Source organism: Lissotriton vulgaris, chromosome 11 (genome assembly GCF_964263255.1).
Source record: "Lissotriton vulgaris chromosome 11, aLisVul1.2, whole genome shotgun sequence".
In the NCBI taxonomy this organism is placed as follows: domain Eukaryota; kingdom Metazoa; phylum Chordata; class Amphibia; order Caudata; family Salamandridae; genus Lissotriton; species Lissotriton vulgaris.
This window is the reverse complement of record NC_141699.1, coordinates 993,016,312-993,088,400: the sequence shown is the minus strand read 5'-3', so window position 1 is coordinate 993,088,400 and position 72,089 is coordinate 993,016,312. Positions and strand designations below refer to the sequence as shown.

The 72,089-nt window shown below is 42.4% G+C and overlaps 1 protein-coding gene across 1 annotated transcript; it reads left to right on the top strand.

The window, feature by feature from the left end:
- Nucleotides 1-21,215: 21,215 nt before the first annotated feature.
- LOC147683836 (uncharacterized) lies at nt 21,216-52,274 on the top strand. The gene is made up of 7 exons (XM_086944235.1): nt 21,216-21,442; nt 25,582-25,692; nt 32,470-32,557; nt 35,784-35,950; nt 37,391-37,504; nt 48,025-48,120; nt 50,635-52,274. The coding sequence occupies exons 1-7, from the start codon at nt 21,227-21,229 to the stop codon at nt 51,784-51,786; spliced, it is 1,944 nt and encodes a 647-aa protein (XP_086800361.1). The 5' UTR covers nt 21,216-21,226; the 3' UTR covers nt 51,787-52,274.
- The last annotated feature ends 19,815 nt before the right edge of the window (nt 52,275-72,089 follow it).

Below are 72,089 nucleotides of genomic sequence, written 5' to 3'. Positions count from 1 at the left end.
GGTCCTGATGCAGTCGAACTTGCAGGAGTGGCATGTGAAGGGTCCATGGGTGTGTCCTGGGGCGGCTTGGTAGCAGTCTTGGAGACGGCCTGGGTTGAGTGCTGAGAGGGATGCGGCATCATATGTTATGCGGGTGGAGTGGGATTTGCGAGGACCAGGGGGTCTGGCGCTGGGCGCGGTCCAGGCGCGGACGGGCGTAGACGGGCTTACCTTTGGCGCACCTTCGGCGCGCATGGGGCGCGACCGCTGCGCGCAAAGGCATCTGTCATAAGTGGGTAGTGGAGGGGGGAGGGGCGAGGGAGGAGCAGCTGGGAGGCTGGAGCAGGGTGGAGAGCCAGGCAGGGAGGCACAACAACAAACAACAAAATGGCAGCAGGCTAAAAGTGAAACTGGATTGGGGCACAACCTTAAAAAACGCTATGCACAAATGAATTATTCAGCCAAAGGCAGCCAAGCACAATTGAATGCTTTTGAATGCGCGCTTTCAAAATATAGCGGTACGATAAAAATATTAACAGCAGACAGGCACTAATGGTAGTAGGAGCAATGCGAGCTATCAAACAATCTGGCAGTAAAGCAATCTGGCAGTGTAAAGCGCTACGATACCACAACAGTGCGGGGAGCAGCGTGAGGAGCGACCGCTTCTGAAGGCTTCAGGACGGTCACAGTGCTAATGCAGGAGGGTAAAGCCTAAAGTATCAGTGGGAGGGAGGAGCAGCTGGGAGGCGGGAGCGGGGTGGAGAGCCGGGCAGGGTGGCACAACAACAAACAACAAAATGGCAGCAGGCCAAAAGCGAAACTGGATTGGGCCACAACCTTAAAAAACGCTATGCACAAATGAATTATTCAGCCAAAGGCAGCCAAGCACAATTGAATGCTAGTGAATGCGCGCTTTCAAAATATAGCGCTACGATAAAAATATTAACAGCAGACAAGCACTAATGGTAGTAGGAGCAATGCGAGCTATCAAACAATCTGGCAGTAAAGCAATCTGGCAGTGTAAAGCGCTACGATACCACAACAGTGCGGGGAGCAGCGTGAGGAGCGACCGCTTCTGAAGGCTTCAGGACGGTCACAGCGCTAATGCAGGAGGGTAAAGCCTAAAGTATCAGTGGGAGGGAGGAGCAGCTGGGAGGCGGGAGCGGGGTGGAGAGCCGGGCAGGGAGGCACAACAACAAACAACAAAATGGCAGCAGGCCAAAAGCGAAACTGGATTGGGGCACAACCTTAAAAAACGCTATGCACAAATGAATTATTCAGCCAAAGGCAGCCAAGCACAATTGAATGCTAGTGAATGCGCGCTTTCAAAATATAGCGCTACGATAAAAATATTAACAGCAGACAGGCACTAATGGTAGTAGGAGCAATGCGAGCTATCAAACAATCTGGCAGTAAAGCAATCTGGCAGTGTAAAGCGCTACGATACCACAACAGTGCGGGGAGCAGCGTGAGGAGCGACCGCTTCTGAAGGCTTCAGGCCCATAGCACACTGGAGAACCAAGAGCCAGCCAAGTGGAGTCCGGAGAAGTGGAGGGCCACAACTCAAGGCCTACCTCCCCACCGGGCCCTCAGGAAGCGACCCAAGAGCCACCAGAGACACCACCCCCACTCAGCGAACGAACTACTGAGCCCAAGTCCAACCGTGGCCAGTCCAGGTACGCTCTGAGAGACAACCCCCAACCGAGCACTCGCCTGAAGGACTTTGCCTGCCAAGTAAGTGGGCTGTGAGACACTGGGGAGGATATGGAGATGTTTTAGGATGATTTCTTTACTTTTTTATCTTCTGGGCACCCAAAGCATATCAGTATCTTAACTTTCCATTTCAGGGGTTTTGAAGCAGTTTCAAGATATTGTAGGTCCTATTGATTGAGAGGGTGTAATTTCCAATATTTATTTCTTTCCATGCACTTCATCACTTGGTTTCACTCTCGAGAAAATGTCACACTAAGTGAGAGATTTGCTAAGATTTTGCGCCGTGTTTGCATCACAAAAGTGATGCAAACGGAGCAAAATCGTTTTTTACCTATTTACTTTCCAGCACTAAAATTGTTTAGCGCTGTAAATAACAGAGAAGTTATGCGAAGCAGCGCATAGTGCTGCTTCGCATTACTTTGCAAAATGGGGGCATACCAAGGGTGGAGCATGGGTGTTTACATGCAACCAACCAAGGTTTCTCATGCTGAACCCAATTTACTAAATAAAGTGGATTAGGTTTAGAGTGATATAACTGTGCCCTTTTCAAGTAGGCGCACAGAAGGAGAAATGCTTTAATTTCTCCTTCCTTTTCCGACTTTGCATGTGCGCTTCACTGGGCAGCACACATACAAACTGGGAAAACCTTTGCATTGTGTCTGGGCATTGTATTTTGTACAGGAAGGCTAACCTTCCTTTACACAACCTATGCTAGACTAATGCACTATGGCGCTAAGGTGTGTGCTGTAATCAGCTCCGGCGAAAGGGAAGGGGAGGAGAGAATCATACCTCTGAAGATATGGTGCTCTCCTGCTCCCTCCCTGTCATGCAGCCTCACAGGGGGTTGTGCTGCATTGTGGGACTTATTGGTAAATTTCCCTCTGTCATACATCTGGCACTTGTGTCACACCTAAGTACACAGAAACAATGGAAATGTGAAATATAAGCAATCTAAAAAATTGGCAGCTATGAGAGAATGTGTTCTTTTTGATGGTTTTTAGTTGTGGCCTCTGCTAGGGGTGAGATTTAAAAGCTCGTACAGCCCATACCTGCACAACTTGCATTTCCACCTTATGTGTCTTTGCTGTCATCTTACAGAGCCCATTTCCTTCACTCACATCCCAACTAACAGGATGCCATGCAATTTCCTGTGCTTATAGCAGCTTTAAGATCTTCTTAGAGTTTCTCATTGCTTAAATGGGTGTGGTTTCTGATATTGTTATGTTTCCCTTGTCTTCACTGCTTGATTTTACTCGCGAGAAAATGTCACTCAAAGTCGCTGAATGTCAGTCATAAGTACACATACACTCATAAATAAACCTAGGCAGCTATGGAAAAGACATAAATCAATTCACAGCATTTGGACTTGTTACATTTCTTTTCTTCATGGTGAGCATTTGGGAAAGTATTCCTGTTAATTGCAATGGCCAAATTGTGGGTGATTGTGAACATATTTATGTTAATTGCAGCACATGACGGTGCTGCAATTAAAAAATATTTTCACAAAGGCCCACAAACAGCCCACAGCTGCGCTCCATTAAGAAAGTTATGCAGCCAGTGCAGGAACCACTTGCTATGGAGCGCATGCACAGGCTTCCAGCAACCAGGAAAATACAGTTTTTCGTGCCACTCGCGTTTTTAAAGTGGCTGCGCGAATGCTCTCCAGGGATGTGCTGTGTGTGCACGCTTTACACAGGACACTGAGCACTCGGGATCACAGAGGTGCGAGCGCGGGTGTACCTTACAGGGAACACTGGTGGACACCCATGTTTTCGGTCCGGGGACTGCAGACATCTAAGGGAACCTAAAAATCCCAGACATTTATGAAAACTAGGCGCCCGTGGGAATCCAAGGAGGTGTGACTTGCGTTGATCCCTCAATATTTTCCTTCCTAGAATCCACTGCAAACCTCAAATGTAGCTAAAAAGTAACATTTACCTCTAATATCTTAATATATGTGTCAGAAAGTTGTGGGATCTCTGCACTGCACAAATTTCCTACCACTCAGCGTTCCCCTCAGTCTCCCGATAAAAATGATACCTTACTTGTGTGGATGGGCCAAGTGTCTATGACATGGAAGGGCCAAAAGTGTGTAGAGATTTAGGGGTGCCCAAGGCGGGTCCAAAAGCGCAGTTTGTTTAAAAGTTTTTAGGCTGACACTACTGTGGGCACCCACACAAGTGAAGTATAATTTTTCTATGGAGACCAAGAGGAACACTGGGTGGTAGGTAGTTCGTGCCTACGCGGTAATCTTACAACTTATCCACACAGAGATGTGAGGAAAATGTGACTTTGTAAGTAAATTGGAGTTTTGCGGGGATTCTGAGTAAGATAATGCTAGGGAATACATGCAAGCCACACCACCAGCCTAGAGTCAGTACATGCACACCGCCAACCAAGTGCCATCAACGTACACCACCAGCCATGTGCCATCCATGCACACCGCCAGCCGAGCGCCATCCACCTACGCCTCCAGCCAAGCGCCATCCTTGCAGTCAGTCAAGCACTATTCATGCACAATGCCAGCCAAGCGCCCCCCACACACTACTCCAGCCAAGGGCCATCCCCGTACTCCGCCAACCAAGAGTCATTCCAGCACACCGCAAGCCAAGCAGCATCCATGCACACAGTCAGCCAAGTGCCAGTCCATGTACACTGCCAGCCAAGTGCCACTCCACACACACCATCCGGCAAGCGGCAATCTACACACACCGTCATCAAGAACGAGTCCAAACACACCATTTGACAAGTGCAAGCCCAAACACAACGCCAGCAAAATGCCAGCCAAAGGTCAATACACGCTGACCGTCAGTCAAACTCCAGTTCAAACACACAGAGGCCCTGGTTTCTAGTGGTTTTTGAGCCCCACTTGGAGATAGATAAGACTAAAAATATCATTGAAACAGCCAAAATGTGTGCCTAAAAAAAGGGGAGCAACCCATGCCTATGGGGCTTGTCCCTGACGTGCCCATAAACATATCCCTGGTTCCTAGTGGGCTTTCTGCCTGCCCCTGGAGGGGCAGATAAGAGGCTATTACCCTGATCTGCCTTCCAGGGGCGGGCAGAAAGACTGTTTTGGGTGTGGGGGCATTAGCATGCCCATTCTGGGCCGCCCCCATTTCTACATACAAAAAAACAACATAATCCCTGATGCCTAGTGTGCTGCAGATCAGGGGATATTGTCCCCATCTGCCTCCTGGGGGTGCAGAAATACTGTGGAATTTTTTGGGGAGTTGGGGGCATTGGCATGCACATTTTGGGCAGCTCGCACCCCTACGTATAAAAAAACAAAACAATCTCTGGTGCCTAGTGGGCTTTCTGTCCCCTGGGGGCAGAACAAGGGCTATTGCCCCCTTCTGCGTCCTGGGGTGCAGAAATACTGTGGATTTTTTTTCGGTGGTTGGAGGTATTGTGATGCCCATTTTGGACAGCCCCCAGCCCTATATACATTAAAAAAACTAGGGGCTTAGTGTGCTTTCTGCCCCCAGGGAGACTTATCGGGAGTATTGCCCCCCCCCCCCCCCATCTGCCACCTGGGGGGCAAAAAGACTGTGGAATTTTTTTTGGGGGGGTGGGGGGATTTCCATGCCTATTTTGGGCAGCCCCTATATACATTATTTAAAAAAATCCCTGGAATCTACTGTGCTTTCTGACCCCTGGGGGGCAGATCAGGGCTTTTGCCCCCTAATGCATCCATGAGGGGGCAGAACGACTGTGGAATTTTAGGAGGGGTGGGGATAGGGCCATGCCCATTTTGGGCAGCTCCCACTCCTATATACATATAATTAGATTGGTGGCATTTCCGACAAAAAATAGTTGGGAAGAGTGTCTGTGTGCCCATGTGACGACATGTCAGAGCAATCAACTATGCACACGTTTTTGTTCTGTACCTTCTACTCTGCACATCGCAAACTCTGGATAATCCCACTTTTAAGAAGAATGGGCTTAAGAAGTTGTCGCCCCGCCATGTTACGTATGCAATTCATTGAATCAGAATTAGTTTGTAAATATATAGCGTCCTTTTTAAAATGTATTTTTAAACATAGAGTAAATCTTTGACCAAAACATATCGTAAACTAAATGAAAAACGAGAGGTTTTGGAAAATTCTCCGATTGGTCTAAACTCATCTTTTGAGAGAAAATAACCTATTAAGGACTAAAATTGACCTAGGGAAATGCTGCTAGTTTTAAAATGTATAGAACATTAACCTGTTGAATGTAATGTAATGATTTATATGTTGGAACTCTTTTATGGTTTTTATAAATCTAAAAATCGAATAAAGATTTACTACTACTATATACATATAAATAAAAAATCCCTGGTGCCTAGTGTGCTTTCTGCCCCTCCCGGGGAGCAGATCGGGGGCTATTGCCCCATCTTCCTGGCAGGGGGCAGAAATACTGTGGAATTTGGGTGGGATGGGAACATTAGCATGCCCTTCTCGGGCAGCCCCACCCCTAAATATGCCCTAAAAAATCTCTAAGGCCTAGTGTGTTTTCCGCCCCACAGGGGACAGATTGGGGGATATTTCCCCCATCCGCCTCCCAGGGGGCAGAAATACAGTGGAATGTGGGCTGGGTGGGGGCAGTGGCATGCCCATCTCGGGCAGCCCCACCCCTAAATATGCCCAAAAAATCCCTGGTGCCTAGTGTGCTTTCTGCCCCCCAGGGAGGGCAGAAAGACTGAAAATGGCCAAAATAATGGGGGGAGCAAAAGCTCTTACTCAAGGGGCCGCTCCCTCCTCCCAGGTGCCTAGTGGGTGGATACCTGCTTCAGGATCACCCTCCAGAGGGGAGATTCTCCCCTTTCCAGTGATACCTCTCTCGTCTGCCTCAGCGCTCAAGGGGCTGAGACAGACCCCAGAGCACCGGGGCAGTGAAGCTGAAACTGAATTTCAGTTTCTCCAAAATGACGTCAATGTCATTTTGGAGAAATTATCAGAACACCCTCTGGAGCTGGGGAAGCTTTTCCTGAGCTCCCCACTGTGCTTTGCCAGATGAGGAAATAACTAGGTGAACAATACGTCTTTTACAAGAGTGGTAATCCCCAGAATCTTTTACTTAATTCACAGACTACTTCCTACTTTCCAAAATAATTTTTTTCTCACAGCTGATGACTCCTAAACTACTAGAGATATAGATAAGAACTAAGCCGGGGCATAGTTCGCGGACATTTGCTATGTGGAACTCCGCGAAGCTACACAAAACACTCTGCGAATTTCCGCAAGTGGCGCAGTGTAGTGTGAACTGATGTTGGCGCTGGTCTTCCTGCCGCTCGGGTAGAAATTCTAACAGAGCACCAACTTGCGAACTTACTAGTTTGCGAGAGGGGAAAAAACGTAATTGCAAATCTCCGCAAACTCCGCAGACGGAGCGAAGTTCACCGCCCAGGCCTAATAAGAACTGCCTGGCTTTTCACAGGTCACCAGATAGCACAAATTCTAGCTGGGCCTTCACGATTACTCGACGCTACATTGCTGGCAGGGGCACCAGCTAGGGATGAGTGGGAGAAACTATCCTGGTCTAAAAAACACCAGATACACATTGCCCTCCATGAGGCAATGATGGCAGAATATTTGTGCGCAAACGCTGCGCCTGCTAGTCTGTTGGTAAGGATCTAGACAAAAATCTTTTTGGTTGTAGGCAGTTCTGGCTGGACTGGAGCTTTATAGCCAACAAGTGCACAAGAGATTGGATAATCCTCATTGCTAATATGTCTAAGTGCCTTAGTGAGGAGCTTCTAAAGGAGATCTTTGACGTTGAGGAAACTCTTACAAATAATTCAACCATTTCAGATGCCAAAGAACAACTGACACATATCCAGGGTGACATTTCTGTGTACAAAACCTATATTGTCAAACAGAAAATAAGGGGCCTCAAGAGGAACTTGGACATGAGTAGGCATTCCCGTATGTTGAGAATAATTACAATGAGGTAGACACAGTCTCCAAACAAAATCATAATAAGCAAAAAACTGGAAGATTCTACAGGAAATGCACGCCTCAGAACTGGACTGTTGATAACACCAGCAGTAAAGAAGGGGATTCTGGCAACCAGCAGTCCACCTTGAACAACATCAGGGTACATTTTGGTCCAGAGACTTGACAACCAGAGGATTTAGGTACCCTTTTGAGGACTTTTTTAGGACCGGATCAGAAAGGTGAAATCTAAGAAGAGGCTGTAGGAGAGGCAGTGGTCGAGGCAGGCAGGATTTAACATGAAAAAACAACTCTCCCTAAATGGTTCACTGACATAATCTCGACAACAATATCATGATACAAAAATATTATATCAAAAATACCAAACCCATAAATATAGTTTTCCTATGCTTATAATGTAAATAATAAAAATAGTGGAAAAAAATATTGTCACTAATATCGTTTTTAAAACTATTGTTATACATAAAATATATATAAATATTAAACATCAAATATATTAAAAAGTAACAGTAATATAATAGAAATGAAATATTTTAATGAATTTTGAAATATATATAACTATTATATTTATTTACAAAAAACACATAAATGTGGACGCTTATTTACATATATATATATAATTTAAAAATATTATTAAAATAATCTAAATTTATATTATAATTTACCAATTGTTTTTAAAGTTTAATATAATAAACAAATAAATAAATATATATATATATTGGCATGTGAACAAGGGCAACTACGCCTGAAACGTGTCATCGTTGTTTTAACTACCATTCGTATGCTGCAGTAAAAGAAATTGTCACCTGAATTGTGGTCTGTCTCTGTCTTCGCTTCGCCGGTCCGAGGAGATTGGAGGTAGCGACTGGGAGCTTTACTTATATATATACTAGCAGCCCGTCCCTACGTTGTCCGGGTATGAATTGCTGCCGGCCAGTAGTATATTGTTTTGTAGGATTTCATTTTGATAGCATTTCTTATCTGTGACAGGCCTGTGAAACGCTCCGATTCACAGTGCACTGCTGATGCACTTAAGAGTGCGCATTGAGTAGTGTGTGAACTCGAGTTTCCCTACTTTATTTTTCCTTGAAATATTATAGAGCGCGAACTCGACAACATGGCATGAGCACAATTTACATTACAGAAGAACACATTCATTTGTGGTAGGCACGGGGAGACAAAGCTATTTGCCTGGAATCACAGGATGTTGAGCTGATGCCGAGATTCAAACATAGCTCCCTAGCTCTAAAGTTCGCAATTCTAGAACTTGTGGCGTGAGGTGTGTCTAAAAGTGTATGTCGGTGCTGGCCATCAATGAGAGAGACCTGTGCATTTTTCAAATGGGTGGTAAAAAAATATGAGTATGTTGCTGGAGATGTGGGCCGCCGTGCCACCAATGTACTTACCGGGGGAAGGTAAACACCCATTATTCCGCAACTTTCTTTCAGCATACCATCACTCCGCATTCATTCATTACGAAAGTACCATGACTCCGCAATGCCATTATAACGCATGGCATTACATTTTATATGCTTTTACCACGCATACATTTACAACGAAATTCGGTGTAAATGCATGAATGGTAAAAGCATGTTTTTTTAAAATGTTTGGATAAGTTAAATATGGGTATAGGGGTAAATGTTTTGGGGTACTGAGGTATATGTTTTGGGGTACTGAGGTATATGTTTTGGGGTGTTTGGGTATTTTAAGGGTTCAGATATAGTTTTGGGTTATGGGGTACAGGGGTAGTTTTAGGGTTTAGGGATAGGTATGGGTTTTGGGGTACAGGGGTATTTTTAGGGTTCAGGGCTAGGTTTGGGTTTTGGGGTATTTTTAGGGTCCAGGGGTAGGTTTGGATTTTGGGGTACAGGGGTATTTTAAGGGTTCAGGGCTAGGTTTGGGTTTTGTGGTACAGGGGTATTTTTAGGGTTCAGGGCTAGGTTTGGGTTTTGGGGTACAGGGGTATTTTAGGGTTCAGGGGTAGGCTTGGGTTTTGGGGTACAGGGTTATTTTTAGGGTTCAGGGCTAGGTTTGGGTTTTGGGGTACAGGGGTATTTTTAGGGTTCAGGGGTAGGTTTGGGGTTTGGGGTACAGGGGTATTTAAAGGGTTCAGGGCTAGGTTTGGGTTTTGGGGTACAGGGGTATTTTAGGGTTCAGGGGTAGGTTTGGGTTTTGGGGTACAGAGGTATTTTTAGGGTTCAGGGCTAGGTTTGGGTTTTGGGGTACAGTGGTATTTTTAGGGTTCAGGGGTAGGTTTGGGTTTTGAGGTACAGGGGTATTTATAGGGTTCAGGGGTAGGTTTGGGTTTTGGGGTACAGGGGTATTTTTAGGGTTATGGGATAGGTTTGGGTTTTGGGGTACAGGGTATATTTATATGGTTAAGATGGGTTAGTGTTTAAGGGTGTTGGGGTATTTTAAGGAGTAAGGGTGGGTTATGATTATGGGGTGCAGGGGTATTTAAAGGGAGCAGGGTGGGATTAGCACACATATGAGACATGGCTTGAAGGGCAGAACGTACCACACGCCCCCAGCGTTTGTCACACCTCCAGCACACGCCCACAGCACAATGCAGAGTCGCCCACAAGGGACTACTTTGCTGGCACGGTTCTTTTACCTTTCAAATGTATATAGTGGGCGTCTGCACAGCCTATGTCCTTCTGCTGCAACTGCCCTTTCCAACGCTGTATTGGGTGTTGTGATTGGTGCTCTGGTTCCTGAGATTACCCGCCTCAAAGGTTTGAGCTCTCTCTTTATTATATTAGTATGGATATATATATTCTTCCGGAATCCGATAATAGAAGTGGCTGTCACATAGGGCGGTCCTCGCTCAGGGTATCGGAAACCCTGCAACCTACTACACCAATTCCTGACACATATCAGAAAAACAAGGACACCTTGGGATTGCAGTATACAGATATTACTGACTGCACCAGCAACGTGTTTCAGCTTTCGCCTTGGTCACGCTGAAGGCTAAGCAGTAACACCATCTTTTATTGTGTTTTTCAAGTACACTAAACATAATAAAAGGACTATTTTCCAAACAGATGTGAGGATGTAATAGAAACTTGCCGGCCATCTTATAGTTATCATACAAACACACTTTGAGAAGCTCAAGTGGTTCCAGATTAAAAAAAACATCAGTTTGAACCTTTGGGACAATACATCATTTGTTTAAGGCCTGCTTGTATACATATTCCATAGTATTTGCTAAATAGTTATAATGGTACAAGTTAGCCAAACAATCACCTGCTCACACCAAATATATGTAAGCAATTCTGCCCCCATGGGCGACGTAGTTCAATGTATATCTTGAGCAAAATCAACAAGTTTGACCCAGTGGGCAACAGGTTTTAATTCTCGTATGTGTGATGTATGATATGCGCAAGCAACTATTCTGCCCCAGTGGGCAATGACTTCCAATTTCATGATGCGTATACATGGCCTTAGTCAAAGAAGTGCTCCCCACATAAAGAAATATGTGAAAGATGACATAAAATCATTAATCTATATTTAGAAAAGTCATTAAAAAGCAGACAAATTGTATAAACTTTGCATCTTATATAATAACTCCACATGTATGTTCCATTTTATGTAACCAATTCTTGGATTTTACTATCGTAGATGAACGGCTAACTCCTCACTTGAGTGTATTCCTAAGGGGGTCATGGTCTCTAGGTCAATGATGTATTTAGACTCAAGTTGGCGTAATGCCAATTGTCTATTCCCACCCCTTACATTCACTGAAACAGCATCAATCACCACCATTCGTAAAAGTTTCTCATCTTGAAGATGGTAGTCAAAAAAATGTCGGGCGACAGGATACTTCCTGTTGTTATGGCGTATTGCCCTGATATGCTCAAGTACTCGCTTTTTAGCGCAGTGAATCGTACTGCCAATGTAGGCTTTATTGCAAGGGCAGATTAATGCATAGATGCAGTACATAGTATTGCAGGTTAGGGCTTTCTTGATTACAAATTCCCTCTTTCTGCTTGCTATCACCAGTGTCGTGCAGTCCCTACTATCGCTGCACGCTTTACACTTTTTACAGCATTGAAAACCTGGGCGACTAGTACCCGTTACACGGCCTTCCTAGTCACATAGTTTGGGCTCAATTCATCTCAAAGAGATTTGCTTCTCTGAAAAGTAATTTGTGGATAACTAGTAAGATGTTTACGAAGATATACATCTGTTAACAAGATGTGCCAATGTTTTATAAGTATCTGTCGCACATCTTCAGCTTGTCCAGAATAGGTCGTTATGAATCTCAACTTATCGTTCTTATTTTGACAAGTTGTAGGGTGTAGCAATTTGTACGATTGACAGACTCAACTCTCTTACAAGACTCTGATATAGTTCTACCACTGTATCCTCTCTCTTTAAAGCGTTGTACCATTCGTTCTTTTTCTGCACAATAACTGCTTTGTGAACTACAGTTGCGCTTAGCCCGTAGTAGTACCCCATAAGGGATACTGTATATCAGTTCCCGTGGATGGGCACTCGTGGCATTCAGAATGCTGTTCCCTGCAGTTGTCTTCCGGAACAATTGCGTTTGTATGGTATTCTCCACAATTTCTACCACAACGTCCCAAAATTCTATTCTGGTTTTGCTTATTTGTTCTGTCAGAACAAGATTGTATGGATTGTCATTAAGTTTAGTGACAAACGTCTTGACTGAATCAATATCTCCATTCCATATAATGAAGATGTCATCAATAAACCGCAGCCACAGGGCACAGCGGCCATAATCTGGAATTAGTGAGAGCACTGCTCCTCCCACCAGCCCAACACCAGATTGGCGTAGCTGGGTGCGAAGCAGGTTCCCATCGCTGTGCCCCGCGACTGATGGTAGATGACATCATCAAACATGAAAAAATTATTAGTCAAACAAAACTGAATCATTGCTAGAACCATTTCAGAGTGTGACCATAGAGAGATTGAATGGGTATTCAAGTAATGTCTTATGGTGCGCAGGCCAAAATCATGTTGGATGCATGGTTATAAACTACACACATCCAGGGTAACCAAGGTGTAATTTGGTTCCCAATGGATCCCATCAATTACAGTTAGAAGTGGGTGGCATCCCTCAAGCAAGCTGGTAAACTGACCACAAATGGTCGTAAGAAGTGATCAATGAAATGGGACGTATTCTCCAATAGTGCTCCCATGGAGGAGACAATCGGCCTCCCAGGAGGGTTGACCGGATCCTTATGGAGTTTAGGCAACAAATATAGTACGGGGACTCGTGGGTGGGGGCATTTAAGATAATTAAACTCCTTCCATTCCAACAGTCCCCGCTCTCTCCAATCCACTACAAACTCACCATATTCCGCATTTGGTTTTAATATGGCCTCTCTATCTGAAACACTATAGCAAGTTACATCAGTTACCTGTCTGTATCCTTCCATCAGATACGCCTGTTTATCCTGTACCACCACGTTCCCGCCCATATCAGACTGACGTATTACTATGGTGGTATCTGACTTGAGGTACTCTAATGCCCTGATCTGTTCTAAATTCAGGTTTTTCTTCAGAGTGGGAGTTTTTTTATGCTGTATTTCTTTTAAATTGGCCAACACACCTCTTTCTAACACTTCAATGGTGTCACATTCAATTTGAGGTAAAAATACAGATTTAGGCCTGCACCCACTACCCATATTCCTGTTTACCTCAATATCAAATTCCTGTGCATTACTCATCATGTCATTAGTAAATCCTGTCTGATCCTGCTGTGATGCCAATATATTCAGAGTTTCAATAGCATCCACATTAGATTACTTAGAGGAGTGATCTCAACTCTAGAATCCCCTGTTTTACATTTAGTGTCATACCATTTCTACAATTTTAACTTAAGAGAAAAATAAAACAAATCAATTCTTGTTTGAACATAATTCAAATTCAAAATTCATAGTAGGGCAAAAGGACAAACCTAATACTAGGAGTTGGATCTCCTCTGCCGTCATTGGCCTTGATGAAAGATTAACCAGAGTCATTTTAGTGCCTGTTTGCCCCTTGTCATCCTTCCCACAGGGGTTGTTTTCTCTCGTTTTCCTTCGTTGTTTGGCTTTTTTATTCCTCTGTTTCTTCCTCTGCTGCCTCGCCCTCTCCCTCTCTGTGCAACCTGCTCGTGCTGCTGCTCTGATCTTCCCTGGTTCATCATTTGGAACTGGAGTAAAAAATTAGATTTCTTTTATTGAACCCGATTGATTGCCCATGTAGATGCATCTGAAGATTGCCATCTGAGACATCACTTTCAGAAATTTCGTTATTTGCTGGTACCAAGACAGGATTACTATGCGCATTCCCTCCTTTTTTGAACAGTTCCAGTTCGCCAGTTCCAAAAGTACTGCATAAATATCTGCCAGTAGTTTGCTGCGGTCCTTGAGAGCATATTTTACCAAGATCCATAGCATAGTGATGGAGCAGGCGTTGGAGTTGTTGGACCACTCCTCCAGCATCTATGAATCCAGATCCTCATAAGTTGGTATGGTGAAAATGCGTAAGCCTCTGGGTACACGTGCCACCTCTATGTACCTCTGTAGAGACTCCGCCTCCCACCATTGGGCAAGTTCTTTCCTATGAAGCTTGTCAAGTTGAATGAATAATGCTTGTGTTTTAATTTCCTCTGTTATTATGGTTGGTGACCTTAATGTTTTGCCGCTTCCATCTACCATTGCAAAGAACAGTTTGTCTGCTGTAGTTTTACGTTTAGCCTCCAAAGCTGCAGCCATCTTGATATTTCTCTAATTGTAACCCCCCTCCTCTCTCTCAACGAAATTGTAAAAGCAAGTTATTTGTTCGGGGCTTTTCTCACCTCCGTTCAAAGACGCTTCTTTCTTGCCAGTACTTCTATCAGAGAACGGCCAGCAGAAAACCGGACCTGGAGTTTCCACTCCTGTTTCACCATACGCCACTGCACTCCTGTGGCGATTTTTAAACTAGGTTCAGTATTGTAGATCTCTTTCCTCCGCACCAACTTCTATATGTCAGAAGTTAATGTCCCGCCACACCAATCTACAATGCGGCGATTCACGTTAACGTGGAGCTACACAACTGGGACTTGTTACATGCTTCCTTGCCAGCACTTCGATCAAGTTTTTTTCTAAATTTTCTAAATATAGATTAATGATTTTATGTCATCTTTCACATATTTTTTTAAGTGGGGAGCACACTTCTTTAACTAAGGCCATGTATACGCATCATGAAATTGGAAGTCCTCGCCCACTGGGGCAGAATTGTTGATTGCGCATATCATACATCACACATACGAGAATTAAAACCTGTGGCCCACTGGGGCAAAATTGTTGATTGTGCAGGCCTTAAACAAATGATGTATTGTCCCAAAGGTTCAAACTGATGTTTTTTTAATCTGGAACCACTTGAGCTTCTCAAAGTGTGTTTGTATGATAACTATAAGATGGCCTCCAAGTTTCTATTACATCTTCACATTTTTTGGGGGAATAGTCCTTTTATTATGTTTAGTGCACTTGAAAAACAAAATAAAAGATGGTGTTACTGCCTAGCCTTCAGCGTGACCAAGGCGAAAGCTGAAACGCGTTGCTGGTGCAGTCAGTAATATCTGTATACTGCAATCCCACGGTGTCATTGTTTTTTCAATATGTGTCAGGAATTGGTGTGTTTATATATATATATATATATATATATATATATATATATATATATATATATATATATATATATATATATATATATATATATACACCTCACAAACATAAAAAAAATAAACAACATACCAATTTAATGAAACAAAGTAACAAATACAAAAAATTACATTTTACTAAAAATATATTACATAATAAAAACATTACTATTAAAAAAAATCATAATTCTAAAATTCTAAAAATAATACATATACTATTCCCACTCCAATCTATACAACAGTAAGGAAAGTGTTGGAGAAGTACAAATTACTAATCCCACTACATTCGGTACAACAGTAAGTTGGATTGAGGAGGAGTAAAAATTACTATTCCCACTCCAGTCTGTGCATGAGTGGGGAAAGCGTTGGACCAAGATGGGGGAAATTACTATTCCCATCCCAGTCGGTACAACAGTAGGGAAAGTGTTGCAATGCAGAGGGGTAAAATGTACTATTCCCTCTCTAATAAGTGCAACAGTAGGGAAAGGTTTCAACTCAGGAGGTGTAAAAATGTTCTAGTTCCACTGCAGTCTGTGCAACATTAGAGGCAGATTAGATCACTTCAAAAAAATTAAATATTTTGAAAACGATATTAACCCCTTGCGTGCGCCAATGTCCGTCGCAAGCACTACCTCGGTAGTGCTGCGCACGTCCGTTGGCCGACGGGGCCCAGCCCACTCTTCAGAACTCCCGCACTGCGGCAGAGTTTGAGCTGCGGTAAAGGAGTTAAACAACAAGATATAAATATTGACATATAAACATTATATATATATATATATATATATATATATATATATATATATATATATATATATATACACATTTAAAAAAATTAACAAATCACATATTAATTACAATGTTTAATACATATAAATTAATACAAATATTAATAATAGAATTAAAATATATTACATTCTCAAAATAATAACACATACAATGTTATACACAATTAATAAGCATATCACAATTAACACATAACATAATAAATAACACAATTTTAAAATAATAATTACCTTATTTTAAACTTGCTATTACTTAAATAGCTTCCTACCCTATACCTCTACAAACTACAGAACACACACCTAAAATATATTTGAAAAATTATATTTACACATTTTATATAATTATCCAACAATTCATATTAATTAATTAATAGTAATTACATTTGACTTACCACCCTTTATCCCTGTAAACCCAACAACCTGAACCTGATATATATAATTTACACAATTATCAATTATACAATTAATAATTAACGAATACTATTATTGTACTTAATTAACCTCCCTCCCTTTATCTCTACAAACCCAACAACGCACACCTAATAGATAACCTAAAAAAAATCTTCATTGCACAATTTACATAATTATCAATTAAATAATTGTTATAAATGAACATTTATTATTAATAATTACTTTCCTGCACACACTTTCCCATACAAAAACCACAGCCCAAACTAAGAATTATATATTTTTACACAATTTACATAGTTATCAATTCAATAATTATTAATAATAAAAAATAATTAATAATTAGTTATAAGTGATTTAATTCCCACCCTCTACCCCTACTAACACCACAACCTACACGTAGAACTTAACTTAATAAAAACATGAATTATACATTTAGCATAGATAATTATCAATTAAAACATTATATTAATTAACAATTCATTATTAATTAATTATAATTAATGTACTTCCCACCCTGTACCCCTACAAACCTCACAACCTGCTATGGTACTAAAAATGACAAAGAACTATCAAATTCAATTTGAAAACACGAACCATATTCAAAAACATTAACAATAATTATACCAACAATTTATAAGATACAATAAAAATATGGTAAAATACATAAAAATAATTCAAACACAATATTAACAACAATATTTTTGTACGCGATATTAACAATTTCGATATTTGAAAATCAATATTACTTACCTTAAAATTTATATCCTTAGCAATTATATTTTTGCACACAGTATTGGTGCATCACAGTATTTCCAACTCAATATTTTTGCATCTTGACATTTTATTGTTGATATTTTGTTTGAATACCTTCCGGAATAACACGGAGCAGGGGGAAAGGCCCACAACGAATCTCTTGATTGTAGTGAATCTATCTGAGTATAACTTGTCTGAGACAGAGCTCCAGGTGCTGAAAAGGGGCTTGGGATTTTCTCCCACACCCCAAGATGACCCTTTCAAAAGTAGTGTGAAATTATTTGAAACAATGCGGAAAATCAGCCTTCATAAGTTATTTAAGGATAAACCCAACGACCCCCCCTGCAGTGTTTTCCACTGATCTTCACCGATCTTCACCATATTTCATTTTTTGTCTTCCTGCCTCCGCCACAAACCCTGAGGTCTTGGAATTTGAGCAACGAGTACTTGAGATCACAGCACTTGAACAGTCCACCCATAACCAACACTTTCAAAAACCAACACTTTTAAAATATGTCTAAATCTGACTGGGCTGCTGTAAGCTCTCTACATTAAAATGACAGCATAATAATAAAGTTGGCAGCTAAGGGTGGGGCAATAGTGGTTCTGAATGCCCTTGACTATGAGGCAGAGGTCCAAAGTGTGTTGGGGTGTTTGTATCAACTATATACCACTCATGAGGGACCGTACTGTGGAATAACAGGGAATCATTAAAGCCATGGTGGAAGATGCAAAAGTCAAAAAGTGGATCACTCCTAAAGAGGCAGATTTTTGAGTGAATTCTTCACCCAGAAGACCAGGATTTTACGTCTTGCCGAAAATACATAAACCCCAACGTCTGCCTCCTGGTTGCCCTATAGTCTCGGGCATTCAATCATTACTCGAACCATTATCCCAATTTACGATTTCTTTTTAAGAGAAGCAGCCATCAATCAACGTGCTGCGGTATGGAATACATCAGATTTGCTAAATGTCCTACGGGACATCAAATATGATCCCTCCACACAATTTATTATTACTTTTGACGTATACTGGCGTTTTACAATGTCGGGCAGATGACACAGTTGCGGGAAAGAAACCACGCAACCATAGGTTGACGGGTCCAACATCCCAATTTGGATGCGACCGCCCATAGGGTGGTTAAAAACATCCATTCTACAATAGAAGCTTGTGCAGAATAGGCCCGCAGCACAAGCTTCCATTGTAGAATGGGGGCTTGCAAACATCCCTGCACTGTGTGGTATGCAAATAATAAACTCACAAAGGGAGAGTGATCATCAAAATTTAAATGCATACAGACTCATTTCTTATAATAATGACATTATGCATGATGGAGTGGATAGATTAAGAGGCAAAAGTTTCAGCAAAAATATATGCGAAACATAACACACCTAACGGAGGGGATAGATGAAGAGACAATAGTTTCATCTACACAATACATATCAATATATCTTTGATGGAGTGGATAGGTGGAGAGACAAAAGTTCCAGAGACAAAATAAATCTATAAGCAGAAATATTGAGAATGAGTTAGACTAAATACAAACCTAACGGTCTGTAGAAAACCAACCCCTCTGACTAGGAGATAGTGGGGATTCCACGAAATAGAATCAGAGAACAAAGATAAAGACAGGAAACAGGACAAGTCAGGAACAGCTAGGTCACTCTGCAAACCAACGGACAGCGACACATCTCCCTCTTCTCTCCTGCCAGCCTAAGCGTACACCACACCTCTAAAGGCACCCCAATTATACCCTAAAACTAACATGTCTGTCCCACAATTGTTGCAAACTTTCATAAAACTCGCAAAGGGATTGGTGGATTTAGGAGGCGGCATTTTCACACCAATTTGACTTCACCAATAATTCAGCTAATTTATTCTTTCACATTCTTTCCCAGGGTTTAGCTCTTAGCTCGTTTTCACGTTTTCTAAACATGTTACAATTAGACAGTCTTTCATTCATGGTTTTTAACATCATCCGCAGAACGTGTCTCCGGTCCCACGACTTGGACATCATTTTGCAGTCGTTCATCACTCTGGCCTTCAACGTATTCATGTCATCTGCGGTGCACAGCGCGTCTGTCTTGCCTCTGACTGAGCGGATTCACTCCTCAAATCACCCCCTCCCACTTTAGCCAACTTTAGGAAGATGGCTGTTTCATCCAGCACACTAAAGTAAATGAAAATGTTTATTTATTTATTATGTGATAATGAAACATTCACTGTTTACCACCCACCTTGCACTATTCCCCATTAATGTGACTTAGCATAAGCTTTGTGCAAAAGCGGCATTATTTGTTATTCCAAAGCAAGATGCAACATGCAAATTACTGATGCACGTGCAGCCTAGTCATGTAACAGTTCTCGTTTCTTTTCAACAACAAATATTATTACAATATTATTTTATTTACGTGTTAGTTCAGGCATGCGCAAAGCAAATTTCCCTTGTGTTCATGTTGGGTGTATGTTATTTTTCTACAACTACTTACTGTTAGTACGTATTATGGGGAAATCAATTCGAGCAGGTTTTTTTTTTTACGAAACCCTGCTCCATCAAGGAATTCCATCTGTGTTGCTGTAGGTGTTCCTATGCAACATTTATTAAATCTGACGCATTCCCAGATTTACAAGGTTTCATACACCTGGGAATGCGTCAGATCCCTATGCCTCCCCAGGGGAGGCATAAGGGAGAGGCAACAAGGAGAAATACCCTTATTTCTATTTGCATTTCCTTTTTCTATGGGTGCTGCATTCTTAAAAAATGCTGCACGGTTTAAAAAAGTCTGAGTTTTTTAAACCGTGCACACAAACATATTCAAATGTAATGTGTAACGGTTGTTGTTGATTATCACACTTGTTTAACCCTTACCATTTAGAAACAAGCTCCTTGTTTTACCTGATTTTTTTATCCTTTTTGTTAATTGTTCTCACCGTTATGTGTTGGATACAGGACTGTGTCCCACTTCATTCATGTGCCGTTCAAAATCTTTTAATTGTTTCCTGATTAAATCTTACTATCCGGCTGGATAGTGGGTATATAGAACTGTTTTCATTCTATATTTATTGTCGCCATTAACCCGTGAAGTGCTGCCGTCGGCCGTTGTTCGTCGCGAGCACTACATTCGTAGTGCTGCGCAAGTCCAACGGCCGACGCTGCCCTGCCCATTTTACGGAAGTGCCGCAATGCCCCAAATCGCGGCCGCGGCTAAGGAGTTATTACTGAGCCTCATCATGGACCACTGTTTTGTAAATTATCACTAATATTGTTCTGAGGCATTTCCACGAGCGTGATTTCACATAGAATACACTTGTGCATGGGGGAAAACCTTCCCTGGTTTGCAACTGCACTTCTTTTTCTGCTCTTATTCCTTCCCTGGGGGAATCTTTGTTTCCCCTTGTAGGAATCACTTTTACAGCACCAACATTAAGTATGGTATTTTTACCTTTATATTTTTCCCAGCCATTTACATGTGTAAATCTGTTACCATTTTCAGGGTGGGATTGGTTAAAAAATAGTTTGTCAACACCCACAATAGTTTGTGGTTGTTCACAAACTTTCAGAGCATTCCTGCACTTGAATATCCACTCCCTGCTCTTTGTAGTAAATTTACTCTATTCTATGCGATGCAATACCAATTCTGTCGACAATTTTATGATACAGAATCCTGCTTCGTTTTTAAGTGTTTACATGATAAGGATTCTGCTCTTTGCTTTTAGGATGCAAGCAGGTTGCAAGCAAATTACATCACAACGCCCCAAAAAAAGAGTTTACATCTGTTTATTCTTTAACTCGTGTTGTTGAGCTGCCAAAGGAAAAATCACTTCTAATCATTGACTTTCTATTTGCTGCAACGTATAGGGGTCAAAGGTGATGGGCACCACTACTTGCATAGTGACGTTCCACTGCGGGGTCAACGTATATATAATCTGTGCGCCGCCTGGAGCCTTTGTGCTTCCATTCGCTCACCAAAGTACCCTTCCTGTTCGGAAGGATGAAGGGCCTCGCGTTACTTGCTCTGGCGTCTCAGCTGCTGTGCTGCTTGTGCGTGTCGCCAGCACCCCTCCCGACGCCGCTGCACTCCCTCCCGTGCAATGATTCGATGGCGCGGATTGCGGCGGATACGGCATTACGTCAGATCAATTCCGACCGCAAGGAGGGCTACGTCTTCAGCCTGTACCGCATCTCCGACGTGCAGGAGCACTTTCAGGCAAGTTCGTGCTTCCCTATTGGCTGGTGCAGACAGGAAGCTTTCAGTGGCCGTGATTACGTTTGGACATAGGCCTTGTGCACCTTAAAATGCCACATTTAAATTTAGGAGTTTGCTCACACTGTAACTTTTTACTTGAATTATTTCCAGTAAATGGTATTGCTTTTTGTCACTGTCAGTGATGAAAGATTGAGTTGGCCATGGTGTTATTCTATTCTTGGGTACCTATTTGTTCCTCAGAAGTGCTGGTACTGTCCCATAAAATGAATTGCACTGGAGCTGAAAATTGCAGATACTTACCCTAACAACAAATCAAAGAAGTGCAGGTACTCCGTTCCGGACAGAACCTGTCCAATTAAAGCACTGGCACGTACTTACACGCACTGTAAAGCAGGTTTATTGTCCAACCGGGCTACTTTTTATTTTTAATCTAAATAGAGTTAACAGATGCCGTTTGGTAACGTCATAAGCAGTGCTGCAGATTTTTCGTAGCAGGGCCTTCAAGTATCAAGGCAAAAACACAGATGGTGCCGTTCACAGAAACGCATCAGACACGAGTGTAAATCTTTTTGCATGCTACGAAGTACATTACATGCTCAACTAATCAGAGAACTGAATTTTTCAGTGCATTTTGCATACAATTCCAACATGTTTCATGCAGAGAGACTGCGGATGTATTTTCTAACCGAAACCTCAACAAACTCGCCTACGCCGCCAATTAAGTGTGCGCATTATGGGTGCGGCATTTATGAATATACCTTTGCCATCTTGCAAAACGAAGGTGCTTTTGGGCACTTTAACTATGTCATTATGTACCCCGTGGTTCAAAGTCTGGATGACTGACAACACCTCAACTAGAACATTTCGCACTTTTGATAAAAAAGGCACCCATTATTAAATATGGTAATAGGCCTGCCAGCCTAAAGAAAACCAGCATGGCAATTTCAATGGCTAGTGAGGCTGCGGGTAGTTGGCATTCTGACACAACTGCTAGCCAGCACACATCTTTATAAACTACACCCTGGGCCCGATTCACAGAACTAACACGACAAAATCCTAAACTTACTACTCATGGTATTCACAGAATACACTTATGACTGTCCTAAGTTTACATCCGCACTCAGGCCGGAATTTCCGCACCCGGAGTGTAAGCTCCGAACCCGGAGTGGAAGCTCCACTCCTGGAGCGGAATTTCCACTATCGGGCCGGAATCTCTGCTTCCGTGCTGGAATACCCACAACCTGGTGGTAATTCACGATATCTGATGCATTGTGGGTATTGCGGCCTGAAAGCGGAGATTCCGGCCCGATGGTGGAAATTCCCCTACGGGTGTGGAGCTTACACTCCAGGGGTGGAAATTGCGGCCCGAGTGCGGACGTAAATTTAGGACAGTCGTAAGTGCATTCTTTGACTACCGTAATAAGTAAGTTTAGGATTTTGTCATAAGTTAGTTCTGTGAATCGGGCCCCTTGTTTTTCAGGTAGCACTACATATTGCAATTTATAACGTGCAATTTATCGACCTCGAAAGGATCGAAGGCTGACTATGTCTTAGGGAGGATTTGAACTCGCTATCTGCAATAGTGAGATGTGATCAGTGAAAATCAGTGTGAGCTACTGAAGGCCGAGCCACTTGCGCGTTGTTACCAGACACCCCTACGCCCAGCTTCACTAACTTAAAGCCTACATATATTTGAGTGCATATCCTCAACTTTGAAGGGGGAAAGTCTATTTGCCAACTATATGCTCTTGGGGGCACTCACATTAACCAAGTCCGGCAATAAATTATTTACACAGAAGAGTGGCCCTGAGCTCGGTCACTCACCAGACGGCCATTGAAGGATCAACGTACACACTGATAACACGCCTACATATTTGCACTGTTTGCAACTTTGACCCAGGACTAATATTTGATCAGACATGCATAACTTCGCTGTTAAAGTGCTGCATCGCCTTCCAGAATTTCTGCATAAGAATTTGAAACGACCATTTGAGGATGGTTGTGGGTCATTGATGAAAAACCAATCAACCCTTCCACTGCCTATTGACTAGTGCAGAGGGTGAATGAAACAATGAGCAGTAGTATTTATTACAGATGCAAAATGGAAGTAAATATGCTGCTGCATTTCTCAGGGACTAAACTATTGGCAGTATGAAGAAAAGAACAAGTGTTGGTTGCAAAATTGAACAAAGTGTACAATGGGAAACAAAATTCTGTGTACATCTACATCCATACCTTCAAAATCTGGAAATAGGGCCATTTCGTTTTATAACAAGGACTTCATCGAACTTGGATGGTCAAGCTTTCATGTACTAAACTTGTGTTACATAGTAATCATTTCGACAGGCTTCTGTGACAGAGTCAAAACACTGTGACAGCACTAGCGAGTGTAGGAAAAAGGAACCCCTTTTTTTCAGGGCGGTTGGCCAGGGTGAGTTTGACAAGGCCTCCACCCACAGTAGAAATCAAAACTCAGTCAGAAGTTACAATACAGGTGGCACAATGAAATGTAGATGTAATTTTTCATAGGAGGTGTCTAAGTGTTTCTGCAGTTTGAGATTCACCCAGTTGTCAAATATTGTATATAAAACTGACAGAATGTCATTAGGACTGTATTTCTTGCTACATTGGTATTCAGGGTAGGTTTTGGTTGTTTAATAGAGGGTTCAGAAAACTTTATTTAGGCCTAATGGAAATTTGTACTTTTTTTGTAATAGTTATCCAAGATTACCTCAGATAGAAATGTCTTTAACAAAGGGACAGATTTCTGCCGGACAAACTTGGATTGGGCCAATTTTGAATTCACTGGTTTTCGTTTTGCTGATAAAGGTTAAACGTGCGTCTTTACAATTTATGTTCAAAATAAAAGCAATATTTAGGGGACTTGTTAACTGAATGCCTAATTCTACATCAGATCTAAGTCTGGTTCGCCAACGGTTACACATTTCGGATGGAGCTTTGTTTGGAAGTCACAGGATCCGTCCCTCATTACTCTGATCTTGAGATCTGCCAAATATGAGTCCTGCCATTGAGGTGGGGAGGCGAAAAGAGACAGTGGACAAAGGGACATCCATCCTCTGCCTGCTTGAAACAGTGACAGGCCTGCCTGGAAGAGTTGCTGCTTTCATGATGCCAAAAGTATACTCTTGCAGTATAACATTGCGTGGTGTTACTTATGTAGCTGTCCTTAATACAATATTTTGGTCTCCGTGTAGAGATGTTTCTTCTTATTTTCATCGTCTTAGGTGCTCTAGTCACTGATGCATTGGGTTAACCTATTAGAAATAATTAAAGCATGTCTTTGTTAATCCTTTCTTTTTTAAGGTAAAACTATTTTTCAAGAACAAATATCTCATTTCCACCATGCTATCTGCACAAACAAGGAATTGTTGCACCTTTCTGTGGTTGTAGGCTTAAGATGTGCAATGAAGGTGGGGAAGGCATGGCAAGGTCCTGATTCACAAGCATTTTGTTTTATGAGTAGATGGGCTTACTCTTTTAGTACCCCTGAGTGAATCCTTCATACCAAGGGTAAGCTGGGAAAAATTCCAAGTTTACTCTTGGCGTACAACTAGAATTCAGAATCACCCATGTGTACCCCAAGTGGCAAAGCAAAATCTTTGTGAACCATCAGGCCCTACACACAAAACCACCTATCCTTCAGAAAACAACTACAAACTTGGATATTCGATAAGTAAAATTCTCCCCCTTCCTCAAGCGCCTTGAGACCCTCTGGGTATGTAGTGCGCTATATAAGTGTTGACTTGACTTGACTTGACTTGACAAAGATACAGCGTATTCACCACAGTTGCCGGTACCACTCACCAAACAATTCAGTGGGAACACACACAGGTCATCACACACGACTGCAGAATTTCGAAGCAAGTGTAACTCCATTTCAGCTCATACAGTCCTGTATTTTGTGAGTTAGGATCAGGAATTTATAAATGGTGTACATTTGATGTGTTTGATTTGAGCTTGAACGCAAAGAAATACTCAGCCCAGGAATAATTTTGTATTTTGTTGTTATTCTTTGACTCACATGTTTAAGGACCTGGATTGGGAATTGTCCTCTGTCTGGCAATACTCCTCTCTGATGCTATGCCATGTGAAACTTAGAATCTCCTCTGTTCCTTCAGGAGTCAGCCGGCACTGTATACTACCTGACCTTGGATGTCCTTGAGACTGACTGCCATGTGCTCAGCAGGCGTTCCTGGGAGAGCTGTGAAGTGAAACCTCTACACCAGGCGGTGAGTACAGAAGACACACAGCCCTCCCAAGACACGAGGGACTCCAAGTCCACTGTAGGGCTTTAGCAGGGCTGAATTGGAGCCAGTGGGTGTTGAAGGGACCCACCCCCATTCGTTTTTGTGAACAGGGACTTATTTGTAATCATTAGACTTTGATCCAGAACAAGAGCGAGACAACAACAAAAGGGGAAAAGAATCAGAATGAGAAAGACGAACAGACAAAGGGAAGAGGATAACAGGATGAAAATAAGCCAACAAAAATGTGATATATGGACAGGGAGAATATATTGGTGTATGAAAGAAGTCTGAGGTGAAATAAAGATTAAACTGCCTTGGTATTCTGTAACACCAATATTCAGCAGTGGCGGCGTGCTCCTTAGGAAAAGATGGGTCCTGGCTTCTTCTTTTACAAATTAAGCGCTCTTTAGCAATGGTGAAAAAGGTTCTGTGTGTCTCTAGGGACAACAAACAGATGACTGTTATGGGGAATTACACGGGGCCTTAGTAACTCTTCAGAATATACCACTGCAGAATGACTGTTTATCCGTTTTAGGAAGATAGTTTTTTTGCAGAATGTCGCTGAAAAGTGTTATAGATATCTGTAGCAGATAGAATGGAGATGCCTGTTGGGAAGACTTTTGATGTTTTCAGACTGAGTTGACAAATATCAGCTCTACTTTCTTTATTTTTTCTTTCTTTCTTTCTTTCTTTCTTTCTTTCTCTCTCTCTCTCATTCTTTCTTTTCTTCTCTTTCTTTCTTTCTTTCTTTCTTTCTTTCTTTCTTTCTTTCTTTCTTTCTTTCTTTCTCTCTCTCTCTCTCATTCTTTCTTTCTTTCTTTCTTTCTTTCTTTCTTTCTTTCCTTCTTTCTTTCTTTCTTTCTTTCTCTCTCTCTCTCTCTCATTCTTTCTTTTCTTCTTTTTCTTTCTTTCTTTCTTTCTTTCTTTCTTTCTTTCTTTCTTTCTTTCTTTCTTTCTTTCTTTCTTTCTTTCTCTCTCTCTCTCTCTCATTCTTTCTTTCTTTCTTTCTTTCTTTCTTTCTTTCTTTCTTTCTTTCTTTCTTTCTTTCTTTCTTTCTTCTCTCTCTCTCTCTCATTCTTTCTTTCTTTCTTTCTTTCTTTCTTTCTTTCTTTCTTTCTTTCTTTCTTTCTTTCTCTCTCTCTCATTCTTTCTTTCTTTCTTTCTTTCTTTCTTTCTTTCTTTCTTTCTCTCTCTCTCTCTCATTCTTTCTTTCTTTCTTTCTTTCTTTCTTTCTCTCTCTCTCATTCTTTCTTTCTTTCTTTCTTTCTTTCTTTCTTTCTTTCTTTCTTTCTTTCCTTCTTTCTTTCTTTCTTTCTTTCTTTCTCTCTCTCTCTCTCTCATTCTTTCTTTTCTTCTTTTTCTTTCTTTCTTTCTTTCTTTCTTTCTTTCTTTCTTTCTTTCTTTCTTTCTTTCTTTCTTTCTTTCTTTCTTTCTCTCTCTCTTTCTTTCTTTCTTTCTTTCTTTCTTTCTTTCTTTCTTTCTTTCTTTCTTTCTTTCTTTCTTTCTTTCTTTCTTTCATTCTTTCTTTCTTTCTCTCTCTTTCTTTCTTTCTTTCTTTCTTTCTTTCTTTCTTTCTTTCTTTCTTTCTTTCTTTCTTTCTTTCTCTCTCTCTCTCTCATTCTTTCTTTCTTTCTTTCTTTCTTTCTTTCTCTCTCTCTCTTTCTTTCTTTCTTTCTTTCTTTCTTTCTTTCTTTCTTTCTTTCTTTCTTTCTTTCTTTCTTTCTTTCTTTCTTTCCTTCTTTCTTTCCTTCTCTTTCTTTCTCCTGCCACTGGAGGTTCACTTTTTCAGTAACTGTGAGGAAGCAATGAAACAACTATTGATGTCAAACCCCAATTCACTCTTAGGACACCCCAGATTTACTTATTGTCTGCACAGCCTGTTTACCCCTGACACCTCTCTCTGAGTACACGAACTGGAGAGGATGTGGGAGGGGTGTACGTTGTTTCTGTTGTTAATATCAGCACGGTCCCCCCCCTAATGGATGGGGCTCACTACCCTTCATTTTTCCTCTACCTTAAAAATGCATTACTTTGTGTTGAAATATTTATGTATTGAAGCAGTTGGAAATGTAAAATGTATCATCCTGGAACCTGATTTGCATTAATCTGTGAACATTCCTCCACTATAGGGTAAGGCAGTATGGTGTGGAGAATTCCACCGAATGGGTGTACTCTAGATTTTACCATTTCTTTCAGGGATCAGAGAATTTCTCCACAGCTCTTCTATCTTTGAATGGGCTATTAGGTTTGTGGTTCAAACTTGGCCTTTTGTCTCATCCAGAGAATGAGGCCATCAATATCAAATGTTACTCAGAGAGCCCGAAGACCTTCAATAATGTGGGTGCGGGGTTGGTTGCAGGACCAGCCAAGATTTACAACATCCTAGGGGCTTTGAGCTGATGCCCAGCTGAAAGGAAACAAGCATCTCAAAACATAAGGCAGTGATTTGTATGCCCATTAAATATTTTTTTCTCCTCATCCACTCGCTGTAGAAATTGAGAATTTCCAACGAGTCAATAAACCATGTGTGCGACATGGGTCTAAATGGGACACGTCACGCAGTGCTTAATTTGTAATACAAAATAAGAGCGAGGGACCACCATATTTCATCATTCCCTCAGCTGACCCTGCTGAATGCCAGAATTCCGGAATTGCAAGTCTGCTTAGTTTTGATTTCCATTCCACCACATCCCTTATTCTTATGCCCTCTACACTCCATGTCTCTCTACCACAGGTTCATGTCTCTCTATCTCATGTCTCTCTATCTATCGCAGGTTCTTCTTCATCCCTTTGTTACTGTTTCTGACATTTTGCCTTGACCTTATCTCCCCCCTTATACACCTTACTTTTTCTTGCTCTGCATCAATGTCTGATGATGAAAAACAATTTCCAAATGTGGGACAGTGCCCACCACTTTAGTGGCCAGCACAAATTAAGTCTAGTTTATATGACAGATATACACATACATTCATTTTTCTATAATTAATGTGCATGGAATATGTTTCTGGCAGTCAAGTATTGTAGTAAATATTCAGGAAATACAGAAAAGATGCAATTAGGTGCAATTAATTGATATGCTTAGTGGTTGTTGTCAAAGTCATGCAATTAGCCTTGCTAGTTAACAGGCTACATTATATATATATATATATATATACTAGCAGCCCGCCCCGGCTTTGCCCGGGGCAGAAGGGGGCTGGGGGCAGCATTTTAAGCCTCTGTGCACCCCCCCCCGACATTGCCCAGTCCGCATCCCTCCCGCCTCCCGCCCCGACATTGGCCATACCGCCTCCCGCCTCCCGCCTTGAGCCTTGTGCCTTGAGCCTCCAGCCCGCCGCCCCGCCCCGACATTGGGCATAGCGCCTCGCGCCTTGCGCCTTGAACCTTGAGCCTCCCGCCCGCCTCCTGCCTCCCGCCCCGGCTTTGTAACCCCCCCCCCCGGTCCCGACTTACCTCATCCGCTGCTACTCCCTACGCTGGAGTGTTTACCTCTCCACTGCTTGACCGCTTGTCAGCTACCTCATCCGCTGCTCCTCCCCGCGCTGCCACTGCTCCTCTGCTTCTCCCCGCTCCGCAGCTACTCCCGGCGCTCATGTTCTCCCCTCTTCCTGTTGCTGGTGAACTCCGCTCCTCCCCTCACGCAGACGCTCCTCCCGGCGCTCATGTCCTCGCTCTTCCTGTTGCTCGTGAACGACGCTACTCCCCTCACGCATACGTCGCCGCCGGCGCTACTTGCAAGGGACTACTTTATTTTTATTTCTAAATATTTTAAACAACGTTTATTTTTTATTTTTATGTAGCCTATGTCCTTCTACTTGCCCTGAGGTTTTCTAAGATGTCTTGAGTGTTCAGATTGGTGGTGTAGTTTTCGAGTTTACCTGGCTCAAAGGTGCAAGATCTCTCTTTATAATAGTAGTATAGATATATATATATATATATATATATATATATATATATATATATATATATATATATATATATATATATATATCCATACTAGTATAATAAAGAGAGAGCCCAAACCTTTGAGGCGGGTAATCTCAGGAACCACAGCACCAATCACAACACCCAATACAGCATTGGAAAGGGCAGTTGCAGCAGAAGGACATAGGCTATGCAGACACCCACCATATACATTCAAAAGGTAAAAGAACCGTGCCAGCAAAGTAGTCCCTTGTGGGCGTGTCTGTGTTGTGCTGTGGGCCTGTGCTGGGGGCGGGACAAATGCTGGGGGCGTGTGGTACGTTCCGCCCTTCATGCCATATCTCATATTGTGTACTAATCCCACCCTGCTCCCTTTAAATACCCCTGCACCCCATAATCATAACCCACCCTTACTCCTTAAAATACCCCAACACCCTTAAACACTAACCCATCTTAACCCTATAAATATACCCTGTACCCCAAAACCCAAACCTATCCCTAAAGCCTAAAAATAACCCTGTAACCCAAAACCCAAACCTAGCGCTGAACCCTATAAATACCTCTGTACCTCAAAACCCAAACCTACCCCTGAACCCTAAAAAAACCCTGTACCCCAAAACCCAAACCTAGCCCTGAACCCTAAAAATACCACTGTATCCCAAAACCCAAACCTACCCCCTGAACTCTAAAATACCCCTGCACCCCAAAACCCAAACCTAGCCCTGAACCCCTTAAAATACCCATGTACCCCAAAACCCAAACCTACCCCTGAACTCTAAAAATACCCCTGTACCCCAAAACCCAAACCTAGCCCTGAACCCTAATAATAACCCTGTACCCCAAAACCCAAACCTACCCCTGAACCCTAAAATACCCCTGTACCCCAAAACCCAAACCTAGCCCTGAACCCTAAAAATACCCATGTACCCCAAAACACAAACCTAGCCCTGAACCCTTAAAATACTCTGGTACCCCAAAACCCAAACCTAGCCCTGAACCCTAAAAATACCCCTGTACCCCAAAACCCATACCTATCCCTAAACCCTAAAACTACCCCTGTACCCCATAACCCAAAACTATATCTGAACCCTTACAATACCCAAACACCCCAAAACATATACCTCAGTACCCCAAAACATATACCCCTATACCCATACTTACCTTATCCAAACATTAAAAAAAAACATGCTTTTACCATTCATGCATTTACAACGAATTTTGTTGTAAATGTATGCGTGGTAAAAGCATATAAAATGTAATGCCATGCGTTACAATGGCATTGCAGAGGCATGGTACTTAAATAATGAAAGTAGGCGGAGTGATGGTATGCGGAAAGAAAGTTGCGGAATAATGGGTGTTTACCCTCCCCCGGTAAGTACATTGGTGGCACGGCAGCCCACATCTCCAGCAACATACTCATATTTTTTCACCACCCATTTGAAAAATGCACAGGTCTCTCTCATTGACGGCCAGCACCGACATACACTTTAGACACACCTCCCGCCACAGGTTCTAGAATTGCAAACTTTAGAGCTGGGGAGCTACGTTCGAACCTCGGCAAGAGCTCAACATCCTGTGATTCCAGGCAAATCGCTTTGTCTCCCCGTGCTTACCACAAATGAATGTGTTCTTCTGTAATGTAAATTGTGCTCAAGCCATGTTGTCGAGTTCGTGCTATATAATATTGCAAGGAAAAATAAAGTAGGGAAACTCGAGTTCACACACTACTGAACGCGCACTCTTAAGTGCATCAGCAGTGCACTGTGAATCGGAGCGTTTCACAGGCCTGTCACACATAAGAAATGCTTTCAAAACGAAATCCTACAAAACAATATACTACTGGCCGGCAGCAATTCATACCCGGACAACGTCGGGACGGGCTGCTAGTATGTATATATATATATATATATATATATATATATATATATTCAAAACAATATGGCGTTCCTCACGGGCACTCAGGTTAAGGACAACAGATACAATCCACTCGGTAATCCAAACGTTAGATTTATTACTTCATCAATCTAGGTGACGCGTTTCGCACTCCACGGAGTGCTTGATCACACAAATTGCGCCAGGATCCACACATCATTTATGTTTACAATCAATGCTGTAGACATGAGCGACGGACTTGCGATACCAACAGGTTGTGGAGAGTTTTTTACCAAGTTGCCATGTTGTGAAGGTGAAAGTCTTATTACTCAGCCACATAATCTGTATTAAAATATTTCTGATCTTATATTACAACACAAATATATATGCGCATTTTGATAACCCCAAATGACAATAATATTCAAATTATATATACAGGTCATCGTATTCCAAATATATGCATGGAAAGGTGTACTTAAGTAGCGGTTTAAATTCAGTAACCTCCTATTGTTGCATGACATGTACGTAGCCCTTATGTAATATATGGAGGAGATCAAGGTTATTCAAGCACCTAGCCCCCTCTAGTTTCTCACTAACAAGAGATGTAGCTGTGTTATTACATTTATTGTATGGTTTCAGCAGCCTTATGCCAGTTCCAAATGGAGAGGATAACCCCTCCCCTTGGAGTCCGGGGCAGAGCAACAACATTCTCGCGTCACCATGACTACACATTCGTAGCATGACGCTAATTCAGGGAGGAGCCCAGATAGACGACAAATACAGATCGTCCTTTCCCTGTAAGACCCGACTACAAAGAGAATGTCGCAGAATAACCTCCTTTTAAGTTGTAATTTACATAGGTAAACCATATTTATTAAATTCATGAGCTTTTCTCTAATTATCATTCTATGTGATAATGGTTTATATATGTAATAATTGGAATAATTCCTGTGTTTTATTTTGCAGGTTTATGGGAAATGCAAAGCAACAATGCACATTAACAGGCCCAGAAGGATTGTGCACCTGTATAACTATGACTGCACCCTGCATCCAGGTACATCACTAAAGATGGGGCTGATAGTGGAGCAAGATATGAGAGCACTGCATGGTATCCTGTCAGGAAAACACACTGTGGAATATTACACCTGTGTAAAGGGAGTCCAGTGTCAGATTGACAACTTTAGACTGAGAGCCAGATGTTTAGTTTGTGGGAATCAGAATGTTGTGGCCTAAATATCTTGTGTAAAAATGTAGGGCCTGATTTTGGGTTTGGTGGAGAGGGTACTCTGTTGCAAACATAACAGAATACCCTATCTGCAAACTGGCAGGTCATGTGGCATATTTAGAGTTGGGCGGGACTGTAAGTGTTTCCGTTGATGAAACTCCAGTTGGCTACATCTCTGGAATACTTCCTGTGATGGCCAGCTGTAGTAGATATATATATCCTTTGCTCATCTGACTGAAAGTAATCCACTTCAGTGCAATTGCTGGTCTGGTAGACCCATTTTTATTTCATTCTGCTTTTATGTCACCGAGATACTTTTCTTTGGTAACTTCCCTCCTCTGTTGTGGCACTCCTTTTGGCTGGATGAGTCCCCCTTGCTTACAGCTCTGGGTCAACCCACTAACAACTTAGGGATCTGATTTGATGAAAAGCTGTGCTTTGGCCCCCAGATAATAAGCTGACAGGAATGTGCTTCGGCATCTTGAAAGCACTACTCCCGCTTACAGCAAGGGAAACGGTTACCCTTGCCCTGATCACATTGCACATTGACTATGCCAATGCGCTGTACGTTGGTCTTCCCGGCTATTTAATAAATAAACTTCAGTTTGTTCGGAACGCCGCGGTCAGAACTCTTCTCAACCTCCCTTAGAGAGGCAATGTTAGGCAACACCTGCGTAGCCTGCACTGGTGAAAGAGAGGGTGAAATTTAAGTCCTTGGTCATGGCTCATGCAGCCCTCCATGGGCTTGCCCCGGTGTACGTGAGAAAGGGATTCAGTTTCTATGCCCCTTCTAGGCTTTTGCGCTCTTCTACAAAGCATATGGCATGTACTCCTAGGATCAGTCGACAAAGGTTAAGTGGCAGCTCTCTTTCTAATATGGCCGCTGTAGCTTGGAACCAACTCCCACTGGAGTTACGTGCTCTTCAGAATCCGAAGACCTTTAGGAAGAGACCAAAGACCGTCCTCCTCAACTAGCTTGATACCCTGTCTCTGTCCACAACCTTACTGGGCATGAGCCGGGACACTCTTTGAGTAGCTGTGCGCTACACAAATTTTGGTAACATAACATAACATGCTGGTTCTGTACATATTTTTGTTATTGGTCTTTTTACTCTATTTTCCTGCAGACATAAGTGTACCACCTTTAGACGTCAGATTTACATATCTGTTTCTTAGAAATATATTTTTAGGGTTTTTTACAAATGCAACTGAAAATACTAACAAGAAAGTTATACATTGTGCTTATGGTATAATAAAACAACTGTGTACAGTATAAGGAACAGAACATCAATATCATAATGTATACTGCCGGTGGAGGGGGGGTGTTGATACATTGCTTCTTCAGGGAAAAGTTTTGGGTAGAGTGCTTTTGTGGAGTAATCAAAATTGTGTGGTATGGGGTTGGGCAAGGTCACCCTATTTCATAGTATCAGGGCACCACATGGGTGTGGGAGGTTAATAGTTCCAAACTTAAAGTGGGCCCTAACGAAAGGAGGTGTGGAGGCAGGAGAGAGGCACCCGGGGTGTCTGCCAAGTCCACGCACGGGGTAAGCACTCCCTCACGGTGGAAGGTCATTATTGGTGATCAAGGCTTTGTGGGCAAGAACCAGGATGACCCAGAGGTTTGCAATAGGTACTCAATGAAGACCCAGTTTCTTCTGACTGCAGGAAACGTCTTTCGGCTTGCACCTACTGTTGACTGTTCCGATGCTAGTAGGACAAGAAAGGAGGAATTGCGGCATTCCATCACTGGGAGATGGAAGGTGCGCGCGACCTCTAGGTGTAGAGTGCATTTCAGGAGCCCTTTAGTATACTACAAAAGTGCATTGTGTGGTGTCCCAGAATGTATCTGGTTTATTGTGAGGCATGTTTGTGCAGGATGATGTCCTGCTAGACCGTGCGTGCCATTGCAGCTGGGCCTCATAGTAATATGCTAGATGGTCTGGCGCAGAGTCTGCCTTGATCATTTGGGAGGGAGAGCTTGGTCAGTGCAATCCGCCGCCTCCCAGTACCCCATATCATTACCCGCAGCATCATGTGGTGGCCCCTGAAAACTATCTGGGGGATAATCACCTGGAGATTAGCAAAAAAATTGAACAAACATGGTAGGACCACCAAAGGGCAATCTTTCCCATAACGGTTGATGGAAGAATGTTCCAGAGCTGACTTGAGTGTGGACAGCCAGTCCTGCAGTGCCCGGGAGGATTTTTTTATATTTTATTACTTTTTTGCTTCTATTGCCTATTGAGTGTTTATTTTCCAAAAAAACACTGCAGGTTTGCCAAGGCCAGACCTATTGGCTTTGCCATTGGTTGTTTTTCTCTTTTGATTTTGATGGTGAAAACCTTTTTATTCATGCAGAAACCCCTTTGCATACCCCACAGAAGTTTGATGCATTTCCATAATGGAAGGAGATTTATTCCAGGCCTTTGCTGGACCCGATGTCCAACAATTTGCACGGTGGGAAAGAGTTGTAGTTCTGGGATGCCTACACACTTGCATGGGATTATTACTGCGGAATTGTATGCAGTCTTGGAATTAAACAGTAATAAATGCCTTTACATTCACTAGGTGTCTTTTTTTGTGGCTACCCGATGAGAGTAAATCTAGCTATTGTCATTCTTAACACCTTAGCTGCTTCGCAAATATCCCTCCCCAGTGCTGCGCTGTCCATTGGAACTAGTGCTGAATGGACGTCCAATGGTAGTGCGCAGCACTGGGGAGGTAGCGCTCGTGACGACCGTTGGCCGTCAGCAGCGCTTAAGAGGTTAACAGTAGGTTTCCAGCTGAAAATTGCTGCCTGATTTGTGCCCTTGGTGTAGAGCAGTAGAAGGTATATGGTTTCGCCTTGTTCTCCTTGTGTAAATCAGGTTTAACTAACATATTGTGCAGCACTTGTACAATTGCCACATTCATAGGCAACTATCAGTGATTAATGCCTTCTGTTAATATCTAAACAGTCAATCCAGTGCACAGCCCCATTGTACCCCTAACTCAAATGTTTTCCTGGTAGTAAAAAATACATAAGTGGCTTTTGTTGCTTCCTTTCAAATAGTGCCACGAAGTCGGATTCAAATGCTCTGCCCCGACTGCCCGATTCCGAGCCCGCAGGATAACCCCAAGTTTCGAGAGGCTGCTCAACTAAGCCTTGACAAGTTCAACCAGGAGAGCAACCTCACAAAGTTATTTTCCCTTGACAGCATCACGCGAACTTCTATGCAGGTAAGGCAGCGTGGGTCAGGCTAGGACAACTCAACTATTGAAACTTAAAGGCATACAGAGACGTTCTAAGGCATGGGCAAAGTGGGCTTCAGCCCAAGGCCCCAGCCTTCCAGGCGGCACCCTGACAGAGCCAGCTCTGTTCTGAAGAGTCACAGAGTCTTGCCCTGATGAAAGATAGTTTTAAATACCCTTTTCCTTGAATTTATTCTTAATGTGGGTGATGTGTGAGAGTCTCTTTAAAGACAACAGAGAAATGTTGTCTTTATGTTTCATGAAACTTCCCTAAAAGTTTCTTTTAGATGAAAAGAGGACCTCACATATGCGAAATGGGTGTCACAGAGATTATTATCAGTAATAATAAATATCTGCTGCTTTGGTACAATACTGAAAACACTGTACACTATTCCTGAATATTAGATGTGAACACAGGCCGGATGAAGTGTAATAAATTGGCCGGAATGGTATTTTTACAAAAAGGAAAATTTGGAACGTGTGATAAATGGTAGAGGAGGTCATGACATTCAGTTTGGGAAGGGAAATGGGTGTGGCCGGACACTACATCATATCCCAGAAAAGTTTGCTGTTTTCCATCATGGTACATGCAGTCCACAATTTGCACTCCCCTCAGTGTTAACTGTAGGGTCAACAGTACATTTAACATTAAGGGGAGCACAACGTTGATTACGTTTCATCCGGCCCGAGTCGGAGAGTACGCCTGAGCCAGAGAGTACGGCCCAGGTGCGGCAAGTATGGCCCAAGCCGTAAATTCTGGCCCAACTGCTGACGTACAGATGCGACTTGTAAATGACCTCTGTGAATTCCAAAAGTCGTAAAGTTAGACTTTTGTCTCAGATTGCCTTTGTGAATCGGGCCCTGAGTGTCTTTGATTACCTAGTGAATCAAAAGTCACACCTCCCAGCAAGTTTTTGCAAATATATCCTTGCATTGTGGCTTGTAGTTACTTCTCTCAGTAAGCTTCTCCCAAATTGTCTTCTTGCTTTGGCCTTTGTATCCCATTCTCTCAATACATTTCTCCTGAGTTCTATCCTTGCATTGTGCTTCATAGTCACCTCCTATTAAGCTTATATTGAGCTATATATTTGCACTGTGCTTTGTAGACAATTCTCCCTATTCAACTCCCAACCTATGTACTTGTAATGTGCTTTAAAGTCATTTCTTTCAGTAAGCTTCTCCCAAGCTACAATCTTGCAATTGTGCTTTGTAGTTACATCTCTCAATAAGCTAATTGTGAGCTACATCCTTGCATCATGCTTTGGAATCACATCTCCTTATTTTGCCTTGTGCTTTGTATTCTATCACCCAGTCCCTAATAAATATCCTATAGTACTAGATTGAATGAGAACGTGACTATCGCATATATACATTTTGATGGTAGTTAGTACTTATTCTGAATTGATTACTTTTATTTACCCATTGCAGTGGGTTGTCGGAGCCTCTTACTTTGTGGAATTTACTGTCAAGGAGACAGACTGCACCAAAGATACACCTGTTGCTGATATCTCTAAGTGTAAACCCCTCAGCTGTGAATTTGGGGTAAGTGCATATTTTATGAATAGTTTAATTGCTGTCACTACTTTAAAAAAACATCTTTTTATTGATCAGGTAGAGAAAAGTCCTTTAAAAAAGCATTACCACAAATACAGATTTCATACTACAATCCAAATAAGTACACAATAAATTAAATACAGCAATTCGTTAAGATGTATTCTTCCATCTTCGTTTAACTAAATATATAACCTCCCCTCGGCTTTTCTAAGTGGAAAAAGCCAAGCAGACTCCCTATGCATATTCATACCTTGTTAAAATTACATGAATTTATCACAATGATTATAATGCAAGACGCAAAATGCAGGGATAATAAAAACACGACTGGGACCCCCCATTAAAGCCAAAATCTGACCTTAAGAGAACGTCTCGTATATGCTACCAATTTGCCCAGGACGTTTTAGGCTTGAAATATATGTGAAGCCAATCCCCTTTCTTATGACCATATCTAAAATACACCACTGAGCTTGAGGGAAGCATTTTTCGGATACGAAAAGACGTGTAATAAAGCACTCACTTAGAATAAATGGCTATTCTTTTGTAAATTGCGCCCCTGATGGCTTTATGGGCCATTAGATTATACATGCCCAGGTTTGCTGTTCAATCTTACAACCTGTGGAGGTCTCAATGTTGATCAAAGCAGCAGTTGCTGATGAAGCATACTGTACCAGTTGCCAACTCCTGACAACCCGCTAATGAAATAAACTTGACTGATACTTGCTGCTAGCAAATTGGTTGCCAGCTGAATATTCCTTGTAGAGTGATTGATTTGGAAGAATGCGAAAGTTAATTCGGGCGGTATTACGGGGTTGCCTGCTATCAGATGCTCCCAGGAATTCCTTGTCCCAGCAAACATGAACTCGCTAAATCTAATGAAGCCCATTTTTTCTGAGCCCCATATAACACTACCTCCAGCCGTAGACCTAACACGGCACATTCTCTTATACGCATACAAGTATGGAATTGGGGAAAGTGGAACTCCTCTTTAAGTTTATTGTACCTGATGTCCGGCATATGTGGAAACTCACACCTAGTACGCTTCTAGAGCTTGGGAATTTTTAACACTATCACTGCTGCAGCAATTCCCCCTCTGTGCTGCAGATCCATGGAATACATTGTTTCATGACGAGCTCAGCTCGTCATAAGCACACGACCAGTGTACTGCATGACGAGCTGAGCTCGTTATGAGCATCGAAGGGGTTAAAAAGATGGGGAGCCGAGTATCAGCTTATCGGAGCATTTGTAGGAGGTAGAAGCCATTTGGCAGTTTACTTGGTGTTACAGCCTGACTAATCCAATCACGGAAAGCCGCTTGGTAATATTTCTTGATATGCGGGAGCGCCAGCCCCCATCTTCGATACTAAGTTGCATAGACATCAAACTAGTGCAAGCCTTCTTCCCATGGCACAAGAAGTGGCGTAGTTCTTGATCTAGCTTACTAAAATGGGATTAATGAACTTTAATCATAACATTAGAAAAAATAAAAAGAAACAACAGAAGAATCAACATTTTAATTAATGGAGTTCGGCCAATGTTTGTCAGTAGCAGGGATTGCCATTGTAGTAGCAGACCACGTACCTTGTTAAGGGGGAGGGCAATATAGTTTAATTACTTTGAGTCTGCAAAGTTATAAAAGATATAGATGCCCAGATACCTAATGGGGTGAGTGTCAGAGTAATGTGGCCTCATTACAATTGAACTTGAGGTGGGGCAATTAAACAGAATGGCCTGAGATTCAGCATGTTTTATTTTATAGCCCCCGATGGCCATAGAAGTCTGGATTTTGACAAATGCTTTAAAAATGTTGTGCTCTTCTTCAGCTAAATAAAGTTTAATGTCGTCTGTGAAGAGCTTAATCTTAGATGCTCCTTGCAGAGGAGCCCAACCAGAGCATCTTTCTGCAATGCAGCTGCCAAAAGTTCAATGAAAGGGCAAATAGACCGGGGACAAAGGGCATCCCTGCCGTATGCCTCTTCTAGTGACCACAGAGCCTACCATTTGCTAGTTGACTACAACATTTGCCTCAGCCTTACTATATAGACTTTCCAGTAATCCAACCAATTTCAAGGCAAAGCCAAAATGAAGTATGACAGCAAACAGTACCTCCCATTGCACTAGATCAAAGGCCTTTTCGGTGTCGAGCATGATGATGGCTGCCTTGATCTTGTTGCTTGAAATGTATTCTCCTGTCTGCAGCAGGAAATTGGTGTTTGATGAGATGGATTTTGCAGGTAGGAATCCTCTTTGATCACTATGGGCCATCCTTTGTGTTAAGGGAACTATCCTGGAAGGTATGATTTTCACGAAGAGCTTGTAGTCACACTTCAGTAAACTGATTGGACAATACGAGCCAGGCTTATCCGGTGGTTTATCCTTCTTTAGGAAGCTGATAATTACTGCCTCCATATAAGAGCTAGGCATTTCACATCCATCCAGAGTTTCATTGAATAGAGTTTCTAAAAATTCAGCTTTCTGGGCTATAAACAGCTTATAAATTTCAGCAGGTAGACCATCACTACTGCTTGCTTTGCATTTTGGTAATGTTTTGATGGCCCCTTTCACTTCAGCAATTGTAATGGGCGCTATAGCAACATCCCAAAGCTACCCATTGAGCAAAGGCAACTCAATTAATCACAAATACTCCACTGTTTGTACTGCTGTGGTTTTACAGGTTAGTGTAATGCTCTAAAAATACACTGTCAATGTGATCAGGTTGATCCCCCATTTGGCTCTTAGCCCCATCATAAAATGTTTTAACAGTGCCATTATTCCTTTTTTTCTTAACCAACAAGGCCAAGAACCACCCGGTATGCTCACTCTCTTCGTAGTACTTCTGGAAACAAATTTTTTGGTGGACGAGTTGCAGAAACATGAAATGGTCTCTGAATTATTGGCTTGCTTGTGCGACTCTAGCCCCTGAAGCTTGAGATTGGAGTGTAGAGTGAGCAAGCATGGCTTGACCAAGTTTAGGCTACAAAGCTAGTGTCTTTTCACTTCTTAGCTTACTGATTTGGGCCTTGTAGGAAATCGCCTCACCCCTAATATAGGCTTTACTGACCTCCCCCCCATACTGCAAAGGTGGAAGCTGAACCTATATTTTGCAAAAAGAAATCACCTAGGGCTGATCACATAACTATGAGCCAGCCATCCTTTGTGAGCAGCGATTTATCACGCGACCATCATGGCCGATCGGTCCGGTTGTCATTCACTACTATGTCTATCAAAGGGACGGAGTGGTCTGAAAAGTGTTTTGATAGTATTCAGGTTTTATTCTTGGCACATCGGTGGGATACTAAGAAGAAATCAATTATTGAGGCTGAATTAAAACAGGTATATTCTTGCATCTGTGGGTGACCTATTTGCCAAGGGTCAATTAAAGCGAAATCACAAATTATTTTAGCGACAAAACGTGAAACTCTTTATTTATTCTGCTGTTTGTTACTGCGTGAAGAGTCTTGACTGACATCCTGAGTATTGTTGAAGTCACCCCAATTACTAGTAACCAATTCAATGGGCCATAGAAGCTAACCAGACAAATAAGTTGGTTCTGAACCCTCAAACTTACCAATATCTGCCTGGCCTTTGAATTTATAACCACTGCTGCACTTTGCCTGAGAAATCTTGTGAAATCAAAATTGCCAACCCCCCTGGCTGCTGTGCTGGCTGACGTGTAGAATGTGTGTGAAATAAATCTTGGATCCTTGGGTAATTTACAGAGTGCTTTGAGATAAGTCTCTAGGAAGAGCCTAATATGGAAGCCTTAAACCAATCCAGGCTCTTCCGGGGGTTTGTTGGAAGCAGTAGGCAGACTCAAGACTTGGCTGGCCAATGCGTGGAGCATTTCTCTGCCCCACTAGGTCATACAAGAGCGAGACAATCCCCGTCCCAACCCTGGTTTTCAAAGGAGCTAAAAGAACAAAAAACATCATATAAAAAGTTAGAGCGCTGCTGGAGACAGGCATTCTGTCCTCTAGCCAAAACAGATCTCAGGAAGGCTCAGAATAACTATTATTCCATGGTGAAGGTGGTCAAAGGCCACTTTTTCGCAGAGCGCATTGCCCAATCGAAAAATAATTCAAAAGAAATATTTTCAATCATTCAAAGCTTCTTTAATCCATGTGCTGAAAAGATGACTTCACCCGTCTCTAATGATTGGTGTGAGCAGCATTAGGTGTTTTTTATTGACAAAATTAAAGCCATATATGACAGCTTTGGGACCGTCAATCAGTCCCAGGAGATCCATTTCTATCAGAAAACCGTAGTCTCTGCTCCAGTTCGCCCCTCTTTGACTACATTTTCTTCCATCCCGCTGTCTGATACCCTGGCAGTACTTAAATCACTCAAATCAGGCTCTCCCACTGACCGCTGCCGAGCAAGGTTATTGGCGGCAGTAGCGGATGCAGTTAACCCGGAAGTCAACAAAATTGTTAATATGTCCCTTCTGACCGTTACGGTCCCACCTGAGTGGAAACATGCAAAACTCGTCTCCTTGCTGAAAAAACCTTCATTAAACCCAGCAACCCCGGCTAGCTACCACCCAATCTTACTCCTCCCGGCTGTGGCGAAGGTGTGTGAGAAGGCCGCTCATAAGCAGCTCTCTGAGTTCGTTGAGACTTCTGGCGCACTCCACCCCGACCAGTCGGGTTTCAGGGCCTCTCTAGCACCGAGACGTCCCTGGTTGAGGTGGCGGAGGCTATTAGAGCGTGCCTGGATGCCTGTGGCAGAGCAGCTCTGGTGCTTTTAGACCTCTCTGCCGCGTTTGACACCGTGTCACACCGCCAACTACTGGCAAGTTTGTCTCACATCGGCATCTCGGGTCAGGTATAGGAGTGGATAGAATCCTTTCTAGCCATCAGATCATAGCAAGTATGGCTGCCCCCTTTCTCCTCTCCTCTGAGAAGTCTGACTACGTGGGTCCCTCAGGGCTCTACATTGAGCCCTCTTCAGTTTAATGTCTATATGACACCCCTTAGTTATTGGCAGAGGAGCTGGGTGCTAAGATCATAGCCTATGCTGAATGTACCCAGCTGCTCTTCACGTTGAAGAAAACGGACTCCCCTCCGACTACTGCCAAAAACTGTCTCGCTGAGGTTTTTAAATGGCTAGCAAAGGCCCAACTGAAATGTAACGAGGAGAAATCAGAGGTACTCCTCTATGGTTCCTTCCTCCCGCATTTCAGAGAGGACATTTGGCCAGTGGGCTACCCCCTGCCTAACTCTTTGGGGAGCCATGCAAAAAATCTGGGGGTTTGGTTTGGTGAGGATTTAAAACTTCTGCCCCAGATTAATAAGCTGGTCGGTGTGTGCTTTGGCACACTGAAACGCTTAAAGAAGTTCCTGACCCTCCTGCCCAAACTGGCTTAAGAAATGGTGACCCGTGCTCTCATCCTGTCAAGGCTGGACTACGCCAACGCCTTGTACATTGGCCTCCCGGCATATCAGCTAAAAAAGCTGCAGATTGTCCAGAACACGATGGCCAGAGCTTTATTGGGTACACCAGGCAGATCTAGCATTAGGCAGACCCTACAGGATCTGCATTGACTCCCGGTTGAGCAACGGATACTATTCAAGGCTCTTACACTGGCTCACGGTGCCCTCTATAAAGCAGGGCCTTAGTATCTTAGGAGACGCTTTTCGTTCTATGTGTCACCCCGTCATCTACGCTCTCGAGGCCAATGCCTTGCTGTTGCACCTAGGTACCCCCTGACTAGATTGGGTGGCAGTTCCCTTTCTGTTTGAGCGGCCATGGCTTGGAATGCTCTGCCCTTCGAACTACGAAATATAGAGGACCTTATGTTGTTCAAAAAACAGTTAAAAACCCTGCTATTTAAGTAATCTCGTAGCCGGGTCAGCCCTCTTCCGTCTTCACCATTTGGCTTCCGCGTCGGGACACTTCTGAGTAGCCGTGCGCATTATAATTGGAGGCTAACATAACATAACAATATAGACCTAAACTTAACTTGATTGTTGATACCATTGGTGTTACAAGATACTACTCTGATAGACCAAACATTTATGGAAGGGAACTTTCTTCTGGCTTAACCTGTCTCTTCTTAGCCTTCCCAATGCCCTGCCCTAAAGATATCCCACGGGATTCCTCCATCTTAGGAGGAAGATCATAAATGGCTTCCATCCTGGCCACTTGCAACCCCTGATGGGCAACAGCAAATTGTAACCATGTACTCAATCAAAAAGACGATGAACACCTGGACTTCTCTACCTAAATTTTCCTGACCAAGGGTGACCCAATCCCCCCCAAGCATGCTGACCCTGAAGCCCAACCCATCCTAGGCTCCTTCAAAAGCAGTGGCCTACCCACCATTGTGCGCCAACTCACCCCCCCATGCCCTCTCCCCCTGAAAGAGTGCCCTGATATGGCACTTGTCAGACTGCAAACAAGGGTAGTTGCAGACTGACTAATCTATAATGAAATCACATGGGCTTTAGCTGGAACGGAGTGGCTTGCAGCCATTCAGTACCAAAGAAAAATATGACATCAATTAGTGCTGCCTCTTGTACCACCACACCTCCCATCCCCATCCCAGACCTCCGGATTGACTGTAAACAATCTTTAGTCTGGTCAACTGAATGAAAAATACGTGCCGCCACGTAGCCAATATAGACATCTGAAAGAATAATTATCTTCAGTGAAGTACGCTTTGTTCTTGATAGCTTGAGACAGGATCAATTTTTTGGTACAAAAATAGCCAAAGTTCACCAGAATGGTACATGGGAATTCAGCATTGGAGGGTTGAACTCCTGGGATATGGTTTGCCTGGGTGATGATAACGTCCATGTCTGTCGTTGCCATTTCTTTACACACCTGATTGCTGATAAGTGCTGAGATTAACTTAATGACTGCCTGACCATTTTCTTGCCCCTCTGGAATTCCTACAAATCTCAAATTTGAACAGCAAGATCTGTTTTCGCCATTGTCTTGCTTCAGTTGAAGTTCCGCCAGCTATAATTGGATCTTAAAAGTTGTAGTGTCTTGTTTGTGCCTAAAATCCTCCAAGTCCATGACTCTGTGTTTCACCTCAGACACACTGAAGTAAGCAACTGGATATTGGTGTTGATCTGACCCAATTGCTTGTTTGTCTTTTTTGTGGGCTTCCTCCTTTGAGACTTTTATCTACCTGAGTTCACCTAGGATTTGATGCAGTATCACCTCGATCTGTGGTTTCCGGGACGAAAGTGTTAATGGACCTGGAGATGATACTGCCACCTGGGAGACCATAGGATTGAAAGGTCACCAGCCGGGTTTTTGCTTGTCTCGGGAGGACTACCAAACATCATCTGAAGAGCTATAGTGTTTGGGGTACCGATTGCGCTACTGAAACATGGTGCTGGCATTCCAAGTCCTTGTTAATATTGTTCAACCTACTATGCTCATATGCTGAATCTAAGGCCTCCCTTTACTTTTGCAATCCCCTAGGCCCACCATACGAGAATATGGGGTACGATGGTAGCCCTTTGTAGATAGTGGATTATCAAGTCGGGTTGTATCAAGGTCATTTTCCAGGTTAGGGTATACTGTTGGATTATCATCTAGAGCTAATGCCTGTCCCCCACTTCCAAGATCAAGTAGATTGGGAGACATCTCCAGAGTGGAGGGGCAAGATGGCTCTGCTCCATTAGATCCTTTGCCAGTGGCTGCCTGGTTTCTCGATGCTGTAAATTCCTGAAACTTCATCTCCTTATGTGTATGGTCTGGGGAGATGATCTGCTGCACCTCTTCCAAAGTGCCAATCTCCTGCATTGACATAGATGCTGCATGGGTATGGCCTTTATTGCCCCTTACAGTTTTGCCAGGTATTCGCGTTCTCGCTGAAGTGTTTCGTGAGAGTCGCTTCATTAGATGTCAGATGGAGAGCAGTACCTGTTCAACTTTGGACTTCAAGCTATTGACGATTCCCTGAGAAGGAAGCTACCCAGGGCTGTGTCTCCACTATCCTGCTTACCACTCTGCAGACCACTCACGTGGCAGATCAGGCCAGTGAGATGCGCTGTCACACAGTGAGTGTGGTGAGCGCCTCGCTCTTCATCCACTTGCTTGTTCCCTGCTTGTCTCTGGCTTGTCTCCTGCCTCACACCACGTGTGGCCCCTGGTTACTTTGCCTGTCATCTGGCCTGCACCTGCAGCACACCTGATTTCCAGTTCAGTTCATCAAAGGCAGGCATCCTAGTTGGGAGTTGTTCCTGGATGGGATGGTCCCCATGCCTGCTACTCTACTGTGAAAACCAACTGGGGTAAGACCCTTCAAAAACTTTAAATACTGTGGAGTGCAAGTCTTTTTCTGCAGAAGGGTGCTCTTGCCAAGGAGTGTGTGTCAAGTGGTCCATCCAAATGTTATTTAAGAAGAGACAAGAGCGGGCCTTCTGATCATCGTTACTTGCATGTATGGGAGGGCAGAAGGAGTCTTTTAAGTGGGGAGTGAGGAGCACACAAGTATACGAAGACATAAAATTAGCGAGCTAAATCTATACAAGGAAGTACAGCCAAGCATGGTTATTCAAATACCTTAGGACAGAATCATCAGCTACATTCGAGCCAAACTAATAAAGTTGGTGGCGGTCAGGGTTGGAACAGCCTGGGAGAGTTCATTCAGCCCCCTGGTGGAAGCAGCTTGTGGCGCTTTGGTGAGGCGTTCCTTGTGACTGATGCAGCTTCCGACTCCCTCGTGAACCTTTGGCATTCCCCGTACCGCACTTGAAGTCTGAAGTTTCTTAACAATCGGTGCTGTCACTACTTTGTATGTCACGTAGATTGGAAATCTGTGTCCTATTGCTTCTAATTTCAGTGAACTATTTAGAAGTGAGGTAAAAAAGTCCCTTGAATAAAAGTTTCTTTGAGTGAATATTTAGGAGCACATTCACAGCATAAGGAATGCATGTAAAGAAGGAAATTGAATTGATAAAATGGTCTTAAAGAATCACAGGAGCATTATCCACCATACCACAAAAAAATATGGGTATTTAGAAAACCAGCACATGGAAGGAACCTTTTTACTTAAGTTATTTTCAATGTAAACCATGATTACAATGCCAGTTCCTTAACCATTACTAGAAGAGAAAAGATAGCTATGTTGCTTTTTCTCCAAAATCATCCTTAATACGGTTGGTGGAAGTATTGATATTGTAATAGAGAGTGACTCCTCTGTTGGCAATACAAGCATCAGTGGCAAGAGCATTAGCCTCTGAACAAGTATCACATAGACTGGGATTTGGGGAGAGTTTTATGCATATATGCATTTGCTTGATTTGATTGAAATCAGTTCAATAGTTTTTGAGTAACTATCTTCACAAAAGTGATTCTATAGAACTCAAATTGAGCCAAGCTGTCCAACATGTAAGAGATACATGGACCTTTTATCTGTGGATGGTACTTAAACCTAAGTTTGTGGACCATGCACAGATCTAAATTTGAAGAAAAAAAATCAAATCCGATTTCACAATATAGTTTTTTGTCTCTTTGTCCATTTCGGGACTGTGAAATCAAAGCCAGCGCCGCAGACCTAAATGTGATTGACTGGGTGCATTTGGGAAGCAAATGTTGTGGTTGTATTACACAACACGGGGAATCAGTCATAATTGGGGCAGGGTGTGCATCACAAAACAAACAAAGGTTATAGTGAAGTTATGGTTAACTTTGATTATAACACTTCAACATAGTTTTAAATTTTTTTAGAAATTCACATAAAATCATGTGAGAATGCAGTTATAGTTATGAATTAAAACTGAAAAAGCACTGAAATTTGCAAGTTATCGTTACCACCACATTCCATAACTTCCACAACAGCCATGCAAACCATATCTTTCACACTCAATGCAAAGCTTATGAACCCAAAATATTAATACAAATATTAAAAAAATTAAAGAATCTAATTTCTCCTTTTGTACAATCCAAATGTGCAGATCTTTGGAAGTATGTGACAACTAACGTAATTACCTCCAACCCTGGTTTGGGATATGCAAACGACCTCATATACATAAATGCATTATCCTTTACATTAAACAGAGCCAGATTCGGCTGCATGTGTCACGCTATTTCTTGTGATGGGCCATTTGTACTTTATGTAAGAGGAAGCACAAGGTATATTAATTTTGTGTGCCCTGAGTAATCGCACCTCTTTAACAGCCCAAACTCTTAGAAATAACTGGCTCATGGCATTTTGCAGATGATTCCTGTTTTACTAAATTATAGTGTTTGTTTTTTGGTTACTAAGAATGTAAGGATTGTGGGAAAATACAGATTTGCCACAGGGAACTGGTGATATAGTCTCACATGAGCATTTGCACAACTTTAAACATGAAAGAACACCAAGTATATTAGTCAACAGTACACAAGTTAAACCCCTGTCCTCGCCACTCCTTTCCTCCTTTCTGTGACATGATAGTGCAATTTTTTCATCTAAATCAATTCTTAAGATATGGCATGTTTATTAATTCTACAAGTCATGCTGCAAGTATTATGTGCTTATCTCCAATAGTGTAACTCTTTCTTTGCAGCACACTGGATTCTGCCGAGGCTCTGTGATGAATGCTGAAAGGGAAGGTCCTGGGATACAGCATGTGTCAGTCTCATGTGACATCTTTGAACCTACGGTACGGTGTTCGCCAGCAGGCACTCTTTTTTTATCAGATTAAGCTAGATAGTTAACACAACACAGATCAAGCCTGTACTGTAGCTCAGAGGGATAATGAATAATATATGTGTTGCCTTAAGAATGTAATAATAATTTACAAAAAGGGTTGAATGAGGAGAGAAAGAAAATAAAAGCACATTTATTTATTAACACTGGAAAAACACCATCCCAGTGATTATGTACAGACCAAAAAAGAATAAACAATGACAACCACTGGTTATTCAGTTTTTTAAAACATTGGAAAAAAATGAAAGAAACTCAGTAAAATTCACAACAAATAAGAACTGAAAACAGAAACGCTTAATCATAGTACTGGAGCATATCTACTTAATGCAGGCAAATTGCAGATTTATGCCCAGATGTTGACAAGTCTGCTGTGGGTGTTCCCTTTAGAAAGACTAATGGTATGACATGTTTTTATATTCTGTCTTAAAGTTGAGGAGACAATTTTTGATTTCTAACATGTCTCATATGGATACAGAGAAGTTGTTTCAGACTGTGGGTGCATATTAAATGGAGGACTAAGAAGTGTAAAAAAAGAGGAAAACAAGGCAACATGCCTTGTTTTCTTTTCTTTTTAATACTTCTTAGTTTCCAGTCTGGTGGTGGCCTGGCTCTTTCAGAGAGCCACTAGTGTATGTAAGCTTGCCCACAAAATAAGCAAGGTTGCTGGCCTTAATGGCTATTATAAGAACTTGCTCAGCAGCTCAAAGCATCTTTACGGAAAGAAACAGTTTACATTTTTTTTTTTTGCAAAGCTGATCCAGCACACAAACTATTATTTTGTAAACATGTACAATAGTAATCAAAGTTAATGAATCACAATAGAAAAACATTCAGTAGCAGAATCTTGGATGTTTTTAGAAGTTCAATCTTTATTTGGTTCTTCACAATTGTAGCCAACGCGTTTCGCCCTCCACGGACTTCTTCAGGGCAAATAGAATGAATTCTTCTTAGGATTAAATGTGAATGTATTCTTCCATACAGACAAAGACCGTTATTTAAAATTTTCTTCTCTTTTTGAGTGAAAGATACTTAAGTTTCACAACCAGGATCAATCGGGTCAGATAGCCCAATGTGGCAGAAATTTGGAAAGGTAGTTTAGGCCGGCTCCATCGCGTGGCGTCTCCCGTTGTAGCGTATCAGTTTACATTTATTTAGAAGAGAGACCTGGTAGAAGGCAATCGTTGTTTTTTTGGCATGCCAATCTGTAAAACTTGGTGTTCAAAGCTGTCAAGGTTCATGTCATTAAGCCCGGTTTGTATTATATCTTGCTTATTGTTTTTGACAAGTAGCAGATATTCTGTCTTGGCTGAGCTGAACTTCAGGTGGGTGTAGGCAGTGATGTTGGCAGTATTTGAGGCACTGTATGTCTGAAGCAGAGGAGACTTGCTGGGAGCATTGTGTATCATTATATTTATGAATCTTGGTGCTATTATCTATTAGTAGAACTCCAAGGGGCTCCACGTAGACTCTGAAGATGACAGTAAATAGTACGGAGCCCTGTGGAACTCCACAGATGATAGGAATGTTTTGAAACATAGAAGTGCCCATGTGAATAAACTACTTTTGTTTGGAAAGATAGGATGAGAACCACTAAGGGACATTGTCAGTTAATCCCATTAGATACCTCTAGGTGCGGATGAGGTTTGAATGGTTGATGGTGTTGAAGGCAAAGAAGTCCGGCAATATCAGAAGACAGAGGTATTCTTCATCTGTGGAGACACTGAAATCAATAAAAACTTAAAATTAAAACATCTTTTGTAGAGTTGATTGAATTAAGTTTGATTGTGTACTAGATGTAATTCCAAGTCTTCTTTCCCTTTCCCATCTCATCAATGATACATATTTCTCTCGAAACATTCTCATTCACTATATTCAAGATATTAAATTATAGGTAATCTATTTTTTACGATCAGAAGATTAAATGGGAGGGTGATTAGTGTCGGGGAAATGGAATCCCAAGTCAATGGTTAGCAGCATCTTTGTGCATTTGGATTTTGCAAAGCGGCTAAGCTAACAAAATCAGGCAATGAAGATGTATTACATTCAGCACACATTTTTTAAGTAATCAAGAGACAGAGGGTGAGAAGATGCATTTTTGTCTTAACATATAGAGCCAATGCTGACCAGTTTCATGTGGACTGACTCTTTTCAATGCAGTTATGTTGGTGTTCAAGAGGAAAAAATATATGAAAGAAACAGGTTAGACATGACTCTCACCCCTATTGGAAAGGTCTCACCAGCAAGAGCACCATTTCTGCCTACTCTTTCTAAAATCATCTGAGCACAATTTTAATTGTATTGAATTTTTTAAATGTCCACCATACCCAGCAACCAAAATATGCTTGTGCAATTTATATAGATGTTATAGTGCCCTACTAAACAAAGCTGGAATACTCAGTTGTTTACTTGTTAAGAAGTTCATTGTTGTAGTATTTATTTGTTTGAAATGCAAATGTTCTCTTTTCAGGCTGCTGTAACTGAAGAGCAAAAACACAAAGAGAGTGAAGAAGAGCATAATCATCATGATCACAAGGATTCTCATGGACATCATCATCATCATGACCATGGCCACAAGCATGATCACAGACATGACCACGCACATGATCATGACAACACACATCACCATGACCACAGCCATGAACAACATGACCACGGTCATGATCATAACCACACTCATCACCATGACCACAGTCATGACCACGGTCATGATCACAACCACACGCATCACCATGACCATGCACATCACCATGAGCACGCACATCACCATGAACATACACATCACCATGACCACAGTCATGAACAACATGACCATGGGCATGACCACAACCACACGCATGACCATGAACATGGTCATGCTCACAACCACACGCATCACCATGACAGTTCACATCACCATGACCATCCACATCACCATGAGCACGCACATCACCATGAGCACGCACATCACCATGAACATACACATCACCATGACCACAGTCATGAACAACATGACCATGGGCATGACCACAACCACACACATCACCATGAACATGGTCATGCTCACAACCACACGCATCACCATGACAGTTCACATCACCATGACCATCCACATCACCATGCACATCACCATGAGCATGCTCATCACCATGAACACACACATCACCATGACCACAATCATCATCACAACCACACACACGATCATGAACATGACCATCACCACCAACATCTGCATGAGCATGAGCATCACCACCACTCATCCCCTGATGCTCAAAATGTCCCAGGACCACCTAAAACTATTGGAGTTGTTAAGATTCTCCCCTCTATAGATGACGCTTCCAGTTCTGCCCAGTCATCTGGAAAGGATGATTCCTCTGCTGCAGGAAAGCCTGTTGTATTGCCAGTCTTCCCAGATCAACCAGGACACACAGATGAGGTCAGGCCTGTGGCTCGTCCGTGGTTCCCCAAGAAAGCAGGTCCAACTAAAATACAACCAAAACCAATGCCGTCTGTACCAAAGAATCCATTTGGCGAGCCGACTATTCTTCCTTTTCCTGAAAAATCTTCAGCATCGAATCTCTGCCCTGGAGAAGCCAAGAATTATGTGTCTCTCATTGATTCATTGTTATCAAACGATAATTAAGTGCCTCTTCCAGCTCCTGCAGCTCCAGGTCTTAAGTAAATTAAATGGTCATATTGAGAAGAAAATGTTGTGCCCCAAATACAGCTCATCCATGTTTGTATAGTCTCATTATTTGAGACACTACAAAATGAAATTTGAAAAATAAGAGTCTTCTCAGTTGTGCTCAAATCTAATTGAGCTGAAGTTTTCAAAAATAAAATTCATCAAAATATTTAATTTTACCTTTGCTTTTGGGATCACATATTCTTAGGCTCACAATGAGGATATATATGTTTCTGAAGGCCGATGAACAACACCATCTTTGAGTTGTTTTTGTCAGTTATGCAACGTGTTCAACCCAGCAAGAAACAGGAAAATAATATAACTAGTGTATACAATGGAAATTTGTGTTGATACGATGCTAACATTATATTTACAATGCGTTCCACAAACTCTTAGGCTCACCACTTGTAGCAAAATATTAAATACCCCTATTTTTGAACTATGAATGAGCGTTTTGTTTCAATGGACTTCTAAAACATTGATGGATATTACTAGAAATGTGTGTAATAGTGGTTTTTGGGAGCAGATGTTGAATCAACTCAAAATGACTTTTTACATTGCACAATGCCATTTTATGCCTCAGAAAAGATTTCCTAACTTGTAAAACGCCACTTGTGACCATTTCAAAATTACCAATAGGAAGGAGTGTGAAAAAGGTATCCCCTTCTATTTGTTGGAAAGGCTTTTATCAGTGGTTCTTGGTCGCAAAACATTGTTCAGTTACTGACTCCTAAATTGTGAAGCAGATACCTCCTGTTCCAAATTTTCAACATGAACCTGAGACATGAAAGGCACAATTCATTTTAACACATTGAATAATGCATGTTTTGCATTTCATCTGGGCCTTTTATCCAGATAAATTTAGACAGGTTTACTTATTGCAGACTTGGGCCCAGATGTAGGTAAATCTGATTTACCGACTCTAGAATACCGAATTTTACCGATTCGGTATTCTAGATTCGGTAAATCAGATGTAGGTAAAAATTCGGTAATTTATACCGAATCTGTATGATTCTGTAATTACCGAATCGGTATTTACCGATTCGGTAATTGCCATTGATTCCTATGGGCCTGCAGGCCCACAGGAATCAATGTCAATTACCGAATCGGTAAATACCGATTCGGTAAAATTACCGATTATGCAAGGGTGACAGGGTGTCACTTTGACACCCTGTTGCACCCCTGATTTTGGCGTGTGTGCCATGTGACACACATACATGCCCAAAGGGCATGTATGTGTGCCACATGGCACAGGTGTACATGCACAGCTGTGCATGTACACAGGTATTCGTTATTTACCATGCAATAGAATTACATGGTAAATAACGAATCGGTAATTGCCTGTGGCACTGTTTTCAGTGCCACCTACATCTGGATTTACCGATTCGGTATATTTACCGATTCGGTATTTTACAGAATCGGTAAATTGACCGAATCGGTAAATTTACAGATTCTTTATATTTGAAGGCCCCTACATCTCCATTTGCAAACACCGGTCTGTAACTGCCAAAATCGGCCGTTACCGACCGGTATTTGCCGACCTGCATCTGGCCCTAAGGGGTGAGAACTTCCAGACTGTGATAATTATCACACAACTCATAATATCCTTCCCTGTGCAGACTCTTGTTTACAGTGGTAGAGGAATTTAGGCTTGAATTTGTAATATGTGCCTTTTATGTCCTTTTATAGCATTTACACCATACATGTACAAGGAAAAATATTGATAATTAGCTAAGGAAATCCATAAAAATTAAATTGTAAAAGATGTTCAATTTCAGTTTATTAAACTTTGTTCGGTTCACAAACAACCATAAAAGTATACATGCAATAAAATAAAAAATACAACAATAAAAAATAAACTAATTTGCCGTTCTACTGAAAAACACAACAGAGTACGTAAAATATATTAAAACTGGAAAGTGCTGAAGTGCAAGATCAAATAACCCACTTACAGTGTTTAATTTGTAGAAATATAAGTGCCAGAGGTCTAGTCAGCAGGCCTCTCCTGCTTGCACTGCCAATTGCTGCTGTTAATTACAGTAACAGCATAACTAATAAGTCACTCTCTTACAAGTGTTACAATTATGACAATTTCAGGACACCACTGTTAAAAGAATGACTTTGGGAGAAAGTATTAGTCATTCCTAATGTATACTGAATTAATCAACAACAGTTGTTGTGCTTGTCTCTGGATTAAAAAAAACAGCACCACAGTGTGGCAGACTGTTAGAGGTACCAGTGCTGACAATTAAGTGCCGGTGCCCAGCACAGGAGACCACCGGCTCAAATTAAGCACTGCCCACCAATTACAAAGACCAGAAAGCCCATCGAGGAATACACCATGGATAAAGCATGAATAAAACTGATTTGTTTTAGAAAGGCATGGTGCCACGTGAACGGACAGCTGCACGGAGAAATGGGCTTACAGAAAAACATGTCATGGTCATACACACCATAAAATTCTCCTAAAAATCATTTCATTAGGACTGAAAGAGTCTATGTGAATATTAAAAAATGGTACCCGTAATGCCATTAAAGTTTATTTAAACTGGATGGAAACTGAGGAAATATGATTCATTGCAATATCCATAAATTCTACTATGCAAGAAGCCATTTGAAGATCCACACTGATCAAAGCAAATTTGAGGAGCTTCCAAAGAATAAAGAAAGCCTTCATCCTTGAAGAGTAGTGCCAACGACTTGCAATGTTCCATCGAAAGCTTTAAAAGCTTTAGGCAGAGACAGAAAATGTACTTCACCAACTGTGAGTCATTTTTGCATAAATGACAATAGTTATAGGAGGATTTAAATCCAAACTGTGATAATCTAAATTCAAACAATGCAACATTACGCCATCCACAAGTATCTTGCAGTAACACTGAATATAACAATGGATTGTGTATTTTTAATATTTCTTAGTTGTAAATTTGTCTATGTCACTTAAATGAAAAGTAGGTTTCAACTGAGATTTTGCAGCTTACTTGCATGCGGCCAAAATTTACTTGACTGATAGTGGTCTGCAGCAATCATTCATATAGCTTTCATACATTGTGAGCTGAAGCTCCAACCTCAGTAAATTCTTTAAGGTATTTTCACTTACCAGGAGCAGATACAGTGCATAAGAAATAGTAACACAAATGTATAAGACTGTGTAGTGAATGTATGTCTCTGTGATTCATGGGTTGAGTATGCATGCTGTAGAATGTTGATTGTGCATCTGTGAGAATGTGACCTAAGTGCAAAACATGAAACAAAGCAATTACCACATATCAAAGTGGCTGCAAACTCCTGTGTGAAAACCCTGCCCTTCAACTAAAAACTACTGCCTCAACCATTTAAATTCCAGTATGACATTACAGCAATAGTCTAAAGATTGATCAGATGGCTGTCCATCCAGATACGTAATCTTTAGGGAAAGGCTAAAGAGCAAAACTCCATTCAAGCATTTCCACATTAATTCCTAGGCAAGGGCACAGACCAGAACCATATGTAAGTGTTGTCAGCTTAAATATAAAAAATAATTGCAAATTGGTTCAGCGAAGAGGCAGAAATAAGAGTTAGACAAAATAGGTGAAAAGACAAAGGGCCTTGGTGAGAGTTTGTTGGACAGGGTACTCCACCACAAAATTTGAGGCAGTACCCAGTCCACCAAACTCTTGGTTCACCCACTCTATGGTGAACTGTCAGGTTTCTGGCTGCGGAGCCTCTGCTGGGTCTTCCAGCTAAACCATTAGACAGATGGCCCTACAAACATTGGCCTGTTAGTTTAAGTGCCTTAGACCATTTGTCTTATTTATTTAGGGTGGATGGTCAGACATACTTTTTTCCTTTTTGGGACCACAAGGAAAAATCTGGTGGTCCCCCCAAAAAATTACCCATACACACCAAGAGGAAGTTTGGGAGGGGTCACTGGACCCCTTAAAAGACCAGCCTGAGCATTAAATGGACAGGTGTAAGAAACTGGGTAAGGTCAGTGGTCTGGAAACATCCCCAAATTCTGGCCTGTTTTCTCCCCCAACCGTGGCTACAGAGGAGGGAGCCTCATATGCTATGGTACTGAGAAGGGCAGCCGTAGTCCTGGACCTTCAGGTCCCCTCGGTGGAAGTGAAAATGAACATCTTGACAGAGGTCCTGCAGACGGTGTCTCCTCCTCAGAACCCCTACTGCCTTTCAACAAAGCTTTGACTGCTGCCCCTCTGGGTACCAGGTTCAATCCCAGTATGGGGACCCCCTTTGAATAGGATAGTTGCCAATCACCCTGCCCTGGGTGACCTGAAATTCCTTTTCAACCACCCTCACCCGAAAGTATGGTGGTCCAGCCCTCTACCGCACAGGGTGCGTTTCCTTTTGCACCCCGGACAGGGAACTAAGAGATGGGATAGTTGGGGTAAGAAGATTTTTCCTTCCACTAGCCTTGCATTACGGCCGATTAACACATCATGCCTATTCAGCCTTTACACCCAGTCCTTGTGGGAAACGGTTGCACAGGTGCGGCCACAGGCCCTGGAAGAGAGCCGGGCCATTCTCCCCCAAGCGGTATCCGATGGGAGAGATGTGGCAAAGTTCACTATTTGTTGTGGGTTTGACATCACCGACTTACTGGGCAGAAAAATGTCATCGACAGTGGCCATTCTATGCCATGCCCCGCTCAGAACTTCTGGTTTTTCTGGCTAAGTCCAGGCTTCCCTTATGGGCATGCCCTTTGATGGCATGCCCTTTGATGGCGTCTCTTCGGTGACCAGGCAGACATGGCTGTGGAGCGCTTTAAGGATTTGCAGGCTTCAGCCAGGTCCTTGGGCCTCCTGTACCCCATCTGATTTTTGCCCCTTTTATAGCCACAGACACAAGACTGCACAAGTTCAGAAACCTCTGCGCAGCCGTGGGCAAAGCTCCTCTCAGGCATGAGTCAAGTTTCAAGAGGGCCACTCAGTCTACTCCTCCCCTTGCAGCCTCTAAACCTTCCTAGTCTGGCCCTTCAAGATCATGGGCGGCCGGTTGGTGGCAAGATCAGCCATCACCTCCACCACTGTCAAAACATCACATTGGACAAGTGGGTTCTTCAGATAATCCGATTGGGCTACTCCCTCTCCTTCAAGACTACCCCTCTCTCCATGCCTCCGACTTATGACCAGTGATGGAGGACCACTGAACTTACTTCAGGAGGAAGCCAGGAATCTCCTGGCCATGGAAGCCATAGAGGATTCCGGCACCAGAAGTAGGATGTGGTTGCTCTTCCCTCTACTTTCCGGTCCCAAAGAAGGACAAGGGCCTTTGTCCTATTCTAGATCTCTAAGCCCTCAACTACTTCCTTAAAAGGAAAAGTTCAAAATGCGCACTGCTGCTCAGGTCTTGTTTGCCCTAGATCCCAGAGACTGGATGGTAGCGTTGGACCTGTAAGACGCCTACTTTCACATTCCTGTTATGCCTGCCCGTCGACGCTACCTGTGGTTCATGGTAGGCAACAAGCATTTTCAGTTCATCATGCTCCCCTTTGGCCTTACTAGTGCCCCTCGGATGTTCACCAAGGTGATGGCGGTGGTCGCAGCTCTTCTGTGCAGATCAGGGGTGCCAGTCTTCCCATATCTCAATGACTGGCTGTGAAGTTGAGTTCGCCCTAGACTGTCCTCTCCCACCTCCAGACTACAGCAAATCTCCTGCTTTCGGTGAGGTTCACCATCACCATACTGAAGTCACACCTGTCTCCTTCTCAGATGCTCCCTTTCATTGGAGCTGTTCTGAACACAGTGCAGTTTTGGGCTATCCTCCCGAGCGGAGAGTGCAGAATATTCAGGCTATGATACCAATGTTTCAGCCTCTATCCTGGATTTTGGTGAGACTGACTGCTGCTGTGCCTAATGGCCTCCTGCATCCTGCTAGTGACACATGCCAGATGGCATATGTGGGCTCTGCAATGGGACCTGAAGTTCCAGTATGCGCAGCATCAGGGGAATCTCTCTGACATAGTCCAGATCTCAAGGGGACTACACAGGATCTGCAGTGGTAGCTAACCAACCATGATTGGGTCAGAGGCAGGCCCCTCTCTCTTCCCCAACCATATAACACAGTAGTGACAGATGCGTCACTCCTGGGATGGGGTCACCATCGGGAGAAGTGGAGATCAGAGGACTCTGGTCTCTGGCGGAATCCGGACGCCATATCAACTTGGTGAAAGCTTTTCTCCCTTCTATCAAGGGAAAGCTGGTTCAGGTGTTCACAGACTACACCACTGCCATGTGGTACTGCAACAAACAGGGCGGGTGGGGTGGGGTCCTGGGCCTTTTGTCAATAGGTCCTGCATCTCTGGACACTGCTAGAACAGCAGGGCATATCCCTGGTGGTTCAACACCTGGCAGGTTCCCTAAACGCCAAGGCAAACGAACTTAGCCATCGATGCCTAGCGGATCATGAATGGTGTCTCTATCCAATGTGGCGCAAGGTCTCTTTCAGAAGTGGAGAGAGCCTTGGTTAGATCTGTTCGCCGCCGCTGACAACGCACAGTGTCGGCAGTTTTGCGTGCTGGAATTTCCAAGGTGGCACTCGCTCTGTAATGCTTTTCATCTTGAGTGGAGCTCAGGCCTCCTGTATGCCTTTCCGCCAATTCCACTCCTGCTCAGCATGCTCAAGAAGATCAGGAGCAAACGGTCCCACGTCATTCTTGTAGCTCCGAACTGGGCACAGAGAGTCCGGTATTCCCGACTTCTAAAATGGAGCATAGATTCTCTGATCCGGCTGCCCCTTCAGGAGAATCTTCCGTCGCAGCAGCAGGGGGGGTCCTCCACCCGAACCTGTCAACTCCACACCTTCCTGTGTGGAGATTGAGTGGTGGCAGTTGACAGCATTCGACCTCCCTACTGAAGTCTTTTTCAAGACTGTGTATGCCTGCCAATGGCAGAAATGTGTAAAATATTGTACAGAAAGGTCTATTGACCTTATTTCTGCTTCTCTCTCTCTCAAGTCCTTCTTTTAATTTTTTTCTATCCTTGCCCAGCTGGGCTCTGCTCTGGGCTCTCCTAAAGGGTACCTTTTAGCCTCACCTGCCTTCTTGAGGCTGCCAGACTAACCCTCTATATTTAAATTCTCTATTGTAAACAGATTTCTTAAGAGGCTTGTATATATGTCCCCACCTGCCCCAGTATCATGCCTCAGTGGGACCTTAATTTGGTTCTCACATTCCTGATCTGAGCTCCATTCAAACCTCTGCACAACTGCCCCCTCTGGCTGCTTTCCATCAAAACAGCCTTTTTGGTGGCAATAACTTCTGCCAGGAGGGTGAGCGAATTGTCATCCAAGCCTCCTTACCTGACCATCTTCCCTGATAAACTGGTGCTTTGCGTGCGCTAGGGCCTCTTTCTTACCAAAAGTGGTAACACCATTCCACATGTGTCTATCAGTCACCTTCCCCACTTTCTATACTCCTCTGCAGCCATCAAAAGAGGAGGAGCAACTCCACCGCCTGGACCCAAAAAGGGCATTGCATTTCTACTTTGACCGCACTAAAGAGTTCTGGGTGGACGATAAAGAAAGGTTGTGGGGTGTATAAAAGGACTATCTCGCGATGGGTCATCCTTTGCATCAAAATGTGCTATGCTCTGGCCAAGAACTAGCCTTCTGAAATTAAATTAAATTAGAATTTCTAAAGCACACTACCTGTAGCTGTTTAGGCTCTGACTTCCAGTGGGTAGGAAAGGTTGTTGGATAGAATAAATGTCACATGTAGAGCAGAGAAAACAAAATAGGTGCTGTGTTAATTATTAAACAGCCAGGTTTTAAGAAGCTTACGAAAGATAGACAGATTTTTAGAGGTTTTCAGTTTCAGAGCCATCGAGTTCCAAATTTTGACAGTAGCCACTGCAAAGCTCTTACCTCCCCAAGTGGCTCTTTTGAATTTAGGTATGACCAAATTGGCCTGAGAGGAAGATCTTAGGACCCGATTCACAGAACTAACTTAAGACAAAATCATAAACTTACTATTTTTGGTATTCACAGAAGGCATTTAGTAGTAGTAAAGTTAGGATTTTGTCTTAAGTCTGTCTTAAGACTGTCCTAAGTTTGTCTTAAGTCTGTCTTAAGTCTGTCTAAGTCTGTAGAGTTTAAGCTACACGCTAACTGGTGAAGTGGAGTAGATTTTTCTTGTGGTACTTATATTTTTTTCCCAAATGGATACTTTCTATTGCCTAATCTGTGTCTCCTATGTTGTTAGGTGTAAGAATGTGCATGTGTGAAACTGGTTGTCAGAAAAAGGAACAGAATGTCCAAGTCGTGGATGGTGGTGAAAGGGAATACTAGTTGGAAGGCAGCTACAGGAAATCCTGTAATAAGAATAGTCTCTTGGCCTATACAATTGAGATAATGTGCAGATTGTCTGTGTGGTGCGTATTTGCTATCAACTCTATAAATCTATGTAAGATGAGAATACTCATACAACAATGATGAAAATGTTAACTTAAAAATACTATTTATTTATGGATTTACATAAGGTTTTCTACTTCAATTAAACATTCCAAATCATTTTACAAGACTGAAAAAAATGATCAACCCAATCTTGCTTTAAGCTTTTGCATAATTTGTAAAACGTCTTAAGAAATCTGACTTAAAAGAAACCCAACTAAATCATAATGTCCCACCTCTATTCTAATAACAAATATGCAAGAACTTTTAACTTAGAGAATGGAGTGATTTTAGTAATCCTGATTTTTGTTTAACTCTGTACAACTTTTGAAAAAGTCCATCAAACTTTTGTGAACTTTTACCTCACCTTATTAGCGCCTACAAAACATAAAAATTATAACTACTTTCTGTAAATTTACATAATCCTCACAAATATGTAGAATATTTTACATACCATTTTCCATACTGTTTTTAAAGGCCTTAACATACTGAAGTAGTTCTTTAAAAAATAAAACGTTTTAGACATTTTAAAGCAAGAATTTCAGTTAACATATTTTAACGAAATCCCCTTTAAAACAAAAGGCTGTCAAATATTTCGCAACACCTTATCTAATACTTTCAACTTTCAATAGTATTTCATTTTCTTTGTTTTGTTTTTAAATGTGATCTTGCTTGCAACGTCAAATCATTGTTTTTCATGGCCATAGTGTTTAGTTGGGTGTTAAGCTTTAATTGGGTTTACATCTGATTAGAAAAACATGAAATACTCTCCAGGTAAAACTACTAAAATATTTGGCTTATCTTTATTGCACCTCATAATAAAACATAAAGCAATAGGTACAGGGGAGAATAATAGACACCAGATTTAAAACAAACACAGCATCAGGTGCAGCACTATAATACAATCGTACTGAGAGTTAGACCTGTCAGCCTCCGGTGTCATCCTTGCCCAAACATTTTGCTCTCTCCCCTGCTTTTTGATGACATTTGTTTTGGTTGGCATTAGGACTTTCTGCACGTTACCACTGCTAACCAGAGCTACAGTGCTTGTGCTCTCTGACTGGGGTGGTCCTTCTTTGGGGTGTAAGGCGTTTCTCCCACCCCTGCTGCAAGCTGTCACACACATTACCATTCATTACAAAAGTCACCATTTACTTACCATAGAATGGAGTTGTGATGCTCTTGTGTCTGCGCAGGGTGGGGCGTGGGTAATCCTGCTGATTGGCAGATAGCTGGTATTATGTGAAGTTCGCATGTTGGGTTAGACATGTCTCTTAGGTACATATTTACAATGAAGTGGTGCAGCGAGGTGTTAACCTCCTTGGCTTAACGCCATGCTCAGCTACTTCAGAAACGCAGGGGCTGCACCATATTTACAACAATATCAGCAGCCTAGTGCCAATGCAGCCACCCTTTCGGCGTTGACGGGAAGATTGTTTTTGTACAGGAAAATCTCCCTTCCTGCACATAAACAATCTTTAAATGGTATTTTGTAACCTTTATGTGTGCTGCTTAATGCAGGAGGAGACAAATTCCTTCTATCTAAACTAGTCCCCTCACACACCCAGTAAGCTAGGTGTCATGCTTCATCATATGGGCCTGCTCCTCGTCGGGTCGGCGCTGTAATACCTGACGATAACCCATTAAGGAGCTCTTTTTCGGAGATCTTTTGTTCCTCGCCGTTAGGTGCCGTGGGTGTGAGGGCCCTAGTGTGTGTAGATGTCATAGTGAATGTGATAGTTAAAACAGGTCAGGAGTCCTATAAAACAAACATTATTCTTGAAGTGCCCCCGCCTGATTAAAAGGAAAAAGGAGATGGGACTATCTGACTATAATGGGATATGGCACTCTACTCCTGGTGGGTCGAGTTTTTTCTCGCCTATTTGTCTGGAGGATCAGTGGCGATTCTTCAGGACCTTAAGCTGAAACTATCTACACCCAGTGGTAAGGTAAGAACCTACCTACCACTCTGTGGATAAGCGGGATAGGTGCCCGTGGGTTCAGTGGGAAAACTGCAGGGGAGATGAAAGATACTCAAGAACATGGTATGCCTTAAATACAACCGTGATCACACACAGGTACTCTGAAATAAACCTTGATTGTGATAGAAATCAATGGTGACTGCTATAGTGAGTAAAGTGCCTACTAAAATTAAACATAACATGTGCTTACCAAGTGGTGTGTTTTGTAACAAGCACATGACTCAAGCTAAAAACATCAGTGACGAACTGGCTTTGATTATAGCGTTAGAGGCAAACGTGAATCGAATGTCATAGAACTCACCTAATCCCTAATTAGATTGCGCCTCATCAGTTTACAGCGGGCTCTGGACACATTGAAGATTTGTGTCTTATGAATGTATGAATTTTTTTTTATATAGGTAAGACTCGCAGTATTTTACAGGTTTGTTTAAAAACTGCTTTCAAAGACATCAGAAAATGCCCCGTAATAAAGGGGCCAGACAGTGGTATTGTGCAGGGGAGGGTGGTGCGTCTAACGGAGCACCCGTCCTGCCATAGTAGAGATTTATTGCCTCTCATGAACCCAGCTCTCGATAAAAAATGGCAACAATCCCCGCAAACTGACAAGGGAATCCAAACAGATATGGGTTTACACCCTGGAGTTACGGATGTGCGGCCATAATCACGGAACCGCGATCTAGTAGGCAGGCATTATGCTCACACGAGGTAGGTACATAGCAACTCTTTACCAGAACAAAACTATCTGAACCATAGCCGCCTACCTCCGCTGTCCCTGCAGATCGGGGGAGTTTCTGGAAGCATTCCATATACTTACCTGGTTCAAGTAGAAGCAGAGTGGTAGACCTACCCCACACCGCTGGATCCGGGTTGGTGGCTGGCTATGAGGTAGGGTCACTCTTATACCTGCTGGGTCTCCAGCAGGAGCGGAGGAAGCCAATCGGTTTCAGCTACAGGTTCAGTATGTCACATGACGTTCTGGGGAGGCCGAATGTGGTGCAGTAATGGGTAGGCTATCTTGGACGCATGTGTCTGTATAGGCAATGACAAGGGAAATGAAGTGGAGGATGTTTTGGATCCCTAAGTCAAGATTAGTGCCCTCATGGGAGCCACTTAATTGTCCAACTGTAATGTTTGGAGCGTTCTGTATTAGCGAGGAAACCCAATCGGTTTCAGCTACAGGCTCAGTATGTCATATGAAGTTCTGGAAGGCCGAATGTGGTGGAGTAACGGATCGGCCATCTTGGAGTATTTAGAACGCACGTGTCTGTATAGGTAATTAGAAGGGAAACCGAGTAGAGGATGTGGGATCCCTAAGTCAGGATTAGTGCCCTCATGAGAGCCACTAGATTGTCCAACAATTATGTGTGGAGTGTTCAGTAATGGTAAACCACAGTGATCATCACATTTCAATATAGGTGATTGAAATGTGTATGGGTCGTATGAATCGATTGTAATTGTTCAGAGATGTGTTACAGTTTTTTGGAGATTCATTAATATAGGTATCTCTCAGAAAGATGCTCCCTTTGTAATAACTGACTCCATTTTAGATCTTGGGTGGTCGTTACAGCATAAGCTGGGGATTAGAGAGAGTCTGTGCCAGGGGACCCAATGTCAGCTGTTGAAAAGAGATCCCCATGGGATCTCATCATTCAGTCCCTGGTGGTCAGTACACAGATGGTGTACCCATCTTTGTTCCATCCTGAAGAGGGTGCCAAGTGTTATCTGGGAGTGAGTTTCTAAAACTACCCACCGTAGACTTCCAGGGGAGTGTTAAGTTCTTTGAAATGAGTGTATATTTTCGTAGTTGTTTGTTGGCATCGAATATTGCTCTTATGTTCTGTAATTCGTGTTTTTATCATCCTCATTGTCATGCCTATATACATCATATTGCATGGACACGTCATCATATACACGCATTAAGCTGTATTACATTTGGTGGGTTTCGTGATCCTCCATGTGAAGGAGTCCGAAAAGGTTATCCCCTTTGTGGGTTTTGTCTGGGGACACACCACACAGGAGCCACAGGGATAGTGGCCCTGGACTGGGGGAAGATCCCAAAGGGTTCTTTGTTCATTGGTTCTTACTGTTCTAGATCTTGTATGTATTAGCATGCCTTTCAGATTCTTGGTGCATTTGAAGACATTCGGGGTTTGGGAATCTGCAGGGACCCTATGTTAAGAATCCCACAATGTTTGTTAATGAAACCCTTTATCCGGTTGGATTCCGGTGTGAAGGAAGTAACACAGGTTAGTGTGTCAGTAGGCTCTTTTGGAGTAACCTCTAGTAGGGCCTCCTGATGGTTGTTCCTGGCTCTTTTCATTGATTGTGCCACTTGTCTTTGTGGGTACTGTCTCCTCAATAAATTCTTAGCTAAGGATTCCGCCTCTGTCTTGTAGTCACTAATAGAACTACAATTTCTCTTAATGCGCAGATATTGACCAAATGGTAAATTGTCCTTCAGGGCTCGTGGATGGTGGCTACTGTATAACAACAAGCTATTTCAATCAGTTGGTTTCTTATATATGGTAATACTCAGCTAACCATTGTTGAGTCTGATGTTAAGGTCCAGGAAAGGTATGTTTGTAGGTGAAACAGTGTGGGTGAATTACAGATATTCATTTTGTGTGTTAATCCACTGACAAAATTCATTACACGTGGTCATGTCTCCTTTCCACAAAATAAGGATATCATCTATAAACCTTTTCCACAATCTCAGATTGTCAGAATAGGGATTACTAGGGTGTAAGATGACACTCTCTTCAAATGCTGCCATGTAGAGGCAAGCCACACTAGGGGCAAATGTACTCCCCATAGAAGTCCCCTGAGACTGGTGGAAGAGTTAGACTTTGTACACGAAAAGGTTTTCTGTTAATGCCAAAGTTGTGCATTTCATTATGAATGCCAGAGGTGTGGGCGATGTCCATGTTACCATGTTACCTTATCTAGAGATGTTTTAATGACTGTCAATGTAGATTGTTGAGGAATGTTAGTATAGAGTTGTTCTATAGCTAGTGTTACTAGTAGGTTTATTTCATCTGTGTTTCTTGCATCTCCTATTGCGCGTAGAATATCTGTAGTATCTCGCACATAGGAGGGAGTCAATTTCCCCAGTGGCTGGAGGAAGTGATTGCAAAATTTTAAAAGGGGCTCTAAAATTGAGCCTATACCCACAACTATGGGTCTCCCAGGGACTGGTGTGGTCCCCTTATGAATTTTGGGCAGCAAATAGAAATAAGGTGTTCTCAGATTTTTTGTTATGAGAAAATCTGCTTCTTTTTTGCTGATCCAGCCATTAGATTCAGCTTCAAATACTATGCTGAAAATGTTGTTGGTAGTCTGGGGGTGGGATTACAGTGATGGGTGTATAATACCTTGTGTTGTTGAGTTAGTGTTTGCACTCAAGGTCATAATCAGTGGTGGATTGGATCACTGTTGCCCCACCTTTGTCAGCCTGTTCGATCATGATGCTAGTATTTTCTGCCAGAGACCTGGCAGCTGCCAGTTCAACTCTGGAGAGGTTATGAAAGGGAGTCTGCTCCGTCTCTTGTCTGAGGTCTTTCAGTACTACCTGCTCGAATGTGAGCACTTCTACAGGGATCATACTGATGAGGCACGATCTAAATAGTGATTAGGTGAGTTCTATGACATTCGACTCACGTTTGCCGCAAACGCTATAATCACAGCCAGTTCATCACCAATGTTTTTAGCTTGAGTCACGTGCTTGTGGTAAGCACATATCATGTGTAATAATAGCAGGCACTTTAATCACTATAGCAGTCACCATTGACTTCTATCATAATCAAGGTTTATATCAGAGTACCTGTGTGTGGTCACAATTGTATTTAAGTCAAACCATGTTCTTGAGTATCTTTAATCTCCTCTGCAGGTTGCCCACTGAACCTGCGGGCACCTATCCCGCGTATCCACAGAGTGGAAGGTAGGTTCTCACCTTACCACTGGCTGTAGATAGTTTCACTTTAAGGTCCTGAAGAATCGAAATTGATCCTCCAGACAAATAGGCGAGAAACATGTCGACCCACCAGGAGTAGAGCGCCCATATCCTGACCCATTATAGTCAGATAGTCGCCTCTTCTTTTTCCTTTTAATCAGGCAGGGGCCCTTCTAGAATAAAGTTTGTTTTATAGGACTCCTGACCTGTTTTAAGTATCACATTCACTACTACATCTACACACACTAGGGCCATCACACCTACAGCACCTAACGGCGAGGAACAAAATATCTCCAAAAAAGAGCCCCTTTATGGGTGCCCTTCGGGTATTGCATCGCCGACCCAACGAGGAGCAGGCCCATATGATGAAGCATGACACCTAGCTTGCTGGGTGTGTGAGGGCACTAGTTCCTAAAGAAGGAATTCCTCTTCTGCTAGTACTTGTACGACAGGACAGCCTGCCATTGTGAAAGCAACAAGTTCTCTGATTAAAATTTTAGACCCACCAAGGAACTACGTACCCTTCTTCTCTTGGACAATGGACGTTTCCATGCATCCACCCATTGATTTCATGCAGTCCCAGATTTACAAAGGCTTCTAAACCTGGGATTGCTTGAAATTGCTAAACCTCCCACATGATGGCTTAACGAAGCAAAAAAATTAATTCTCCTTGTTAGTTCCTCTTTCTATGTGTGCTGCAATCTTGCCTGAAGTGTGCCAGTGCAAGGAAAGGATAGGAATGCGCTGTATGAGGTTAAATATGGTGCATTCCTGCCTTTTTCCTTTCACGCAGTGCAGGAAGGTAGCCTGCTGTGTTGTGCTGCATGAATGTATGTTAAATATGTTCCATAGCCTTTTAGCCAATTTTTGATGAAAACGCACTGTAATATGCACCATTTTGTGCTCCATTTTAATCAAATTTCATCACAGGAGAAACCCCTGAACCACCCTTGTAAGAATTGGGCTCCTTTGCTTCACTTGCGCACTCTGGAATTTGGGCCACTTGTTTCAAAATTCACCAGCTGACTCTGTCCTCTCCCTATACACGGTAACACTAGCTTATGCTCAATGGGTACATTTAATTTACTTGTAAATCCCTTGAAAAGTGGTACTACATGTACCCAGGACCTGTAAATGAAATACTACTAGTGGGACTGCAACACTTATTTTGCCACCTACAAAAGTAGCTCTTCTAGTCTCAGGCCTGCTATTGCAGCCTGTGTGAATGGTAAATTGTAATTTCGAATTGGCATAACAATCCTTTTGCCAAGCATAAATCTTCCCTTTCAATACATATGTCACCCCTAGGAAAGGCCCTAAACAGCCCATAGGGCACGGTTGCATTGCATTTTAAAGGTAGGACTTTTGTTTTTAAGTTTTTCTTCTCTTCAAAGTGAAAAACTCAAATTAATGTTTAACTACTACAAGGCCTACCTCTCCTACAGGATAACATTAAGTTACCTTATTACATTTAATAAGGGATAAATGTTATTTGGGAATGGGTAGAAATATCAGGTTTGGTCTCTAATGAATTGTAATTTAAAATCCTCATTAATGGTAAAGTGGGATTTTAGGTCACAATTCTGGAAATGCTACTTTTAGAAAGTTTAAAGAATGGGGGAGTCAGGTCCTGGGACGTGGGGCTAGCTGGACCATTAATATCACTAAGTACACATTGCCAGCCACACACTTACTTAAATCCTCTATTTTTGAGGGAACAAACCATAAGAGACTTCCTGGTTCCTACGGGTATATCACTCAAACCCTTTTATTATTTATTTGTATGTAGGCACCGCTTTCCTCAGTCCAGGAAAGCGGTGCCTACATGGTTAGAAAGCGTTTACCGCTGCAACCGATTAGAACACGAACAGCCCAAGCGAGGAATCCCTCAGAGCAGGTATGCCGAGTAGAGCAACGAGTGCCATACTCTCTCCGTCTGTGCATAAAAAGCGCGTAAAACGTTATTCTCATTATTTTCAGGCTGTAATACAAGACTGAAAATTAACTCCCATTTGGTGGAAACGTAGGATCACGAGCATGATCCAGTAAGGTATGTTGATAACATATGTGCCCCATTCTGGTCTTAGAAAGTGAGCAAGAACAGGTCATGATACCTGCGTTTGTTTTTAGATCCCGAAAAGAAAAGAAACTCAGTCAGAACTAATACCCTACCCTTGACCGGCGGCTGCTGGTTCAACAGGTAATATGAGGAATCCGAGTTAAATGCAGTTGGAAGCAAAACAACTGTCAGAAATGTAGCTAAAACAAGTTTTATTTTATACACTTGCAGATATCCCGTATTAAGACAGAGCCCTGATGAGAATCCGTAGAGTTGACATACCGGATTCGAAACGCGTTGGCGTAAAAAGATTAGCCATTTATTGGTTGAATGGACTGAATGAATTAATTTGAAGTCTATTTTTCCTTTTTTGAACTGCCTACATTCAACTGTAGTTCATTGATTTATGATTGTCATCAAGTTTATACTTTTGACTCTGGTCTTTATGGAATTACGGATGATTTTTTCTTCGTAGTACAAAAAATTGAGTGTATATATATCAGAGCAATTCACTTTGTATAATACAACTAGTTATGTGTATGTGTTTGTGTTGTAAATAATCGCGAATTGTAAATAATTGTATATAAGGTGTACAAAACGATAAGGTGTCCCTTTCATACATCAATACTTAAAAAAAGACAAAAAACAAATAAATAATAAAAGGGTTTGAGTGATATACCCGTACGAACCAGGAAGTCTCTTATCGTTTGTTCCCTCAAAAATAGAGGATTTAAGTAAGTGTGTGGCTGGCAATCTGTGTACTTACTTTTAGAAAGTTGGCAGTTTTTGTCCTAATTATTTGGTACCTGCAGCATGTGTACTGGGCCACATGACTAGGTGTAGCTAACAGTTGGTCTTTGTGTATTCCTCCCAGACAGTGAGACAAAGGGGGACTAGTTGTTGGCAAGATGAGCTATCCTGCCAGGATGTGAGAGACAGAGCTGTCCCTTGCCCCAATTACACTTCAAATGGGATGCTTCCAGCACACTCACTAAGAATTTGACACCAGCCTGTTGGTTCCATGGATTCCTTGGAGCCTGGGCAGAGGATGAAGGAAATCCCAGAAGCAGGTGATGGGGAAGCCTAAAAGTTTCTTCTACTTCAAAACGGGCACCAAGTATTACTAGTGGACCCTCAAACCAACTTAGTGCTACACTTCTAGACCAGTGGACACCACAGCAGGACTGACCTGCTGCCACGGGACTGCCCTGCTGCTTGAGGCTTGCCCTGCTTTCTGAAAAGGAAGACTGTACCTGCTCTATTCATCCAATGCAGATTGATTCAAAGGGCATGTTGGATGGCCTCCTGTTCTGAGATACAGGGATACAACACGCTCTAGAGGTCATGCAACTGCCCTGCTGCTTGAGGCTGGCCACCTGTTCACTGAGAAGGAAGACTGGGTTTATTGTTGAGGGGGATTGTAAAACCTTTTCAAGCAACAGCCACAATCCTTGTTAGGGTTAGCCACAAAAGTCACTAAATTAATCTATGACTTAAACCTCTAGTTCTTGGCACAAAAACAGTCACACTTAACTTAGAGACAATGTGTAAAGTATTTATGCAAAACTTAAACAGTAATAAAGTGAAATTCAACAGAAGAAAAATACCACAACAATTTGAAAAACAGAGTAAAACATAATCAATTATTTGAGACGAAAACAATAAAAACCAATCAGTAGAACAGGAGATTTAAGGCAAGTATAGCGTCTAAAAGCACGAAGTAAAAGACACAAAAATGATGGACAGAATGCAGAACGAAACAAACATTCACCTCCAGTCAAGAGATCTGGGTTAAATCCATTATTCTTTTTCTCACTATGTCACCCCAGTTTGGACCCAGCCATAGCTCAGAACAGGTCAGTCAGCTGACCCTTGGAGTCACTTTAGCCGGGGATGAAGCGTGCTAGTCCAGTCTGCTTTACCAGTAACCAGGGCACACCTCAAGCAGCAGGGCATCATCATTCTTCTGTAACATCCACAGACCCAGGAGTGAACTGAAGAGTGGGTCTGAAGGTCCCCTTCTTATACCTGGTTCCCACTCTGAAGTGGTTCAAGCTTCTGGAGTTTACCCCCTCCAGAGGTGTCTGGAATTTCCTGCCTCCCTGCCCTGTTCCCAGTCTGTCAGAGGGCACAAAAGGCTAGTGTGAAGTCTTGTGTGTGAGCTGGGCCACTGTCTTGCCACTGGGTCACTGCCCAGCCTGCCAACACCCAGACCCTCTATTATGATGTTGTCTGGGAGGAATACACATTGGCCAACTATACTAAGTCATGTGAACTCAGGGAAAAGGCTGCATTCACCAAAGGGTTAGGGTAAGAAAGTGCCAACTTTCTAAAAGTGGCATTTTCAGAATTGTGGCATACAATCTTTACTGTTTAATAGGGATTTTAATTACAATTCATCAGACACCATACATGATGTTCCTACCTGTTCCCAGGCAAATGTTACCACTTATTAGGTAACCCAATGTGATTCTATGGGAGAGATTGGTCTTTCAGTAGTGAAAAAACAATTAAGGAGTTTTTCACTGCCAGGACATGAAACATTTTGAATACACTTCAACCAGCACTATGGGCTCTTTCGGGCTTACACTTGCGGTGACTTAAATGTATTAATATGGAAGGTTAAGGCATGGCAAAAGTTTGTTTAGCTACGTCAAAAGGTCAGTTTAAAACTGAATGCACAGGTTGCATTGGCAGGCCTGAGACGTGTTTTAAAGGGCTACTTAAGTGCATGGTACAATAAATGCTGTAGGCCCACTTTTTATGTTTCATAGTACCCCGATATAGGCTCAGGTAGTAACCAAATCTTTCACCTATATTTCCCCTGCCATTACACTACATAATGGTTCTTGGTACTGACCTTTTACCTAGTTACGGTACTGCTTAAATGACTTGGGGTTTTCTCCGAAAACTAGCCTCATTCATTATGCATGAGGATTCTTGGAATCTCAGCAGGACTACCATCTCCTGCATAACAACTATGTATAAGGGTAATTTCTTCCGTAGGTAGATCTCATGAGGGTACTACTTTAGGTATATAAACACCATATCTCTGCTGAGGCAGGGAGAGGAGAAAAAGGACTTCCATGCTGACACACTGATGCAAGACGCTGAGGTTACTACACGCAGACACTCCAGCTCGCAGTGGTCTGACATCCCTCGTGGGGTGTCCATCTTGAGACCAAGACAGGGTGCCACAGTCTCTCACTTCAGGTAATGAGGTTGCCTTTATCCTAGAGGGATTCTTGGTTCTACACCTACATACATGCTAGGTACACTTAGGTACCTCTAGTTAGGTTTGCATCGTAGGAGTATGCATTATTACTGTCATGTATTTTTATACTTGCCTGTATTCATTGTTTTAGCACTATGGTAGGAATCTACCATCCTTTTATTCTATTGGTGCTTACAATCATTTACATCTGTTTCTGTCTTATGGTTGTTTCAGGACACCTATTTTACATTAGAATGACACAAGTTCAAAAAATGCTTACTGTTAAACGTCTCCACAGTTTATTCTGTGTATTTCTCGGAGCCAAAGAGAGCACGTGAGACTGGCGAAAAGTACTGTACTGTTTCCACAATTGCTGACAGGACAGAGTTGTCATTTTCAATAGTTGCCAAGAACTATTCTCTCCTTAGTAAGAGGTGTTTATTGTGGCACTGTGAGCTAACTGGTATACAAAAACCACAGTTGATGGGCAGAATGCAAAACAATGTCATACATTCACCCCAGTACAGAGATCTGGGCCTAAATCCATCGTTTTTTTGCACTCCACACCACCCCAGTTCAGACATGGCCATATGCAAATCAGCCTGACCCTGTGCCTCATGGGAACGGAACAGTCCAGCCCGAACTGCCAAGCCATGCCTTCCCTGGACC

Coding starts and splice junctions, on each gene's coding strand:
- LOC147683836 (XM_086944235.1), top strand. CDS start 21,227: ATGAAGGGCCTCGCGTTACTTGCTCTGGCGTCTCAGCTGCTGTGCTGC. Junction 21,443..25,581: donor ACGTGCAGGAGCACTTTCAG/GCAAGTTCGTGC, acceptor CTGTTCCTTCAG/GAGTCAGCCGGCACTGTATA. Junction 32,558..35,783: donor TGACTGCACCCTGCATCCAG/GTACATCACTAA, acceptor CCTTTCAAATAG/TGCCACGAAGTCGGATTCAA.